Source organism: Prinia subflava, chromosome 11, assembly GCF_021018805.1.
Source record: "Prinia subflava isolate CZ2003 ecotype Zambia chromosome 11, Cam_Psub_1.2, whole genome shotgun sequence".
Lineage (NCBI taxonomy): Eukaryota > Metazoa > Chordata > Aves > Passeriformes > Cisticolidae > Prinia > Prinia subflava.
The window spans coordinates 12,201,560-12,273,124 of record NC_086257.1 but is presented as its reverse complement, the minus strand read 5'-3'; the positions used below and the strand labels follow the sequence as shown (position 1 = coordinate 12,273,124).

At 40.6% G+C, this 71,565-nt stretch overlaps 1 protein-coding gene across 2 annotated transcripts; it reads left to right on the top strand.

Moving 5' to 3' along the window:
* The first annotated feature begins 15,954 nt into the window (after positions 1-15,954).
* Positions 15,955-63,063, top strand: PLOD2 (procollagen-lysine,2-oxoglutarate 5-dioxygenase 2). 2 transcript variants are annotated; one of them, XM_063408085.1, is made up of 20 exons: positions 15,955-16,424; positions 30,588-30,679; positions 32,127-32,263; positions 37,826-37,989; positions 39,084-39,196; positions 40,464-40,527; positions 41,307-41,404; positions 41,698-41,799; positions 45,492-45,617; positions 47,202-47,323; positions 54,327-54,431; positions 54,692-54,817; positions 56,011-56,152; positions 57,326-57,388; positions 58,710-58,823; positions 59,226-59,291; positions 59,781-59,885; positions 60,341-60,487; positions 60,713-60,838; positions 61,858-63,063. In XM_063408085.1, exons 1-20 carry the CDS (start codon positions 16,328-16,330, stop codon positions 62,011-62,013), a joined length of 2,265 nt encoding a protein of 754 aa, XP_063264155.1. In that variant the 5' UTR covers positions 15,955-16,327; the 3' UTR covers positions 62,014-63,063. The 2 variants fall into 2 exon arrangements, with proteins under 2 accessions (XP_063264155.1, XP_063264156.1); XM_063408086.1 differs by lacking the exon at positions 57,326-57,388 and having other exon boundaries at positions 15,957-16,424.
* The last annotated feature ends 8,502 nt before the right edge of the window (positions 63,064-71,565 follow it).

Genomic DNA, 71,565 nt, shown 5'->3' with positions numbered 1-71,565 from the left:
CAAGGTATAACTCCAGTTAACCAAACAATATCGTATTGCCTTTGTCACCTGACTTTTTTTTCTGATGCTATTTAATTGAAAAATGGTTAGTCCTTAAATTTTGCAAGAACTTCTGGAGACTTGCTGATTTCTAAAACTGTGTTAAATAAAGAATAAATCATTCTTTGAGCTTATTTTCATTTTGAAAGAATCATAACAGCATCCATATTTAATAAATCGCCAGTCTAGAACTCTCCTCTCTTCATCCTTCAGACAATGAGCAATACAATGATTTAACCCCCTGTCCATAAATCCTGGCTTTGTACAGCATGAGAAGATTTCCAGCATTCTGCCTGCTATTCAATAGCATCTCAGTGAGATTGAGCTGTTACATAAAACCTTTACAGAGTGAGATTTGCAGATGGATTTCTCTAGCTCTGTTAATGACCTTTCCATCTGTGTTGTCCTGGTAAGTTTTTCATCTTCTGCTGGGCAGGAGATGCCGTCGCTTATTAAAACTCTAGGGTCCATATAGCACACATAAACATAATTTATATGATGGTTCTCTGTAGAAAGGCATAATTAATTCCACTTTCTAGAAAACAATGTTATAGGTGTTAAAAAAAAAAAGTTCTTTACTCTTTTAGTCATAAGCAAGATTGGGTTTTTGCTAAGAACCTTGCTAATTGGAAAAGAGAAGGAGCATTGTTTTAAAGTATTGTGTAACAGTTTGCCTTTTAAAAACAGTTCATATTTGTAAAGTTCATGAAAAGGTCTCCTCCAAAAGCTGACAGTGGGAGCAGAACTGCACAGCAAAAGGTGAGTCATGGAGAGAAAGCAGCTGGTTTCCTAAACTACATTTAGCTCCTGCTACTGTAGGTGCAGGGATAACTCTTGGGAAATGCAAGAGATAATAAAGAAAATCAAATCTTTGTGCAAAGGAATTTATTGTAAAATTGCATGGTTAGTTTCACTGCTAACGGCCATTGTATGACATGGATATTAATAATTTGTGAGAGGAAATGTAAAGGTAAAAGCATGATTCGGGAAAGAAATTGTGAAACCAGAGACACTTGAAGATCAGGGAACTTCTCACAACCAGGGCAAGGAAGCAACTATGAGTTACATCAGGGGAAACCACCACTCCACCACAAGATGAAGAAGCAATCGTGTGGTTTGATCTTAACATTAGTGAGGCAGGAGATGACAAAAGTATAAAACCTCAGAGAAAATAGCAAGAGGTCAGAGGGAGATTCTGTCTCTAACAGAGGAAAAGTGCAAGGTGGAAGAGATGAAAACAGGGACATACAATGACTGTGCCTCTTATTTTTCGATGGGTGGCAGTGTTAGCACAGAAATTCTTTCCACTGCTTAAACCTGGCTCTGAGATCCACGGGCAGTTTCCTTAGATGTCATTCTGATTTTCTCAGTGGAGGAATTTCACATTACATTATCTCCAAAGTATGTATTCCCTACATGAGTGTGGAAAGCTAGATGTGTCTTTCCCACCAAAGCAGCAATATCCTAAGCTTCAAATGCAATTACACACCACTAGGAAAATTTAAAAATGTGCATCTGGGTGTTAAACCATGATTGATTTAAAATACTTAGACAAAATACTGTGTAATACCCTTAAAGTTGCATTAGGCTTGGTAAATGGTATAATTTGGAATTGGACTATGATTTCTGACAGAATTTAATACAGAAAGCAAAAAGTTATTAATGTATCACAGCAGGGTACATCAAAGCAAACAGGCTGATTTCACTGCTGGTTTGATGTCACTGATTTATGTCTGAGGTGCATTTAGCCCCCTAGACATGAGATGGCTCCAGTGTGAATGGCTGTGGACTGCCAGCCCCTCTGGCTTTGGTTTTGTTTTTCCCCCTCTCTCTCTCTCTCGTTTTTTTTTTTTTTTTGTTGTTTTTTTTTGTTGTTTTTTTTTTTTTTGTGTGTGTGTGTGTGTGTGTTTTTTTTTTTTTTTTTTGTTTTTGTTTTTGTTAAATTTAAACTCGCTGCTTATGCCTCAGCTGGTTTAACCTTTAGCTGACCCAGTTACTGAAGCAGGGCAGCTGGTGGCATCTGAGGCAGTCGGTGTCTCTGCTTTGCTGCTCGCCTTTTCCAAGCAGCGGGCGGGCGCTGGTGGTGCTGAGCAGCAAGGACAGAGCTGTGTGACCAGGAGCTGTCCCCGCCCCGGTGCACAACCACCCTCAGCCCCTGAGGGCAAATGCGTGCCAAAACAAACAAAGGGGAGTGGGCTAGTGCAGGGCTGGTCCCAGTGCTCAGGAGCCTCCTGTGATCCACGTGCTGCAGCAGGGAGTGACGCGGGGATGTTCGGCTGCAGGAGAATTCCCTGCAGCTCTGCACCAGCACTGCAAGGAGCACGGACAGAGGTGCATGTCCAGGTGAGTGTGCAGCACTGCTGCCAGGGCACTGCAGCATGCCAGGGCACTGCACTGCTGCCAGGGCACTGCAGCGTGCCAGGGCACTGCACTGCTGCCAGGGCACTGCACTGCTGCCAGGGCACTGCAGAGTGCCAGGGCACTGCACTGCTGCCAGGGCACTGCACTGCTGCCAGGGCACTGCTGCCAGGGCACTGCAGCGTGCCAGGGCACTGCACTGCTGCCAGGGCACTGCTGCCAGGGCACTGCACTGCTGCCAGGGCACTGCTGCCAGGGCACTGCACTGCTGCCAGGGCACTGCACTGCTGCCAGGGCACTGCCCGTGGGGCTGGCAGCCGCTGGGGCACCGCGGTGACACCGAGCTGGCAGCAGCCCCAGGGGCCAGCTGTGGGCAGCAAATGCCGCATGGAAACTCCCCGGCTAGCTGGGGTTTGTGCTGAAGGCTGTAATTAAAGCTATTCATAAGGAGAGACTTATAAACAAAAGGTAACTTGCTAATTTAAATGACCCAGTCATCTGTTTTGACCCTGAAGACACTGAAGGCTTCGGGGCTGCCTTGACTGTGGTTTACTGCAGCATTTTGCTGGTATTGTGTATGACCAGCACATCAGTACAATAATGTTTTCTAACTGAGGTCCTGGCTGCATGTTCCTGCTCTGAAATGTAGTCCTGTTCTCGTGTAAGTGTACAGTTCCTCATGAATGTGGGGATTTATTTATTTTATTTTATTTTTTTCACAGTTTGAGCAGCACAACCTCCCAAGGTACCTGACCTTGCACAAGCATTTCTTTGTGCAGGTCTGCTTTCTGTTTGTTATACCCTGCTGTACAACTGAGCTGTCATGTACATCATTGAGCAGCTCCCCCCAGCAGCCTTTACAAGCTGTAAGTTGTTCCTGTGGTTCTTTATGATCTTGCCCAAGCTTAGCCAATATTTCAGCTCAAGTTCAGTCTCCTGCTCTTACTGTGGCTCTCCCCAGCCACACAAAACTGTGTGGAGCAACACTTGCCCTGGGGAACTTGAACAAAACGAATCCTAATACTGCAAGAGAGTGTATGTTTGGCAAAGATACACATTAACACCTAAATCCTGCCTTCCTGTGCTCCTGCAGCCAATCTTGCTTTTTAACTGGTATAAAACTTCTTTTTCTGATCCTGCTGCTTTTGACTGCATGAAGGGACTGAGGCACACTGTTTCATTGTCTCGTTCTTCTGAGAGCAGAATTTGTGGCTCGTGGAAAATATAGGTCTTTCAGCAGACTGAGGCTGGGCTTGCTGACACTGTTTATGCCTGTGTTCTGCTTGGTGCCAGACTGGGACAGAAAAGAAATACAAGCAAAGTTGTTCAACACAGACAAGGGCTCACTGTGCCCTGTCCTTTCCACTGAACAAACTTTGTAAGGGCTATTGGAGGTGGTAAGCTAATATTAAATTGCACCAGGAATTAAAGCCAGCCATTGAAATGAACAAGAACTTACCTGTGTGTTGCAGAAAATAGGAAAAAACAGGAAAAAAAAAAAAAAAGGAAAAGAGAATTAGTTAATGTGGTAGTATAAGAAAAGAGAGCAAAACAGAGGAAGGCAAAATCTGTTGAATAAATCAACTAAATTTTTTTACATGGTTTGTGCTCCATTTATGGTGTTCAAATTTTTAAGCAATATGCCTAGCTGAAGGAAATATTTGTGCAAAATTGCATATTAATGAAAAGGAATTAAAAATAAATTTATAAAAAAGTGGTTATGCATGCTCTTAGGAAGATACTATGATTTGATGCCAGTGTAAAACACCGACTAGTCAGCACGTCTTAAGCTGCAAATAGGAAATCTTTACAGCAAATTGTTTTTCCTGAGGATTTGCACTTCAGTAATTATGTGGTGAAATTTAGCAAAAGCTCTTACTATCAGATGAACTCAAGCCACATTTGCAGAGGAGTGTGCACAAGTGAAGTTTTAATCTTTTCAGAAAGAGATAATGAGGTGTAAATATCTACAAAACACATTTGACTTCAAAATCCTTTGAGCCAAGATGGGCAAAATCAAAGGCAAGGAGCTACCTGGTCCAGAGGGCACCTAACACCACTGATGAATCTCTGCATCCCAACTCAGATCCAGCCACAGCAGTATTTATATCTAGCTACAGGTTGGGGGAGTTTTCACAAGTCTACATTTATTATTAGAATTGGACTATTTAAAAATGCAAATATACTTGCTGACAAAGGGGAAAAGCATGAGAATGATGCTAAAAACATCAGGGCTTGAAATCTCAGCATAATTAAGCTGCAGTCTGGATAATAGAGCATACTGAGCTTTCTTTGGAGGTGTTCTGCCTGATTACAGGTAAAAATTGGAAAACTGTTGCAATTCCTGAAGCTTCATTCCTTCCCTGAGACTGTAACCTTCCACCCCAGATAGCTCCTCAGCTGTGTCCCTGCAATTCATTTTGATTTAGGCACTTTTTCTGTGGCTAGGAGGAAGAACAAGGCATTTTCCACCCAGGCTGCAACAAGTGATGCTGTCTGTCCTTTTGTTGCTGAGGTAAATCTATATTGATAAAGCATTTGCAAATGCCTTCCTACAAACTCCCACAGCAATTCTAGGAATAGCTGATGGCTGTTAACAGGCTGTCAGCATGGCATCAACAGTTTACTCTGCTGAGGACCAAAATGTTTTAATCTAACACATGTTCTTTTTTGGCTGTAATATGAGTGTATGAAAGAGAAATGCAGTGAGTGTGACATTCTGGTCAGAACACTTGATCAAGTGTCTCTTGTCATGTTAAAATATAAGAACTGTAATTTTGCTTTCTACCAAAAGAAAGAAAAAAAAAGCAGCCAGGTAGAACAATGAAGATGCTCTTGTTAATCTTACAATTTTGTGTTTAAAGCTTTTGTATATGATTGAATTCTCTAAATAATGATCCTTGAATTAATGATTATATTAGGTTTAGTTAGACAGTGCCTTGTTTTTGGAGATTTCTATGACTGTGGAACAGTAACTGAGTTTGTTCCAAGTCCCTTCAGTTCCATGCTAATAATGGAGCAGGTCACAAGTGCAAAAGATTACTTTGGTTTAAAAGTTTTCATATGCAACTCCCAATGGAGTTTTTGGTGCAAGACTAAGAATTTATTCAACGAATTTAAAATCTGTGAAAGTCTGGAAAGGGCTCACAACCTTAAGAGTAGCAATCTCTTCCTCATCACCACTGGAAAGGCACAGGGTCCTGTACAGCACAGCTCTGGGGCACGCCCTGGGCAGTGCAGGGGGACCCAGGTGTCCCATGGCCAGTGGCACCTGCTGTCCCCCTGCCATGAGCAGGCCCCTCAGGCACAGCACACATGCAGAAACAAAGCACATTTGCTAGTACCTGCTTTCTGGAGCTTTGCTCACTGCCAAATATTTCACAGTGGGTTATGGGGAGACCACATCACAGAGAAGTGTTGCTTCCTTGCTCTCATCCACCCACCATCTAAATTAGGTGTTTTATAAATGTTTAATCACCAAAGTATCCAAACCTTTGCCCAGTCATGCTCGCTGGTTATGGAGCCCCAAAATGATGGGAATCACAGGCTGAAGTTTGCGTGGAGTTAGAAGTGCATGGACAAATTCAGAATGAAGCCTCCTCCATAATGACAGGCTGATAAATCACGTCTGTTTTTCTCTACAACACTAAGAGGGAAAAAGCAAAAGAATGACCTAATTTAGCCATGGAGACGAATGGGGTGACAGGAGAGTGTTCCTAAAAACACACATAAAATGTAAATCTTCCTTTCCTGTGAATGCCTGGGCAGCAGTTGACTTCTGTGACTCACTTAACAGAAATTCCATGGGAAAAAGGTTAGGCTTTCTCTGGGATGAAAAGAACAAGAGTAAATGATATAAACGGTGATTGTAAAGCAAATTCCTGCCTAATATCCCCTGCCTGCACTATATGAAAAGCAAACACGGCCAGTAAAGTTTTCACTGCTGCAGTAGGTTCCTTGTCTTTGGAGAGGTGAAGAGGACAGGCTCCACAAACAGAGCTCCAAGGCTTTGAAGGCTGACTGGAGAGTGCAGATCCCTTTCAGATGAGAAAAGGACCTGGGACTCCTGGTGTGCTGACTGAAAACCATGGACATTTAACCAGTAGCTTTTTCCTCACTCCAGTCAGTCACTGGTGTGACGTGGAATAAGCTACAGGGGAGTCACAGCCAAAACATCTTCCCCAGTCGGATGCAGGGAGAAGGAGTCAGAGTGGAAAAAGTGTGTGGATGGGCTACGTGCAGCTGAGTTCCAGCCCACAGCCTCTGTTTATGGAAGTTTATATTCAGCTACATCATCAGCTGCCTCAGTTACAGTCCTAGAGCACAGGGGAAATCAAAAGCTACAATTATGTTTGAGAACCGGAGAACTGTTTGTAATAACTCAGCAAATGAATATTGATAAACAGCAATTGGGCTGCTCATGAACAGCAGAAGGAAGAGATGAGCAGGATTAAATGGCCTGGTCTTACTAAAACAACAAGAATCTTCATTCTCTCTGGTACTGATTTGGAAAAAGACACATGAGGTATCAAGAACAGAAAGAGGCTGCCACTGACATTTTGCAGAAGTCTGATTTTAGCAGTGTATAAATTTTCTCAAATATCTGTGATTTAGAAGGGATTTTTTTCTGCTTTTATATTGTCTACATTAGGTGTTGGAAATTGTGACATTGTGCTCTCTCTGGCTTTGGTAGCTACTTTGAGCAGGGTCCAATTTAAAGATTATATTTTGTTTTGGAAGCCAGTGATTTCTATTTTTTAGACTGGAAAGCTGGGGAGGTTATCACTATTACCTCTTGGGGAGTGAACCTTTAAATTGGGTAATATGAATAGCCTGTGGCAATAATAATACCTCACAATAGCTTTATCCAGTGATTTGAGGAGTCCTGATGGCTCAGTAAATATTTAGTCACAGTCTCAACATCATCATTCAGATTGCTGCCCCCCTGCTAGCCCAGGTGGTGCTCAGCAGGCTTTTGCAGGCTGTCACACAAAACTGTGCACAATGTGTCTGACCCCTCTCTGGAGTCACACAATACCGCATTTACCAAACTGATACCAACAATAAAATCTAATTCATAATAATCTGCTAGGATTACTTAATGTTCCTGCTGAGGAAAGATGTTTACTGAATACTTTTTGTCTTGGAAAAACTTCTGTCAAGAAGCAGCTTGAAAACGAGGATACATCAAAAGGGAAATAATATGACAATAACTGATTTAAAGGTATTTTTTTTTAATTTATAATTTATATCAGATCTCTCTGGTTAGGAAGAATTTAGTAGGTTAGCACAAATGTTTATGTAGCTTTTCCAAGCAGAGTAACAGGAGTAGTATTACTGACCTTTTAATTTCCTGAATCACATGTACAAATCCCACTCTAGGAACCTGAATGCAAGTAATAATCAATATTCTCATTACATGTAGGGAGCATTATACCTGAGCCACAGTCAGTTCTGCAGTCATATTTTCAGCTAAATTCTAAATTGTAGCAGGCAGAATGTAAGCACAATGGGACAGCCACATTAATAAGAATTTCTTGTATATGAGAGTTTTGCAGAGGTGATTATTTGCTAAATAGCTGCCTGCCAGAGTTAGCTATAAGGGCTATAGGTTTTTCCTTATTTCATTCATATCAAAGAACATTATTTATATGTAAATGCCTCAAAGGCAGGTATTCATACAGGGTACAAGGGACTGTTACACTGGTACAGGGATACAAGGTAAAGGAACTTGTGTCTACCCCTTCTCTCTGCCCTGACAACACCTTGGCTTTTTCCTGGCCATTTAGCATCAGCCTCCTGGGGACGTGTGCTCTGTGCCCACCACGTGTCCCTCCTCCTTCAGGCACCCTGGGACAGAGGCTGCCTGCACAGTTTATCCTGAGGTGCTGAGTTAGGCTGAGTACTGTAATTTCCAGTCTTCTAAACTCTACAAAAGTGATTTTGGCTACAGCATTTTCTACTGTACATATCCTCTTGATGGAGTGAAAAAAGACTGAGGAAGAGGGAAAAGCAGAAGAGGACAGGGACCCAGGTTCGTCAGCACATGATATTCAGTTTATGTGCCACTTTGGCCACTTTAATTCTGGCTAGAACTTTATGAGCAGCCATTCAGAGTGCTGGGGTACTGCAGGGCTACCTGTGACTCCTGCTATTTATCCATCACAATTTTCACCCCAGTCTGGAGTCTATTGCTGCTTTCCAATGCACTAAGTTCGTTGAGTTTTCTTTAAATAGGAAGGAATTCATTTCCATCACATTCCCTAATGCAGAATCAATCTGTATGTTGCCTTGAACACACAGGTTTAGGATTATCTGGATGTGGAGAGCCAGATCACCCCTGAAACTACCCTCTTAAAGCCCAGATTACAGCACCAAATGTACTGCTGACAAGTCATCAGAATTATCTTATTTAGAGACTTCACCTTCTTGAGCATCTAAAGTAAATAAGCATGAATTGCAGTCTCTAAATTCAAAGTAGTCATCCTCCTGGCTTCTGTTGAGTGATGTGCTAAAAATAATTATATTTAAAAATCTTCTGGAGAGAGTTCTCTTGAGGCTCTGTTGGAAGTTCTCAATTTATTTCAATCTTTCTATGGACAGTAGACAGGTGAGTTGTCTTGAACACAGAGTGGATAACATTCATCAAAAGTGTGCTGCTAAGTTTGCCTCCTTTCTGTGTAAGCTGAGAACAGTCAAGCTCCCAGCCTTAAAAAAAGGCTGTGTGCTTTTGCTCACTGGCCTAAAAAATACAACTGAGAGAACCATTCAGACTGGATGCATATCCCTTTCACAGCTCACAGCCTGAAACCTCAAACTTTCTTCATTCCTTCAGTAACTCCTGGCCATTTTAGTGTTAAAGGTCTGAATCTGTTTTGCTGTCACACTTGCCCTAGCAGCCACTGAGTGAAGTGATTGAGTATACAAACGCAGTGGGAAAAAACCCTCAAAGGTGTAAACCTCCTAAATGTTTCTAAGTTTGAAAGCACACTCCCCTACTGATTGAGTCATGAGGTTTTCTTGCTTCCTTGCCTGTGCCAGGGACACTGCTCACAGCCTCAGCTTTCCTGGTAACTGTATTTAACTGTTCATTTAAAAATGCTATTTTTACTCCCCTTGTTTTTATTGGCTGCCACCTTTTTTTCCCCTTTAAAAGGTTTTTTTGTCAAGAGGCAAAATAGTTGGGTATTGAAAAGCCATATAATATTTTGACCAGCCACTAAATTAAGAAAAATCTGTGGTTCTTAGCTTTCCGTCACCTTTCCTGAGGCTGTTCTTTCACACACTGTCTCCTGAAAAGTGGGACCTGAAAGGCTCTGTGGAAGGGACTTTGCAGCAGCAAAATAATGGCCAGTCCGTCTCCTTTCTTTTCTCCCTTGAATCTAGTGCTCCAGAAATGCTGCCAGAAGTTGTTTTTGGGCCATCTGGGATTCCTCATTAGCATCATACAGGAAGTAGGAATAAGACAAATTTAATGGCAATTTTGTAATAAATCAAACCAAATTACTAAAAAAAACCCCTACCTGACAAAATTAGGACAGCGGTTTCTATTTACCTCAGACAAGTCAGCTGGAGAGAATGAGCTCATTGTGGATAGACAGAACAGACATAAAACTCCCAGAGCAGGGGAAGGAAAAGACATTTTGGCCAAAGCCATTTCAGTAACAGAGGGTATGAAATCTGATGTCTTCCCGTAGGGGAATACTTGTGGGACATGGTTCTTTGCTCCAGTGGTTTTCCCAAATTGCCACTCTAGAACTCTCCTCTGGTCTTCTGAAATCACAAAACCAGTCAGCTTTAGGGGAACTATTGTAAAACACATCGTGAGCTCCCCTCCCCTATGGGTCACACGTGTGACACCTTCAGCCTGCCCAGCACCACAGGCTCACTTCAGGGGAACACTTTTATAGTGATGGGGCTTGGACAGACACAAAACTCCAATTGATTCCCAGCTCCAGAAAATTTCTTGAAGGCATTTTTTTACTATTTTTTATTAATCCCACACAGTAACTGTTTAAAATTATTTTTATTTTTGCCAGTTTTCTTGAATGTTACTTCTTTTTCTGTTATATTCTTTTCTGCATCCCCAAACTATAACAAAAGCAACACTTTAGTCATGTTGATTAATTGTGCATTTCAACACCTCTCATTTGAGGCTCTGGGAAGCATTTTATAGTTTATTGGGCGATGGGAGTGAAATCTTTACAAGATCAGCTGTGGTCAGCAGGGATTACTCTGCAGGATTTAATTCTCAGTTTCTTTGCCTATATAAATCATGTAAAAATGAAAGCAATGGAAGGGAAAAATGAGGATCAGACCTTTGTGTCTAACAGAAGCAGTACCAGAGTTTCTGGTTTAAGGCTAGATCAGCAGGATTAATACTTCTGTGACGCTCACTGATTTCTGTATGACAGGATAGGCTCCTGAGGCTGGAGCAACCATGTCCTAAATGCTAAAGGAAGGACCATAGACAAAAAATTAGCAGGGCTTTTCATGGCTATTCATGTTTTGCTGCTCCCATCTCAGTAAAAGAATGCAACTCTCCTTGTAATTTCAAAGCCACTCGTTGAATCTCTTTGAGTAATTATGGGATGACAGCCGATTATACCCTGGAAATGCTTCTAGCCCTATTAATCTTTTGCTCATATGGGCTGTTTATAGCTATAATTATAAATGAGTGAATGAAATGAAGTGATTCCTGATTGGGTGGTTTGGGAAAGAAGCCACAACTCCAGCCCAAGAGGTTCCCCCAGTGCTCCACAGTGAAAGGTGCTCCATGAGCATCCATGGAAATGAGGGGGCTCAGCATCCCTGAGGAGCTCTGGGCAGCCCCGGGCCATGGCTGGATCACAGCCAGGATCACACCCCTGGGGCAGCCACTCAGAGAAATGTTCTGATTGAAACTGAGGATAAATTAAAGGGAGGCAACCGAAGAGAAACTATTTTCAGAGAGCAGGACTAGAATTTCAGAGCCATTTCGCCTGATTCTTTGGAAATAAATTGTCTGTGGAAGAGTTCTTATTAGGGTTGCAGTAATTAAGAGGCCTTATTACAGGCTGGCACACATACTAAGTCAAACAACATGATGCACAGTTTAATTCCAAGTTATTGCCAGATGTTCTTTCTCATCCCTATTGATGGGTTTTTTTGAAAAAGAAGAAAAATTAATTCTAGTTTAATGCTAGTGTTTCATTGTCTTGTGGTCAAATTTAAACAACTTCAGGCATCTAAACTAAATATATCTGAAGAAGTTTTTTTCCTATGACTGACAAGGGATTTTAATTTTTTGTATTAATTTAGAATGTCAATTCTTATTAGTATAATTCTATAATAGCAAACATCTATTTTCAGCTACCTCTGACTCATGTAAAATACTGATATGTGTTGAATGTATAATTCAAAACTAGGATTTTCTTTTTAGAAATTACACTAAGTAAATACTTTAACTGGAAAAATTGTTATGGCTTACTATCTCAAAGGTCTTTTATTAATTTAGTCTCAAAATTGAACTCATGTAACTACTTTGACTAATAAATTAGATCCATGATATAAGAAAAAAGCCGAGACCTTTTATTTAATTTTATCGTTTATATCCACTTGACCCAAGCAGTGAAATCACTGCTGTGGAATTACTGCTGTAACACAAAGATAGCACAAAATTTATGCAACAAGAAAGATATTTGAGAGGAAAAGTTTGAATAGGAGACAAATCAATTCGTTCTTTATAACAAGTAACTAATGACTGCTGTTATTGAAAATACATGGGGAATATCTGATTTTGCCCAGACAAAACTTCATCTGTTAGACAACTATGATCTTTATTGAGGTAAGGGATTCGAGATCCTTGCATGACAATTTTATTTTATTCTTGGAATTCTGCTACTGGGGAATTGTTGAAAACCTCTTCTGTCTGTGGCTTTCCACACACCAATCTTGTTATTTTTCTTTTGTTTTAATTAATGTATAACGAATAATTTCAGTGTTACAAGGTTAGGGAAGGAAGTTCATGTGACCAACACACCTCCATTTCAGCATTTGTGGAAAAGGAGCTCCAGAATAAAAGAATGGCTTTTGAGGCCTCGATGCAAGGTGAGATAAGTTCAAGGAGAGGAGAAGCACTGCAACTGCACAGACTATTTTTTAAGGATAGTGAGATGAAGAGAAGTTGGAGCATGTGAAAAGGTTCTCATGAGAAGTTCCTGTGGTTTAGGCAGCTTTCTGCGACAGGACCTCCCTCCCTTTGACTGCAGTGGTGGGCTGGTACTGCAGTGAACTGCCTTTGTTTCCATTCCACGTGGCATTGGCTACATGCGTTTTGAAATATAAAATTGGTGGTGGTTTGGGGAAGATGGGTTTCTGACCTCATGATAATTTCCTACAGACAATTAGGAGACATGGAAAAGGAGGTACAGATGGGCAGATACAGACAGGGAGTTACTGAGACCATAAAAGAGCTCTCTAAATATCTAGGAAGAGCTACTGAATGAACTAAAGTTAGAAACAATTCAGGAAGTCGTTGTCTTCTGCAGAGGTCCTGTAGAATTCTGCCCAAATACTTGCCAGCTGAATTTGAGATGTTATTGCTGAGCTGTTGAAAATGCACAGGGTCTGATAAATAAATAAAATTGGTAACTGATTATGAGGTTAGAAAATCACTTTTCACCGTTCCTTTTGGAAGTGAGGACTGCTTGTAGTTGCTCCCATTCTTGTTTTCCTCACTACTGTTGCAGTTTTATGACAAAAAAATCTCCTTGGGGTCCCACATCCAAAGCCTCACAACTCAAACTCTCTGCCATCCTCCATGCCTACTTAACAAAATGGATTCATTTCTTAGGAAGAAATTGCCTTGTTGGAGAGGAAAGGGAAAAAGGCTCAGTAAAGTCAAAAAACAAAGGAACAAATAGTGACAATAGCAAGAATGTGAGCTGGTTTCTTGCAACATCTGTAGGAATTGCTTCAGGAGTTAACCTCTGTAGCTTAACAGGCATACTTGGACATTTCACGGCATACTGCCTATGTTATTCTTTAAAATTGTTTTGGTTTGAAGGTAAGGTTCAGCTTAGGAGCTCAGATATTTAAGTGTTTTACATGTTGCAGATGCTACACCAATAATACAGTCCTGAAGCAGCCTGCAAAAGTATCAGGAGAGCTGAAGATCCTGCTGACCACCAGCTGCCAGTTCCGGCCTTGAAGCTGGTATTTGTGCACAAAAGCAGCATTTCTAACCCAAGAGTCTGTGAGAGCAGGGCAAGACAGAGCCCTGAGCACTGCACAGCTGGTGCAGCTCAGTTCTGGAGTTTCACAAGCATTTTCTTTTCCATCAGCCAATGTCCGAGTGAAGTCTCTGGGGGTAGGAGATGTCCTGACCACATCTGTCACTTTGAAAAAGTGTTTTGGGTAGTTCTCAGCTCTGTTTTCTCTCTGGGGACAAAGCTTGCATCTTCTAAGGACAGTTTAAAATTGAAATTAGCCTTCAAGAGACCATGGAAAATGACAAGAAAAGGCATAAATTTCTAGTCCAAGTCGGGGCTTGCACTTACAGGTTTGAGCTCTGTTTATATCACAGTTTCCTCAACCCATTTTCCTCCTACTTTAGAAATCTGTCTTTGCCAGCTATTTCCTTTCCTTTCACTGTTGAATATTTACAGAGTTCTTTCACCAATTCTTTTCATTCTTCCCTGCTACTGTTTACTTGTACATTTTGATAACAAAATGCCTCTTAGGATTCCTCTTGGATTCTCTCTCCTCTTTATGTCCATTGGTTTCCACCTAACAGTGCTGTTTCAGGATCTGTGCATTTTCTCTGGTGAAAGCAGCCACTTATGACTGTGATCTCTCAAAGCACTGGGTATGTACGTGACCATCAGGCACTGATTTTACTCTCAATTCTGGGGGCTGAAGCTTTGTCTGATTCCCATTTCATCCCTGGGAGCCATGACATCATCTCCATGGTATTCTGAAATTATACCCCATGGTCCTGTTTTTTCCTCCCAGACTTTATTGAAGAAATCTGTGATTTCTTTCAGGGTTGATGGTACTCTGTGTGTTCTACATGCCTTTAGTGATTTATTCTCAATGAGTTTTTGGTGTGTTTTAGCTTTGCAATTATACTTTTCATTTCTCAGTACAAGTGTTACCATTAAGCTGTTCTGGATCTGAGGTGAGGACCTCTTATGAAATGTTTCTTTAAACTGTTTTCTAGTTTAAAACTACAGCTGTGATATAATAACTATTTTTTCCACCTTCATTTTCCATTGGCCAAATTTCTTGAATTTATTTATTGAAAAACCAAACCTGAAGATGGATGTACTTGCAGGATCATCCAGTCATGGCATTTCAGCTTGCTTTCAGCTAATGTGGTGAGGTGCTCAGCAGCAGAGGTGCTTGTTCTTGGAGGAGTGAGCAGAGGCTGCTCATGGATGTGTGCAGTAATGTGGTCATACTGTCTGCATTCAAAACATATTTGTTCTCTGGTGAATCTCTGCATGCCTGGAAGAGGTGGGAGGAAAAATATCATGAGTAATTGCCCAAGAACTGAAGGATCATTTTTGTTTCTCCATCAATTGCATGATTACATTTTTAGTTCCCAGCTGCTGCTTTCATGAGCCTCTACATTGCAGGAGCTCCTTCAGACCAAGAACCCAGTCTCTTTATTTGGTTTGCTCTCCATCCCTGCTGCTTGTGCAGAAGTCTGATTCAGAAAGAATGAGCTCTCCCAATTAACCATAAAGGCATCTGGGAGAATGATGCAGGCTCTGATTTCTGCCCTGGGTTCCAAATAACAGCACACATTTCTTAGAGCTGTAGTAGCCCAGGTCAAGTTTTCCCTTTCTTTCCCCCCCCTTTTCTTTTTTCTGTTCTCTATAGGTCCAAAAAAGAACATCTGTTAAGCCTGCAGAGACATTTAGGATAAAAAATGAGGTGTCTATTTGATGGTTATATACGTGGAACTCAAATACATGAATCTTACTTTCACCACTAATTTTTGTTTTGGATTGTGCCTTTGGTCTTCAAACAGTATTTCCAAGGTGTAAATCTACACTGATTCCAATAGCTAGACATCTGCTTTTATAATTTTATGTCACTTTTAAACATTTATGGTATTTTTTGAATATGCGTTGTATCACAGTAAGAACAAGAGTGAAGGTGGGCCAGTACACTTCCTTTATCATCATCGTGCTTGCCTGCACTGATTTTTTGGCTATTATTTAATGATAAAAATGTATCAGATTTGTGTGTTTTGATTAGACAAAGGAACTGAGCCAGCTGAATGCCGGGGTGACGGAGGTTGTGACCGACGCGTCCTTCTCGAGCAGAGCGGACGGGCAGTGCGCTCCCGGTGCCATCAGGGCTCGCATCGCTCCTCGGCTCACGCCGTGGCGGCTTCAGGTGCTCACCATCTCCCGAACAAAATCACATTTGCGGGAATAGGTTCATCGGCACATAATGCCCAGTGACAGCACAGAGCAAGTGTCCGGCGCCCACAAAGGCTGTGCCGGGGCACGGCCCGTCCGCCGGCTCCGCGCCCGCGCCTGTGCAGCGCGGCGGGCCCGAGGCGGGGCCGGCGCTCGCCCCTCCCCGGCGGCGGCTCCGTGAGCAGCGGCGGCTCCTGTTGCTCCCCGGTGCTCTGCCCGCCCGGCCCGCTGGCCCCTCCCCGGCGGCTCCGTGAGCAGCAGCGGCTCCTGTTGCTCCCCGGTGCTCTGCCCGCCCACCGCCGTATAAAGCGCGGCGCGGGGGGCGCGCCCGCGGCTGCCGCCAGCCGCGGAGGAGGAGGAGCGCTGTCCGCCGCGGAGGAGGAGGCTGCCCGCCGCCGCCGCTGTGCTGCCCGCCCGCTGCGCTCCCCGGGCGCTTCTCCCCTCTCTCTGCACGGCCGCCCCTTCCCCGCTGTGGGGCGGGCGGCGCGGGCAGGCCGGCGGTGCGGAGGGCGAAGATGGCGAGGAGCGGCGCCCGGTGGCCGCGGCTCCTGCTGCTGCCGCTGCTGGCCCTGGCGCTGCCGGCGGCGGCGGAGCAGCGCCCCGGCCCAGCAGGTGAGCGCGGGGCTTGGGATGCGGATGGGTGCGGGGCTTGGGATGCGGATGGGTGCGGGGTTTGGGATGCGGATGGGTGCGGGGTTTGGGATGCGGATGGGTGCGGGGTTTGGGATGCGGATGGGTGCGGGGTTTGGGATGCGGTGCGGGGTTTGGGACGCGGTGGCCGTGCCCGCGGGCGGGCGGCGGGGATGCGCTGCTGGCCGGGCGGCATCGGCCGCTTTGTGCCTGCCGGCTGGGCTACATCCGCCGGGAAGGGAGCGCCGGGACCCGCCGTTCCTCTGGGTTATTTATTTATTTAATGACCGGTCCGTCCCTGCCCCGCGCGGTGTCGCGGAGCGGCGCTGGGGACAGAGGCCGCCGGGGCGGCGCTCCCCGGGTTGCCGTCGAGACGAACCGCTCTGCTGAAAGTGTCTCAACCCGCCCAGGAGTTCACAGATACCTAATTCCATTTAAGGGAAAAAAATAAATAAAAAAGATTCCTTAAGGGCAATTGAGACTCCTAAACTTTTATCGTTTCCCGCTCCCCGCCCCTTTTTCTCCTGTCTCCAGGAGACAAGGTGTTGATGAACATATTTTTCCAATGCTCGGAAAAGCAGTATCATCAGTCACTGCTTCTCTGAACTTGAGCAACCGCTGATGAGGTTTCTTGCTTAGTGCAGAAGTCAGCCGGAGACTCCAGTGCCCGTTCCCGTCCTGCAGAGCCTTCCCTGCCTTTCACTCGGGTGGTGGTTTTTGCTTCAAGGAGCTGGGATGTAGAAAGAGATTTTATCTTCAGCATGTAAAATATAAAAAAACCCTGTATACAGGGAATTCCCTCAGGGAGAGGTTTCCAAGCATATGTATGTCCAACAATATGGCTAAACATATTTTTTTCTCTAATACTGTTTAGAGTCTGTACTTCTGATTTTTATTCCAGGCGTACAAAGGTATGTCATCCCACTGCATTATTACCACATGAAATCCAAAAAAGTTTCATTTCTTTGCTTGTTTTCTCAAGAGTTATCAAGTTATTTTTAATATCTAGCTTAATTTCTTCTGGGATGAACAAGGAGGCTTCTTTATTTGAGCAGCAAGTTTTGTCAGCGGGTTCTAACTTTGATATTAACACTACTGATTTAGTTGATAAGTAGTGTAAAAAGTTAATATTAAAAAAAGCTGTTAAAGAATACCAGACCACTCAATAAGGTTCTAATTTCCAGTTTTTGTAATACTTTGCTACTTCTGGCCATTCAGAGTGTTTCTCTGAAGGCTGTGGTGTGGATGCTGTGTTGGGGAAGTGTGAGCATTACCCTTCAGCCTTTGCTGCCCCTTGGAATGCACCCTTTGGGGACAGGTTTTAGCAAAAAATTGAGCTCCTATCCCTGTTTTCAGGGCAGGGAGATTGTAAGTTGAACTTCTTTGGAGATCGATTATGGCAAATAGTTATTCTTGCAAGCATATCTATTCAAATAATGTTTTATTTGTGCACTTGAAGTGCAGGCTCTCAGGCTGGTGTAAACTAGTAGCTGGCATGGTAAGGGTTTGTCTTTAATCCTGCTGCGTTTCAAATGTGTGCAAAGCAGAGTCCCTGTCCAGACAGGACTGTATGATTCAGCAACCCAAAAATAGACTGCTTTGTCTATATCAATAATAAAAATGATTCTACACAAGTTACAGTGCAAGAAAGCACTGATAGGTTTATATATAGGTGTTCATGCAGGAAGACCTTAATTCTTTTTAGTTTAGACATGAGTAGCCTGAATTGTAGCAATCTCTGCTGAACTGAAACCACTCTGAGTAGTTTTTTGACCTCAGACGCTGCCTGCTGTGTTACTTGTTTTTATTCCAGTTTTAACCCTTAAATGTTTTCCCTGAGTCTGTGCTGTATTACTCGAAGTGCAGACCTTATTGTGCCTCTGTTTCTAGAAATCTGTTTTTTGATTTCTAGTCTCTTGATACTTTGTACAATTTGGTATAAATCAGCAGCCAAGACACAATTTACACGTCAATTTTTAGTGCAGTCCATCGGTGTTGCTTACTTACGACAAAAGCTCTAACAAGACTGTCTGGAACCAGCTGCCAAGCTGCATCTTTATTTCTTAACAAGACTTTACTCTGAAGGGTTTGGAAAAGCAGTTGCGGGAGAGCTGCCTGTTGCACAGCGCTGGTTACAGGAGCAATCGGCACAGCCCTGTGGCAAACTGTGTTTGCAGAAATCCCTCTGCGCTCCTTCCTTGGCCGCAGGGTTGTGTTTCAGGCAATCACAGAGGAGCACTGTTGAGCTCTGAAACACTGGCTCCTGTGTGGTGAAGATGCAAAAGTTTCTGTGTTAAAACATCAGTGCTGAAATATTTCCATTGCACCATGCTTGCTGCTTGCAGATTGCTTATTGTGACACACAGAAAGTTGGTGGAAATGACATTTGTGATTGTGTGAGAGGCAGACACTCTCTTGGCAGCAGATGTAGCTGATGTTGTCACCTAGGATGTTTTATCCATCAGCTGTTTGCATGGAAAAGGACTTTGCGGCGCTGGAGTCTGTTCCCCAGAGCGGCTGTGGCGCCTTGGCCGGAGGTGTGGGGCCCAGGTTTTAGTGGTGGCCCTCAGGGGGGTTTGAGGGGCCCGTGGTTTGTTGGTGTGCCCTCCCAGAGCAGGAGGGGTGGCTTGGGGGGCTCCAGCAGCCTGGGTGGCTTCCCAGAGCAGCTGGGCTGGGAAGGATGGTGGCCCAGCCAGCTGTGGAGCACTCAGAGCCACTGGGCTTTCCTCCACCCAGAGTCCCTCAAGTGCTGGTCACAAATGACTCAAGCAGTGATTGCTGGCTGGTCCAGCTCTGCCAGGACTCGCTTTGAGATACAGCATGTGCTGCTGCCCTTTCTGTTAATTTGGGCTCAGTCTAACTGCTCTGAGTGACAGCGATCGATAGGCCTTTCCTTCTGGGTCATCCGGGGTGCCCAAACAAGAAAATTCAGTCATTCAACATCCTGATGTACTTATTAGAAATACTGACAGCCTCATCGTGCTTGGTGAAGGAGAGGCCATGAGCACAGCACTCTGTGCCTGCCTCTGTCTCTCTGCCCAGTTTTCTGTCTCACCTCTTTACTGGTGCTGCTTCTGTCTCCTCTGGTGACTGCAGTACCTAAAACTGCTAAATAAACCTGTGTTGTGGAAAAACCTCCTCCAGATCTCATGGGACTTTTGTGCCCTTTTTTGTGAGGACTGGATGAAAAAGCTGCCCCTTGGAGAAGGGTGAAAGCAGAGGGTGATGAGCCCAGAGCTGACTGTGCAGTGGGCAGTGCTGGGGTTACCCGTGTCTGGGGCTGCTCATGCAGGTACCATCAGTGTGCACCACTTAGATGGGAATTACCTACTGTGGAGATATCTTTAGCCTCCAGCTTTGAAATAAACAGTGAATGACAAATGAAACAGTGTGTACAGAGAGGTGTGGGTGTTTGGAAGTTAAATAAACAAACATTGCGGTAGAGGTGCAGAGCAGCAAAGCTTTCATTGTGTATTTTTCCCTGGAAAACACTCATCCTTGAAGATACCCAAGGTTTGCAGTCTGGGTTCTCCGTAGCGCTTGGGTTAGAGGCTGCACAATGCCAGTCTATTTGGCAGAAAAAACCCTGAAAATGTACATTTATTTGGTTAGGCTTTCCTTTCTTTTCATAGGTGGAGGTAATAATTAAGCTGTGGAAGTATACCACAGGATGTGACATTGCTTTGTTCTGTGATATACATTGGGGTTATTGCAACTTTGACTGTAAAATGCATTTTAGGTAAAAACAAGGAGGAGTAAAAGAGTTGTGACCTTTACCATCAACACTGGATGCAGTAAATTACACTGAAGGGGCACAGTGGAATGACCACTGTATTTATCTGAGCCAGGGGCGCTTTATGTGAAATGTATTTCTGTCAAGGATCTAAACTAACATTATTTCTCAGGTTTTCTTTGGGTTGGTGGTATATTCTGGAGAGTCATCATTTACGGGCAAGTTTTTAGCTTTTTCCCCTCACTGCTGCTTACTTAAGCATAGGTGACTTCATCTTTTCATGGGGAAGTGTTTAGTTTGTCTGTTGAATTAGCACTATTGCACTGTGTAATCCAAAGCAGTATCTTTCCATTTGTGTAGAGCTGCCAGTCTGAATTACAAATTAATTGACATGCTGCTCAAGTGAATTCCTTTGTCATAGGGGGTAAGCATGGTTGCAGTAAGGGTATTTTTGTTTTCATTTATAATGTTAATTTTTTATAGTTTTTGAGGGACCAGTTGCAAACAGTTGAAAGCAAGAATATTTTTGATCCCTCTTAATTTGAACAGTAGCAGGGTTCTCTCCAGCACAAAACACAAGTTGACCAAACAGGTTAGCAGCAGTTTTGTGTCTAGCTCTAGAGAATAAATGACACTTAACTCTCAAGGAATACGTGCTTGCAAGCACAGCCTGACTCTACAAGTACCTTTAGGATTACTAGAACTGCTTCTAGATTTCTCCTTAAGGATAATTTAATTTTAAAAACATGGATTATACTGGTGATAAGGAGACTAAATGCATAAAGTCGCAGTTTTATCCCAGAAATCTATTTTTGTAAGGAAGGAGCAAGTATGTTTTTAAAGCTGCAGTATTTGTAATTAATGGAAACATACTGTAAGGAACAAAGACAAAAAGTGCTAAACATAAGTAGGTTTGTTGTTTAAGAGCCACTCCTCTGAAAATAAAATCTGTACCTCTGGTTCTGTGTTAGTGTGCTGAATGAGCCCGTTCTTGCTGAAATCAGCTGTGCAGAAAGTAATCAACATCTGATAGCATTGCTCTTTTAGTTTTTTTTACTTTTCTTTATTTTTTAAGTAAAAATGGATCATTTAGTTTTGTAATTCGTGTGAAACTTTAATACAGTGTCTTTGTAAGCATTTTACTTAATTCTGCTTTACATCACTGTAAAGCCATGGTACGTGTGTTGGATCAGAACCAGGCTCATAACTTTAATACTTGTTGCTGGGTGAAATGTATGATTTTAGAAACGTCTTTATATAACCATACATGCCATGTTGCAGTGTCTTGTGTCACTGTTTAAATTTCTAGTTCACATAGAAATGGAGCTTTGAAATGTACAGAATTTTTTAATTTTATTTTTGGGGTAGTGTCACTTGTGTGTGAAGAATTTTGCATGTCCTGTGTCTGGACACAGGGCCAGATTTGAAGCTTTTTCGAATGAACTGACTGATCTGGGTGGTAGCATCTGCTTACAACATGAACCACAGTGCAGGCAAGAAGGACAGCAAAGAACAGCTGGGGATCCTCAGGACAGCCCCACTTCCAGCTTCAATTCTTCTTCTTTTTCTTTTTTTCAAGACTAGTCAAAGGAGAAACTATTATTGCAAATTCTAACAGCTGAGTTTCATCGATGGATTGATTAGCTGTCAAAAGATTGACTTCAGCAATGCCTGGTGCTGTGTGTGACCACTTCTGTTTAAACAGCTGGGTTTGTTAAACAACGGCCCAAGAGGAAACATGCTCTTCTGCAGATACATATTTATGAGAGACAAGAGAGGGCAAGGCTACAAAAAGGCAGAAGCCAAGTGAACTTTCTCAGTTAGGCAGCTGATGCTAATTGTGTCCTGTCTCAGGACACAGCCTGATGACACTTTACAGAGGGGCTGGCCAAGCCCTGCGCTCGAGCGAGTCACAGCCTGTGCCATGACTCCATCCACTCCGCTCCCAAGATTTTTGTGGTTTGGTTTCTATCTGGGCACCCATAAACAGCTGCAGCCTGATCTGTTCCCCATTTGTCAGGAAGTTAGGCAGCTAGGAGTTCCTTCATGCATGGTAATGATGCCATTTACAAACAGTTGATTTTAATTTTTTCTTAGTTTGGGAACTAACGAATATGTCTTATCTTTGCTTTACTGCAGAATAGCTGACTCAGTACATAGGGTCTCATCCAAGTCCTCTGAAGCTGATGGAAAAGCACTTTACTGCTGCTTGTGTTTGGCTTTATTCAACTATCAAAACAAGGAAATCTTGCATTAGAGTGAGTGCAGGCCTGAGCACTGGCCAGTGCTGTGCTCAGGGCTGACGTGCGTGATTGATGAGTGCACACACAGCTCTTAATGAGCTCTTGTTGACTATATATTCAATACCACTGAATTAAAAGAAAGTAAGTTAAGAGCTGAGACATAATCAGCTTTCAAATGCTTCCTGAAATCAGTTGTATATTGGGAGTTCCTGCTGATCTTTGAAAGTGTGTGTAGGTATGGATAAACATATACAGAAAGAGCTGTGATTTGTGTGTCACAAATTTTTTATTTTATTGGTTTTGAACCAGCTCTGTTCAGCATTTGATCATTTTGATGTAACTGTTTTAGCTGCTTTATCAGAGTGACATCAGAAGCAATGTGGCAAAAGACAGCAGTGAGCAGCAGCTCTGTACATTTGCCATTTGAGTCAGCCTGCATGCAAGAGGAAATGCCTGTTCACACCACTGCGTGCTGTGAATTAAAGCCTGAGGGAATTTCAGTTTGTAGAAAAGGAAAAAAAACCCGTAATGTTAGTGTCCTGTCCAAGGGCTGTGTGTTAGCAAGTGCTAATCTAACGTAGATTCTCTACTGTGAGAAAATTCAGAGCAGCTCATGCTTAGTATAAGAATGTGTTTTTGCTAACTCAGCTTCCTTATTCCTTTAATACCCTTGAGGAGAAGGAGAACCCTGTAACCCGCAGCATGTCCTGTGGTTGAGGAAGTTGCAACAGTACCAGCTATTTGAAAGTAATTGAAAGTGGGAAATGATACTTTCTATATTTCTTTCCCTAGAGAGCTCCTGAAAGCTTCTTGCCTTCATTAGATCTATTCCCAGCTTGGGACAGTGTTGGCAGCTTTGATAGCCAGTGGCTGTTGCTCTGTAACTTTAGCAAGGTTTACAGAATCTCATAAGTTTTTGGAAATTACAGAAGTAATGTTTGTGTTACTGTCTGTGTTTTGCAGTAAGATGTATGCATAGAGGTGCAGTGATTAAAGGGAGGTTTGTCATACAGAGGAGAACAGATCAAACTGAGGTCTGTACAGTAAGGTCTGCTTCTTCAAATTCTGACCTTTAGAGGCATTGGTTCTTAGAAAACCTCCTCTCACACAAGAATTGCACTGGTATAGAAAATCAGTATGTACTATGTGTATGGCAATCCACGACTGCTCTTAACTTGCTATCTGTTAAATCTAATTTTATCTTTTATTTTAACTAGTACCACTTCCTGATCTTTCATGAGCTTTTCAAGCATATTTTTTCTCCCATCGAGGGGTAGGTTTTAGCCTCAATCCAGCCATACAACTGAACTGCAAAGAATCCAGTTGTGCTATATGGCTGTGGTCAGTGGGACTTTGGAACCAGTGTGCCTCTCAGGGAGGCAGTGAAGTGTGGGATGAGTGAGGCAGTGTTCTGTGCTGAGTGGAAGATGACTGTACTGTATAAAGATCAGATTAAAAAAAAGTCAGGACTCCCAAGTATGAAGTAGAGTTGTTTTATGCCTCAGTCATCTTTCCCCCTCCTGCAGTGTAATGCACATTTATTTCCTGAGAAAAGAAGATGACCGTGTTTGCTATTTCAGCACATTGTTGTGTTTCTAAAGAATCCTAGGGGGAAAATAAACAGCTGTTGGATGGCTCTGGCTTTTCCCTCTTTATGCCAAAAGTTTTGTTTGACCAGAAACTCTGCTTTTGGCTTACTACTTTATTTGAGCATATGTACATCATAAGCTCTCACTGGATGTGTATATGCATATTTATATACATATAGTTTGTGTTTTTCTCATTGTGTACTTAAGATCTTTGCTGCTGGATTACAGTAACCAAGTGTATGTCTGTAGGTATAACTTATAATCATGGTTACATTGTATATGATGGGTTTTTCCCATCTCCAGCTGTTTGACATCTTTTCAGAGTATGCGGATTTTCAAAGATTTTATTTGACACAGAATCTTAAGTTTAGGCAGTAACTCCTATTCATAGTGGAAAATCCAAATTCCTTTTTGAAAAGTCTAATACTGCCTTTGTGAGTGATAAGTGTTAAGATTGTGTTGTGCTAAAAGATCTGGATTTTGAAAGTGCTCTTTGGTATTTTTGTTGTCTTAATGGTTCTTGGGATTTTGAACACGTAGTCTAAGTCTATGTAAATAGGAAAGTTGTTGTTTGCCCCACTGGTGATTCTCTATTTCTCTGCAGAGCTTCAGCTTGTCCTGAAAGCATGAGGAAGGATTGGATTTTGTGCTCTTTAAGTTTGACAAGAGGAGTCCATGCAGAGAACAGTTTTTCAGTTGTGTTGAGCTTTAGTGCATTTCTCCAATGACAGAGAAGCATTCTTCTATGAGGTGTCAAGGCATGCTGAATCATGTCTGTGCTTTGCTTGGAGTTTGTTTGGAGTCTTTTTCTTCCCTTTTTTTGTTTGTTTGTTTTTGGGGTTGTGAGATGTTGGTTGGTTGGTTGGTTTCCCACATTACCAGTGATTCAGGAGACATAGTAGATAATTACATAGCTTTATCAATGAGCTTGAATGCATCCATGTGCTTCTTCCAGGTATCTGTCCAGCCTATGCTTTAGTACTACCAGACCTTTTTTTTTCCATTTTGTGTGCTTTTTTTTCCCCTTAAATCCATAGAAGTATTCCTAGTATCCCTCCTATCTAAGCTTTTTTCCTGTGATATCTAGCAGCTCATTTATTAGCTTGCTGTTGATTTATTTTGCATATTGCAATAGCTAACTTTATGTATCAGTCTTTCCATTAAATGAGCAGTCATTCCTGTGTTGAGCAGCTCAGGGTGGGATGTAATCTGCAAACAGGAAAATAGACTGTTTCATGTAGGCACTAGAACATGGATAAAAATGTATTACAAGTACCAAACATCATTTGTTTACCATTATAAGCCACTAGTTTTAAAGATAGAGATAGGTTTTGATGTCATAATGTGGTACCATGAACAGATGTCTTTTGATCTTCCAGCTCGCTTCTACTCCAGAGCAGTCTGTAGTACTTGAATCCAAGGACAAAATGTCAGCTTCCGTGTGCCTGTGAGCAATATCCTCAGCTTTGGCTGCTCTGAGGCTGCTACACTAGTGCCCACAACCCCTGGTAGAAATTATGTAGTAATCTCTGAGAGTGTTCATTCAAGATAAATAAGAACCATGTGGGTGTGTGAGGAATGACTGTAGTTCTTTGCATGCTTCTTTGCCAGGATACAAGGAGAAAGGTCACTGCTACTTAAAGTGGTCCTGCCGTGGCAATTCCTGGTTTAGACATTGCCAGGCAATTCATTGAAGGCAAAGGCTCTGGTTTATTGATCTTCTTTCTGGAAATAAATATTTATGATGCAGTCAGGTCCCTGAAGTTAGCAGAAAAAGGACTGGAAGAGTGAGTTGTTTGGATAAACTTTCACTGATTCCCTAATGCGCTGCATGTGCTCCATGTGCAGTGGTGTTTTTCACAACTTGTCTGCTAGAGGGTTTCTAATTTGCATGTGCAAATGAATTCTGTTAGTCACTGGATATACTTTTCTTGGCTAAACGTGTGCCTTCTCAGGCTTGTTTTCAAAACAGAACAGCTGTTTTGTGGGTGTAACTATCAGAAATCTGTCTGACACAATTTCGTCCAAGTAACCGAACACATACCTGGCAGGGAGCTCTTGGGAGATTTTTTTTCATGCCTTCCTGTTGACCTTCAGCATAGGGTTTACATTTCCTCTTTACACAAAGTGTGACTGGCTTTGGAAGTGGATGCCAAGCCCAGCAGTCCCCTCGGTGAGTGCCAGGGTGCCTGTGGCAGGCTGTGTGCGGGGATGCCAGCAGCCCGTACCCTCCGTGGCACCTCAGCACCCTGCGAGGGGGGAGCAGTGCTGTGTCCTTGGTCTCCTGGAGATTTGCTCTTTGAGGATGCTGTTCCTGTTGGGAGACACTCCCAGGGTTGTGTTTGTCCCTGTGTGGGGTGGGTAGTTCGGGGCTGAGCTGCAGAGCTCAAGCCTGTGTGTGAGATGGCACAGCAGAGCCCCTTAGGTGGGCACCTCCATGCAGGGCAGGGGTTTGTGGAGGGGATGGGGAGGCAGGAACAGTGTTCAGCTGCAGCTGGAATTCCTTGTGGGGATTTTGCAACGCTCTCACTGGGGAGTACCAAGCCACAGTGGCAGCTTGGGGTCTGAGAAATTGCAGACATCCCTCCACTGCTGTGCCTGGGTGTTTGTTGCACGGCTGGAGGCAGGGATGCTGCTGGGGGCTCTGTGCAGGGAGGGCTCTGGGGCAGCCCTGCACCTCTGCACCCACAGGGCATGTCCTGGGGCCACACCTGCTCTGGGCACAGGGACACGGTGGGTGGCAGCACACACGAATAGCTGAGCACATCCTGAAATGGAAATGACACTTGGATAAACTTGCTGCCTTGGGAGTGTTGTTCTTCACATACAAACTCCTGTGAGATCTTGAAAGTCACTTTCTATCCATGTTGCTATGCTCAAATGGGATGGATAAGTGTTCCAAGAAGTTGTTGTAGTTAAATATAGCGAGCAAGGAATATATTTTTCAAAGTGAATGAAGTTTAAAAGGTTAAAAAGAAACTAGCAGAAGTATGAAATGGTCAGAAGCATTCTCTTCACTCGCTTCCACTGGAAGAAACAAACATCTCCCATGCTACATTTAGTGGCAATCTGCCAGTGAAAATGTGCAAGTTATCACATCTAAATATAGTCACAGCAACCCACAGGAACTAGGTTAATGTTTTTTATTAGCTGCAGGAGAATGGTTCTGCTTTCCTCATTTGGTTAATAATACCCTCCATAATGTGCCAAGGTAACTGTCCTTTACTGCAGTTTGCATTGTCTCTCCATATATACTATATATAGAATAAAAACATGTTTCTCTGCTCTTTGGTCAGACACAGCTTGAAAAAAAAAGAAAAAACAAGAGCAAACCACCCCACAAAACAAACCAACCAAAACAAACCAAAAAAAAAAGGAGGCCTCAGCAAAGACTAAGTTATCTATAAAGAAACTCTAATTCTAAAAGGACTTCAAGTGCTATATTTACACTTCTATTGCACTTAAAAATTATTTGAATACCACCTGCACTTAAAGGTCAGTGGTGCAACAAAGACATCAAATAAAACCTCTTCAACTTCTTCAACTCTCATTAAAAAAAAAAGACTGTGGGTAAGCATGTTAAAAAGAAAACATTTCCAATGTAAACAGTATCTTTAAAATAGCTTTCTTTTGTTCTGTGGCTGTTTGCTAACCCCACTCAGGCAGCCTTTTTTTGCAGTACAGGCTCTTTTGCCATTTCATATCAGTATTATTTGCCTGCTCAGCTTTCTTCATTTCGTATAGTTCAGGTTGAAATCCCTTATGATTTGGCACATTATTCTCTTTCCTCCTGTTCCACAAAAGTCGAGTAACATACCAGACTCCACAGTGAGTCTTGAAATACATGAATAATGTGTATTCCATTAACAGAGAGTAACAATATCCCATAAAGAACTGTAGATTTTATTTTTGCTTGCCAAACTGTACTTGTATGTTAGTTTAAACTTTCTTTGACTTAGTAACTGTAGAAGGAATCTGATGCAGCCCACATTTTGTAATTTACATCGTCTTGTCAAGTACAGATTTTTGAGATCTTTGCTGTTAGCATTTCTTAGCAATGTGTAGGTGTGAAATATGCCTACTTCAAACCAAATTCCATGGTTATAGTCAGTGATCTGGTCACCTAGGAAACTTCTAATGATGGATCCAGTTGGCTTGATGATGCAGTTTCTGGTATGATGAGATTTTTCCACTTCCCTATAATTGGAAAATGTAGTGCTTGAACAAAAAGGTGGCCTGAATTTCCTTTATGGAGGAAAACTCTCGTCTGTCTTTAGTTCTGTTTTAGTCACAGTCTAAGATACAATGTTCTTTATTCATTTTGTGGTGATTTCAGTAGAACTGCTTGAAATTGCGTCATCTTTATAATAAACTGTCTGGAAGGTATTGAGCCATTATTGCTCAGTTTCTGTCTCTTTGTGAGTCCATGTGAGTCCACTGTGAGTCCTCCTGTCCTTTTGAGATGTATTTGGGAGATTTTCTTCTGATTCTTTGCTACAAAAGTCTGCTAGCACTTAAGGGGAGAAAAAGGTGGAGCGGTTAATCCAAAATTTCTGGATGTTCAAGTTGAGTTGATGGAAGAATTTACAATATTTTCAGTTTCTTCTTTGTTGTGTATTGTATTGCAGGAGCGCCAGTCTGGTTTAGTAGAGCTAACAGGTAAAATTGCCTCTAGGACCTTTGAGGAAAAGGATTGTGCAGTGTGCCCGTTCACAGACATGCCTCCCAGACAACCCCAGCCAAGAAAAGAAAAAGCAATCAATAGCAGGATATGAAAGAAATCCACAAAACTGTGTGTAGTGGGGAGGGCAGGTAGAGATGTTGTCTGTAGCTGAGGACCTTGGGCAGGATCAGGTGAAATTGCAGGAGCCCTGCCCAAGGCACAGATGGCTTTTGATGGTGGAGGTACTGGGCACAGGATGCTCTCACTGCCGAAAGGTTTCATCTGTTCAGGGAGTGGCTTGGGAAGAGCAAGGTCTCAAAGCAGATCAAGTGTTCTGCAATTTGCAGAAACACCCCCTGAGTCAGGAGCACCCCTAAACTGAGATCAGTAGCAGTATGACAGTGCTTGTCTCATTCCTGCTGTGCCCTGTGTACACTAGAACAGCTCTGCTGAGGATGGAGCAGCCAGAACCCTGGCAGAGTGTTCTGGAGGTGACCTGGTGACCAGGGCTGACCCTGAGCCTGTTTCAGTGGGAACACTGCATTGCCACTGAGACTGGTCTGCAGAGTTTGTGGCCACTTCAGACAGACTCGAATTTCATTAGAACAGGGGTTTTTTTATTCCTCTACAAACTATGCCTGTATTCTGACAGGTATTTCTGTCTGACTGAGTCAATACACTTGGAGTATTGGCTGCAGAGCATCGCATAAGTTGCAAGGTGCATTTCATCTACAAAATGGGAACTGGGTCATCATCTCTGTGTTAACTTTTGCTGGTGTCACATAAAACAATATAGGGAGTGGTTTGAGTACACTCAGGATGATGTCTTGGGTGTCTGAGGGCTGCTGACCCGGTGGTGGTGGACAAGGCTGAAGAGTTAATAGGAATATTTCCTGTAACAGACACTTCTTGCACATGTTACTGGACTGAGGAAGGTAAATCCAAAGGATTTTTTTTGGCAAGTAATGCAGCAACAGGCACTCTGTCTGGAATACTCATCATAGGTGCTGAATTTTATGTTATTGTAAGGATTGATCTCATGGGCTCTGTTTAGAGGACAGCTGTTGCTTCAACTTGCCCTGAATTGGGGAAACTGCAATGTACCCTGGCATCCAGGCTGGTCTGATTAAATACTTGATTTTAGATAGGGGTAAAGCCTTCTCATAGCTTTGAATTTTTATGCTTTCATTATGCAGCATATTGCATAGGGTTCTAAATGTTGTTCAGTAGTTTAATTGGGAAGCTATTTAGAGGAAATTCATGACCCCATTCGAATTGTGTTAAAAGCCCTGGAATGTGAAGAGGAAATTGGTTGCATGGTCACTTGCCTGTGTGCAGTAAGAGAGCAAAATTAGCAATGCTGCAATGTAAATATGCTCTGAATAAAAAAACCAACCAAGCAAACTCCTTGCTCTTTTGTTTCCGCCCAAGGACTTGAAAGCACTAAACTTGTTGAGGGATTGGTTTCATTGGCTGGGTTTTTTTGACTTATTTTCATGAAGAGTGTGCACCATTGGCTGCTGGGGAGAGCTACTGGGGTTGGGTGAAGTTCTCTTACCACCACTCAGTCCTGTGGTAACAGGTAACAGAATTAACTCAGACTGAAAAGTAGCAAGTTATTTTTGTTTCAAAGATTTCTTCCTGTCCAATAGTTATACTGGCTTTATTTTTGTGTTGTTTACAGTGTAGATAGACTTATTTGCTTCATCTGGCAGAGGATAATTTTAAGTACAGCACCTTGCCCACAGCAGTTGTGGTTTGGTAATGTCTCACACCTATACTGTGGCAGCATATTTGCCTCCTCTCTTTGAATGAGACACAGAACGTCATCCTGAGCTAGTGCTATTCATTGCATTTTATTTTACTAACTGTGCCCTGAAAGCATATTAAAACATGTTCTTTCCTTTTCTTCCTCAGATAAACTTCTAGTCTTTACTGTAGCAACTAAAGAAACCGATGGCTTTCACCGTTTCATGCGAACTGCAAAGCATTTCAACTACACAGTAAAGGTATGGTGTGTTTTGTACCAAATATCTGTGTGTCCCTGCTGTGAATCAGAACCAGTTTATGGTAGCTGTAACCTCTTTGTGTGCTGGGCCAGAGGGACACATCAGCAGAGCTGGGGGCAGGAGGGGCACTGGCTGCTTTTCTTGTTGCTTACTTGCGGGTGCCCTCTGAAGCACCTTGGGAGGGAGGGAGGTGCTTCCCTGCCTTAGGGGCTGCTTTAGAGGTTTGTAGCCATCGTGGCCAGCATCCTCCTCACTCACAGTTGTCACAGTTTGTCACCGGGCCTCGTTTCTCAGTGAGGCCAATTTTGTTTGTATGAACACTTCTGGGAGCTGTACTGCACCCAAGGGCTTTGGATGTGCTCTTAAGCAAGGCTGGAACACTGCTGCAAGGAGGAGGGTCACAACTGAAAATTTCTGTGTTCCCCAGGAACCTGTAATTTCTGAGAGGACAATGTGTTTCTATCATCCCTGCCAGCCTTTTCTGCCTTGCTCTGTGCCTCCATGTGTCACGTACTTAGGTTGGCCTCTGCATGACCCTGGGAAAAAGGGAGGGCACTAACCTTCTAAACTCTCCCCACAAATTGGTTCTGCCAAGAGAAAATCCAGGAATTCACATGCTATTATGAAATTTTTCTGCTTACTTACCACAGTGCCTGCACTATAAATAGGAAATTATTTGGGTCTTTGACTTCTACCACTGAATGTAGAAGACTGAGAGAATCTTTCCTAATATGATAAAGCTGTACTAGGGCACCTGAGCAGCCTGAGCTGTGGATACATCTTTTAGTTTTGCAGATTTGTCCAAAACGTCATGGCAAGTAGTTCTTCCAGGCTTCATATGTTCCAAAAACATTATGTTCAAAACACATAAAGAGCTGCCTTTTTTTTTTTTTTTTTTTTTCTTTTTTTTCCCCTCTATTTTGACATGTAATCTGCTATAGTGCTTGGCTGGGGAGGAGTTTTATGTTCAGCTGAGTTTTAGCAGTGAGATGTGTACTGGGAAATTTATCCTTCCCTTTTTCTGCAAAAAGCCTGCAATTTGAATTAGTTATACTCTGATCCACCAAGGTCTTCTGTGTCTCCTGTTCCTAAAGGGATGTTACTGAATTTTAAAGGTCTCATTCAGAATGTTTTTCAAATACAAATTTGGAAACAATCTTTAGCTTTTTTTTTTCTATTTTTTTTTCTGAAGGAGACACATTTCAGTAAATGGCAGTAGCAGGCAATTGCTTGATTCTTATTTGGTTAAGAAATGTCTCATGTTTTTGCAGTGATGTCATTGTGCTGAATGTTGGTTCAGACATGGAAAACTTATGATGCTGCAAGTGCTGGCTTGCTATGCTTTAATGTTGCTTCTGCTTTAGCATCTGTTTTCAATAAGGGTCTGCTTTAAAAAATGGGTTTGGGTACTAGCAAAAAGTGCTCTTTTTTTTCCCCCTTTTTCCAGGTTCTTGGAAAAGGAGAAGAATGGAAAGGTGGTGAGCTGCCCAACTCCATTGGCGGAGGGCAGAAAGTTCGGCTGCTGAAAGAAGGCATTGAGAGCTTTGCTGATCAAGAGGACCTAGTTGTGCTGTTTGTTGAATGGTGAGCTAACCTGGCTTCTTGTCTTTGTTTTAGTTTGGGCAGACATGCAAAAGCAGCTGCTGTGGCATGCTGAAAGTTGCACGATGCTTTTGTTCTTCGCTGTTTTATTTGAGAGAGTTTGAGTCTTTTTTTTTTTTTTCATTCATAAAAATAGTAGATTGCTTTTGGAACAATTGTTACTTTTTAACAGATTTACAGATAGAAGAGTTGTTCATAGTTCTGCTGCCTCGAGGGGGTAAAAAAATGTTGCTGGGAGCTGTGACAGGCTTTTAGGCAAGCATTTGTCCTCTCCCTGTTGGGCTGCAGTGAGAGCAGGATGTGGCTGCAGGCTGCGAGTGTGGATGGGAGGGGAGCAAAAGCAGCTCCAGAAATGAAGTGCCCAGTAGGGACCAGAGGCATAATCTTTTTCCATGAAGTGACAGTGATATGGAGGAAGCTGGAAGATTGCTCCCTGAGGAAAGCATTTAATAGGAGAACTTTTATGTGTTGGAGAGCTGAAACAAGACTCTCGGTGTCAGCTATAGCCTGGTGCCTGTGCTGTCTGTGGGATGGAAGGATGGAGAGCACTGCTGCAGGTGCCAGATCATAGCTCATAGCACAGCTATGCTTCAACATCCTCCCTGGAGGCCAGACAGGCTGCTCCCTGTCACAGAAAGCACAGAGCTCAAACGTGTTCAAATCACACTTTCTCTATTGCTCCCCTCTGCTTTTTCTTTCTCTTATTTTCCTCGTGTGCCAGCAGCATGATCAGAGCAGCTCAGAGTGCAGCTTGCAGCAGGCACCAGGCTCTTCCAGGCTGGTGTTAACCAGAGCAGGGTCACAGCTCTGCAATAATCACTGCAGGGAAGGCGTGGGACCAGGTCTTGAATCCTGAAGCTGCAGTTGCTGACAGGCAGCCTTGGAGAGAGGAAGCCGAGTGTGAGCTTGGGGAGAGCCATGTAGGAGTTCAGCCCTGCTGCTGGTACCACGTCGTGTTGGAATGTCTGCTCCAGAATTCTCTCTCAGCTTTTAACCTGCTTGATTTATTGAAAATTTGACAGCTGAGGAAATTTAGGGACACTTTCAAGGCAGGAACTTGGCAGGATTTGCACAGCAGACATCATCACAAGGCAAAGGCAAAGTGGCTGGACACTGGCATTTTAAGGAAAGTTAATTTGTTGTTTTGCACAAGTTAACACTCTGGGAAAGTTGGAGTAGCCTACTAAACTGGTAGTAAATTCACATACATTACTTAATTTTCTGTTCCAATTTTACCTCCTTTGATGAGTAAAAGAAATACCTAGAAAGCAAAAAAAAAAGTAATTTTCACTAATTTATAGATAAGCTTTATAAGGAATGCCTATTATGCTGAATATTCTTTTTTCTATGCTTAGGTCTGTAAAAGTTACCTAGTTTGGAGGTACATATCCAGATTCTGAATTTCTTTTCTTATTGACTTACTCAATTTTGCATTTGCTAAGTGGAAAAAGAATCTTTCTATAAGTAAATACATTATATGTTTGTTCATAGTGTTGTCCTACTAATCATACAAGAACTGAAACTTTTAAAGGTTAATTTCAAAGATTTTTTTCTGTGCTAAAGCTCAGGTGAATCAAACATTTCCCAAATGTTTTCCACTTACATTGATTTTCTTTGTTTCTGAATTTAATATCCTAATTCATAACTATTTTATTCCTATGTGGCAAAATATGCTGATTTTTTATCACTTTGGTACAAAGGTCTAGCTCAAATTTTTCTCCATTATAATTTACTCTCTGGAGGGGCAGGCTGTCTGGCATGGGTGAGAGAGTACAGAGGACCTTGTGTGTCAAAGTGCAAAATCCATTATCTTTCTTCCCATGAAAAAATCACAGGATTTAAGGCCTCCCAAGTTCCTGAAGTCCAAAATCCCAAGTACATATTTGTTTAAAGCTGGTGGAACTGATTCCAGACAGGAGAGAAAAAAGCAGTTGGCTGATTCTAGCACTATGTTTTAATTCTAATGAGCATTTTCATTTCCAGAAATCCTGGTTTGCAATTTAAACACTGATCAGTGTAGCAGTAAGTTTGGAAAAGACAAATGTCATGAACTTCCTTTCTTCAAGTGTTTTTTATTATATTCATTGTGAAGCATTTGGAATATTAATCTTGGGGGTGGGTAAAGGAAATGTCTGGTTTGCTTACTGTAACTAGGCAAGTAATTTCTAGGGAACTGTTTACTTAACAAACTTAGTTTCTTGGTTTTGTTTTTTTTTTCTTTCAGCAGTTTGTTATATGGCTCAGAATTCTGGAAATAGTTTGAGCTTCTTCTGTGGACAGCTTGTGCCTGTGTGTAGATAGCAAAATGCCTGCAGATGGAACACTATTTAAATTAGGCTTATTTTTGCTTGAGCTAACTTCTGGTTTGTTTTGGACCATTTCAGATTGAACTGGCTAATGGCCAGTGTAGACTGGGTAAATTGGTTGGTGCTGTGACTGTTCATCCAGAGCTCCCACAGACATCTCTTTGTATCGTGGAAGAATTTTGAAGCCTCTCAGTTTTTTATGTTTGTTTCGTTGTATTTTTTTAACATTCATCAGAAACTAAGGGATAATTGTATTTTCTATGTGTCTTAAAGTGGTTAAGGTGTGATCCTGGTGGGGACATGGTCTAGGTGACAAAATAGTTTTGTGTCTGTTTTGTGACATTGCTAGTCACTAGTAGGCACTCTCTCACTTGCATTTTGGGCTCTTACCCTGCAGTTCCAATAGTGGCAAGTTCTCACTGTTAAAGTTGTGGGTGCAGTTCTAGAGCACCTGAGTCTCTGCTGCTGTTTGCCTGTGTTGCTGGGAGTGCAGGGTGCATAGCCAGGATGCTCTGCTGCTGCAGGAGAGAGGGAGGGAGGGTTGGATTCCAGTCCCAAGCATCTGCCATCTGGGAGCTTCAGGAAATGGGATTAGGTTGTGGAAACTTTCTGGTTTGGGGTTTTTTTTTTCTTCCCTTTTTCTTTTTTTTTTTCTTTCTACTTAATTGGAAGGATTCATGAAGAATAAATAAAAGAGTATATGAGCTGTTCCTGGTTGCCAAGGAAGCCTGTTTTTTCCTGGATGTGTCCATACTCTTTTTCCCTGTCAAGTTTTGAAGTCCTGTTTAAAGCAAGTCACTGTGTGAGCCCTGATAACAGTATAAACTCTCAAGGGTAGCCTTGGGAGCTGTTTTGTGATGGTCTTGGTGTAGACCTGACATGAATCCCCCCTTACAGCAGGAGGTGGGGTCTGAATAGGCCAAATGGAATCTGACAAAGCAGGTAAACAAGGAAATGATGCATTTACAGGTGTAAATGAGTTTTCCTGTTGCATGGAGAGAAAAGGAGGATCCTCATAAAGCAGCTGATGAGGATACTGTCAGCAAGGGGTGGCAGGCTGGTGGAGGTCCTGCCCAGGAGGAGGTGTGGTGGCAGTAAGTCACCTCTTGACAAAACAGAGGGCCTTGAGCATTAATGGCAAGTGTAGGTTCCTGCTGGATTACTAGAGCTGCATAATATCCATTGCAGTTTAGCAGCTCAGCTCTGGGTTTAGGATTATAAACTGTGCTTTTTTTATGACTGTGTATTAAGTAGCATATCCCTTTCACAAGGAGAGCCTGTGGCTGGCCCAGCACGTTGCTCAACTTTGGCTTTCTTTCACAGTGACAGTCCTTGGAAGCTGAGTGTTCCTTGTATGTTCCAGGGTGTTTGGTTCCTTCCTGCAGCTGTAAGTCCTGCAGCAGCAGCAGCTCTACCCTGCTCACCGAGGAGAGGCACAGCCTGCCATGAGCTATTAAGTTAAAGCCTCAGACAAATCTCTTTTTGTCTGTCTTCAACGTGTCTCCTGTTCCTTGTGTGTTCTAAAGGCTTGGTCTGGCATCGAGTCGGGCCACAGAAATTGAATGGAAAAGAGAGTGAAGTGTATTCCTGTAAATTCGGGCAGAAACAGGCATTTTTTTGTGAAACTGGGGAAGATCCAAAATGTACAATTTCTTTCATGCGTACTTCTGCCAAAGTTGCAGAAAAACATAGCAGAGTTTGCAGAAAACCACTTACTTATATAGACTACATTACACACTTCCTCTCCAGGGTTCATACTTTGCTTTGTGGTGAAAATCTTTTTTTACATTTGTAAGCCAGCTGTTGTTCAGTTGTCTTAGGCCAATTTCATGAAATCCTCTTTGAAGAAAGACATCTTGAATAATTTCAGAGCTGTAATAAAGGAGTACCATAAGTCAGCAGTGGTTGATCTGTTGGCACTATTGCTGGATAATCCATTGCAATGCAGAATGTTCTGTGTACTCAGGTTGGGGTACTGCTGTTTGAGTTAGCCCAGCTAAAAGGCTTTGCAAGAAAAGTCTTGGGTAAGCTTAGACCTTGGTTTTTGGTAGCTCTACTGTTCCTTTGCCTGCTGTCAGGGCTGGTGATTTTTAACTTCTAAGGTACATGTGTAGAGTAAGAATATTCCTTTGTTCAGATGAGGAAACTGCAAGGCTGAGATGCTGCTGTTAAAATATTTTACTGCTTCAGCCAGAGACTAATCCTTGATGTGATTCTGGTTTCACTGTGACATTCTTTGTGCTGTATAAGGTGAACATTGAAGTGGGAGGCACTGGCACAGTCAGCCAGATCAGCTGTGGATGTCCAATCCCTGGCAAATTCCGAGTTCCAGGCCAGATTGGGTGGGGCTTTGAGCAGACTGCTCTAGTGTGTGGCATCCCTGCCCATGCTGGGGGGATTGGTTTGTTTGTTTGGTTTGCTTGGTTGTGTTCCCAACCCCCTGTGCCCTCCAGGCATTGATTTGGATTTGGTTCAGCCTCAAGAAACCACCAGGCTTGGGATGCTCCATTCCTACAGGACCTTGGCCAAACCCAGGCAGGTTTCACTCTGGTTTGGCACTATCTTGATCTTTGGCTGTGTGTAACAGCCAAAGATGAGCCCTCCACCTTTAGGCCTTTACCCTCAATAGGAATTGTGACTCAAAGGCATAAATATGGTTTTTCATGAATAGATATTGTGAAGCTTTGAGCCTTTTAAATGTTCAGTACATTAAAGAGGTTGAAGGAGAAATCTATGTCTTGTCAGGATGCAATACACTTTTTATGGGCAACTAGACTTCATTGAGATCTAAGTACATTCTTGGTAAGACTTTTTAGAAGAGTCAGTGCTGTTGTATTTAGGAACAAGATCATCTAGGTTTTACTAGTGAAAGTCATTTAAGTCATCTTTCAGTCCTATTTTTCATCTGTTAAAGTTTTATATTTTTAATTGTTGTTCTTAAAACATAAGCAAAATACCTGAAATGGGAAAATCAATTTCAGATAAACAAATTGTGAAGAAAAGAATGTCAAAAATGTGGAAGACTAAAAAGCAGAAGGGGAAACTACTTTGGATAAATAGTTCTGATTGAAGTTTGTCCTAGAAGGGTATAGAATTTTTACATGGTGGTTAAATATGATTTAATTTTTCAGAATGAAAGGGCTGTTTGACTTTTAAAATTGAATAGTCCAGTGACTTGTTTTGAACAGAAACATTGAAAGGAAACTGACCTAACAGATGTATTTTCTTTCCTTTTAAGCTATGATGTTATCTTTGCCGGGGGCCCTGAAGAGCTGCTAAAGAAATTTCAGGAAACTAATCACAAAGTGGTGTTTGCAGCAGATGGACTAATTTGGCCGGATAAAAGGTTGGCTGACAAGTATCCTGTTGTCCGGAGTGGGAAACGATTCCTGAACTCAGGAGGCAAGTGTGGTCCTCAAACACTTGAACTTGAACATGACCTATCTCTGTTATCTGTTCTCTGCACTTGTGTTTGGAGCTGTTCCTGAGTTACCCAAGCATCACACTGATGACTGGATATGCTGTCATCTTCCTCCCCACCTGGACAGCTCCTCTTCTGTGCTCAGGCTTAGCTTTCATTCAGATTTGCACAGTGTGTGTTTGGCAGTAACTTGTAGAAAGCAGATCAATGCAGCCAGGGTGTAGCACACAGCTGTGCTGGCGGCGTGGCGCTGAGCGAGGGTGGCTGCTCTGCTGCAGCAGCAATGCAGTGCAGTGCAGCAGCCCAGGCAAGGCAGCATGTGCTGTTCACAGGCACAGTTCAGCCTGCTCACAGGATTCCTGACCTCTGGAGATCTCTGCACACAGGCTGGGTGTGCTGGCAGCTCTTTCTGGCCTGTCAGCAGGGCTTACACAGCTCCTGAAAGGGCTGGGAGCTACTCCCGACGTCTCAGTGGCAGATCGATTCTGGAATCCTCGAAATGCCAGCTTTGCTAATCGTGTTGCACTTGATTAATACATGCACTGATGCAAATACTGTGCTGTCTGGAAGCTATTGAGTGTGTCATTTCTGGGGCACCCTTCTTCATTGTGCAGATCTGGGGGTGTCCCTGTTTCTTTCCCTCATGTATCTTCCCTATCTTTTTTTATTTTGGTGTATATTGGTTTTGAGTTGAATTCTCATTGTATTTCTGGCAGTGTTAGATTCAGGCATCTCTGCCACTAAGAAGTGATTTATGAAAATGAAACTTCTTCCACAGATGGGCTTCTTGGGAAAGTGATAGTCTGATGTACTTTGGCATTCTCAGAACCATCCTGGGCAGATCTGATTTATTTTTTACCTTAAAATACCATTAGTATAAAAATAACCATTAATTATTAACTTTTAGAAACAGACCTGTTACATACCTCAGGAAGAAGATTGGATTTTGAGCCAAGTTTCACAAATCTCCTACTTTTTCTCCACTGGCACCCCTCAGTGAAGTCCCTGGTTGGTGGACAGTGTTGGCAGGGTAGTGCTTTTTATGGAAATAACCTCTGTGTGTGTGATGTTGCAGGATTCATTGGCTATGCTCCGTACATAAATCGTATTGTGCAGCAGTGGAATCTGCAGGATAATGATGATGACCAGCTGTTTTACACCAAAATCTATGTTGACCCAGTGGCAAGGGTAGGTAGTAAGTCGCTTTCTCTTTTCTTTCTGCTTGAAATAACATGCTGCTCCTCATAAAACACCAGGAGATGAAAAGACAAGGAGTGCTGTCTCTTTATACTGGAGTGCCATGTTGACAGCTGTTTGTTCTCCTGAGGTTCCTACTGCTGGAATGATGAACAGGCTCCCAAGGGTCATGACTTGATATATTTATTATTCCAGGCTGTCCTCAGACCCAGGCAGGTTGTGCAGGCTGTGTTAGAACTACCAGCTCTGAGGTATATGATCAGACACATTTATCTTGATGAGGGTCCCATGTACTTGGCAGTTTGATGGCCAGGGAATGTGGCGTTTTTCCAGGGTGTCACTGAACTACTTGCTGATCCAGTGTTTTATATTTTGGCTTGCTGCCATCTCAGATCCTGCCTTCAGCTTTCTGTGCAAATGTGTCCAATAAAGCTGCATTGTAAATTTTTGGTGAAGACCTCTCTGTGCCCTCACTTAAGAGAGTTCTCTGCTGAGTTGCAGTGTTACAGTGTGATAGATGTTAGAGGCATGTCCCTGATGCTGGAAAAAGAGGCATGAGGGAAGCCAACAATATATTGATGCAAAAAGACTTTAGAAGCTGATACAGCAGAATTTTGAGAAGGATTTTGGTAATTTGTGTGCTTAAGGTAGATGCAAAGTTTTTGAAATATAGACACATTTAGTAATAATAGTAATGGATATGCACAATGCTGTAGAATGTGTAAGAAAATCTTGGAAGACCAAAACCAAAGATGTCATCTGTATAGGGGTTTTTAAGTGTGTTTTAAATGTTAAATACTTGAATCAACATTTTAAAAATTGTAAAACATGGTATTTAAAGTAAGCTAGGATTAGTAATACAACATTAGGAACATGTTTTAAAACCACCAGTGTTTTCTATTCTGACATGATACTTAAATTTGACTTTTATATTTTTGTCACTCTGAAACACACAGCATGTTTTGTGTCTTGGCCAAGACTTGTTAATTTTTTTTAAGACACAAATTTTCTTTGGCTTATACTGCTAAATTGCAGTTCCTGTGGAGAGTTATGACCTTTATCCTTCAAGTTTAAAGTTTCTGCATATGCAAAACTGTACAGAACTGTACAGCTTGGGAATACAGAAAACTGTAGCAATTCCAGGAACACACAGAGTCATTTTCCCTGATTCCTCGCTGCCACTGTGGTATAATTGCAACATTGCTGTAAAAACATCGGCTTTTAGAGCGCCTCAACAGCTTTGGTGCTTTGATTTCAGGCGCACATTAACATCACTTTGGACCACAAATGCACAATTTTCCAGACCCTAAATGGAGCTGTTGGTAAGTGTATGATTTGCACATTGTGTGTTTCATTAACTGTTACTGACACCTCTTTTTTTGCTTAGCCGTGATTGTGGTTCTTTAAATGTGTGCTTATTTTAAGGAAGTGTTTGGATGGGCAAACTTGATCATCAGATTAGTTGCAGGGTTTTTGGGTTGATTATTAATTGAATTTTCTCATTGATAAAATATTTGATTTAAAATAGAAAAAATAGTTTTAAATAAATGAAGTTGGCAGTAAATGCAGAGTTAAAATCCATCTGCCTTTCTAAAACTTAATTACCTGAGTAAGATTAGTAATTAAAATTGCATTTTAGATGTTCTCAAGCATACAGCTATACATGATAAAGCAGAATGGAGAATAATGTAGAATTTCCTTTATTTAACTGTCATGAATTTAAATGGGAAAATGCATCTGTGCAAACTTCCTTTCTTTCATCTGACCTCCAATTTTGGAACAACTTTTTGTAGTCAGATCATAATAACTAATAAATAACTAATTTATCTATAAATAGCATTTGTACTAAATTAAAATTATTTTAAAAAATTTATTGCAATACTGAAGCTGCTGTTGAGAAACTTTCAAGTTTGATATCACCTTATTTATCATAAGGAGCTTAGAATTCAAGCTCAAGTTAAAAAAAATGAACAAAAGCTTTTAAATAAAGAACACTGACAATGATAGCAAAAACAAGATATATTGTAACAGCAAGGACTTAAAAACTCTGAAATCTTAGCTTTTATTTATGGACTTACTGTATTGCTTTGTTGATTTGCAGATGAAGTCCTTTTGAAATTTGAGGAAGGAAAAGTAAGAGCAAGGAATTCAGTGTATGACACCCTACCAGTCACCATTCATGGAAATGGCCCAACTAAAGTGAGTGACAGTTTGGTTTTATTTTCATGTAAAACCAAAACATCAATGCAGGTGAAAAATACAATGGTAGAAGAGTATGAAGCAGTCATAGCACGCCACCAATGCACATTTCCATTTAATATATCCATTTAAAGAGTAAGATAAAGTTCTTGCCTGCTATTTTTTAATGTTTGTTTCTTGTCAGTTGCCTTTAGTTGCAATTGATTAAGCAAGTAAACCTGAATTGTTTGAAATGTACAGATCATCCTTTGCATGCATCTTTCATTAATTTGAATTGTTTATTTATGCACCAGATTCACCTGAATTATTTGGGAAACTATATTCCTAATGCTTGGACACGGGAAACTGGTTGCAGTGTTTGTGATTTGGACTTAGTAGACCTGTCAGCAGTACAGGTAAGAACACCCTGCACTGGAACAAGGCTCTTTTGGTACAGTTAATAGGTGTTCAGTGATTGCTGAGGCCAAGGGGCTTCTTCATGCAATATTATGTTTTATTACTTTCAGGAATGTTTTTATGCATGTATTTTAATATAGGTTTGCACAGTTACAATACTAAGATGATGCCATCCCCAGAAGCCTTCCAGATGTTCACCTCTGTTCAATGAGGGTGAATGAGCAATGTTTGAGTTGTGCAAAGTTCTAGAGAATAATCAGAATGTTGGAAGAGGTAGAAAAACTCTAGCTATTTCAGGTTTTTTGACCTACAAAGCAGTCAATATGAATCATTTGAACAACTTCTGTTGCAAATGGAGTTCAATAGTTAGAAGTAACATGGTTACAGTTACTGTTTTCTGAGATTAAACAATCCAAAACTGCTTTGCCTTGTAGAGGAAAATGCACATATTTGTATTTTATAAGCAAATATGTTTCTGTAGAAGATGTGATTTAATTGAGACTGGATTTCAGTGCAGTTTTCAGAATTCTTGTACAAATACACACATACACATGGCATGTGTGTATATCCAGTACTTGGCAGCTTTGGCTCTTCCCCTCCAAGCATGATGTCTTTCATGTCTCTATAAATATTTCAGCTTGTACACAGTAAATTTGAGGCAGAGTAAATACTAAGCTCTGCCATGTGGAATTATAAGACTTGGACGAAAAAGTAAATTCTGATTATTCCTAACAGGCTCTTTCCAGGAGATGTTTCATTTCTGTTCTGTATTGAAGATTTGAATGAGAACAGGTCTTAGAAGATCATGTTGAGGATAGCATGAAAGAAATAGTGGCTTGTTATCTTTGTAATGAAAGGAAAAAGTGAAAGAATTTCTGGGCAATAAGTAGCTAATGGACTGGAATATAAACATAAAAAATCATTGCTGGAATTTTAATAACTTTCAGATCCTTTCTATGTATTTAAGTTTTATTTTTGCTTTTAAGACAAACATTTGAATGGTGTTATAATTAGATCGTTTTTGCTCTCCTATCATAAAGTTTACCTGAGGAGAAGATGTCAAGGATTTCTTTCCAGTGGTGTTGATAATTAAGACGTGGTTTTGGAGCAGTTAAATCCTAAAGCCAGTAAGGGGGATGCAGTGATTTACTGGATACCTTCCTATAGTTTATGTATACTTGGAATGTGTCTTCTTTTCTGTAATGCATTCTTTGGACTTCATGTCTCACTCGCTCTGCCAGGAGAAATAACAAGGCTTTTCCTTGGCCTCAGTGGAAGTGTTTACTTCAGGCATTTCTAAATACCAGCAGTATTTCATTTTCTGAACGTGCTCTCTGTTCAGGCCAGCCTGGTTGCTACTTAACAAGAAATTTTCAGTGAAAAGAGCAGTTCCTGTTCTGTGCCTCTAATAATCTTCTCCATATTGTTTTATTTAACTGCCTACATTTATACATTCATATCTTCTGAGGATTTTGCTCGTTCTTTTGGGATTGCTTTCAAAGGAGCTCAGAGGTACATATGCAAGGTCTTTTGCTCAGTCCTTGTCCTTTTGACAGAAACAGGATTTCCTGGGGTCTGGGAAAACTCAGTAACTGCTCTTTTCTGTTAATGTCAGCAGCCTGTGCCACCCCCAAATTAGCTACCTGTTCAGGTGGAAGCAGAATAATGGAAAATAAGTTGAAGAGGGCACCTGGACTCAATAAGTGCAAATTTTTGCTACTTCTTAAGGGTTTTTTGGTTTTGTTTTGGTTTTTTTTCTGAAACCTAAATTAAGTTTTTTGCCTAGTTTAACCTCCCTAGAAATGCTTTTAAATTCAAAATCTTCTTACTGGTGTGGACACTTTGCCAGTGTGGCTGAAAAGGATGACCTTGCTCCTCCTCGTTTCACTGACAACTCTTGTGGCAAGAGATGCTGAAATTTGCTCTGTGCAATTGTACTGAGACATTGTCCTGTATTTCTTCCAAAAAATGTCTTACGCTCAACTGTTTTTTAAAAAGCAAACTTAAAAAGTCAAGTTTATTAAAAAGTAAACTCTAAAAGTCAAACACATGACCTCACTGAAAATGAGAAAATCTATCAGAGAAAATGTAACATCTGGGTCAGACTGGATATTCCCAAAGTTTTGCTGAGAGACAGCTTCTGATTTCATATGCTCAAAATGCTCATTGTGGCCTAGGTTCGGATCACGCAGTGACAACTGTGTGTGGTAAACCAAGGTCTAAATTAATGAACTCTGTGCTTTGAGGAGATGCAGTTTACAGTAATTTTTACTCTGAATTTTTTAAACCCCGTTTTGCTTTGGTCACGCTGAGATTTCAGTGTAGAGCCAAGCGGTTCACGTTTCAGTGTGATGAAGCAGTGTCAGTAATTCCTCATTGTCCCCACAGCCTTTGCACATCCAGCCTGAACCTCTTTCTCTTTCCCCTGGAGAGTGAGAGTGACTCTGAGCCAGGAGAGTGTCCAGAGTACAGTGACTGCAGCAGTGGCAGCACACGTGGGCAGCTCTCCCATCCCTGCCCATGGGTTCCTGTGGCAGCCCAGCAGTGGGAGGGCACGGGGGCTGTGTTGGATTTATCCAGTGATTCCCCCAGCTGTTCTGGAGTTCTGGGCTCTGGGAAGTTGCAGCTGTGGGTGGGAGGCTGGCAGGGAGAGCTGGGGCTGTGTCCCAGCTGGGGCTCTCCAGGATGTTCGGTGTCGGCACTGGGAAACCTCAGCATGTGGCCATGGTTTATCCAGACACTTCTCAAATGCCTGCTTCAAGAGCTAGTTGGCAGCCTTTTGTGCTCATATAAGGTTTCTCTCTGAGCCTTGTAATGGATTAGATTTTTATAGTAATTGTCTGGTTTAGAGATGGAAATCATTTTTAGTCAGTGTATTTCTTTGTGTAGGCGTTGATGCCTTTGAAGGTTAATTTTTTTGTCTTGCATTGTGCAATAATACACTCCAGGACTACAAAAAAAGTGCTGTCTGTGTTTCTTTTAGTGGTCACGATCTCATGATCACTACCAAGCACGTACAAAGCAGCCAAATACCATCAAAAGATGTGAACTCACTTTAAAATAAGGTCCATGAAAGTTCAGTATTCTTGGATGTAAGGAGAGAAGCTCTGTTAGTTTGTTAAAGATCTTTCTAAAATCAGTGAGTAGGGAAGGAATGCAGATTCCAGTTAAAATGAATGGAAAGAAATAGAGCATATACATTTATAGAAGGGTATTGCAGTCTTAGGCTTAAAGCAGCTGAGTAAAATATTTTGTGGTGTTTATTCTTTAACTATTTTTAAAAAAACTGCTTCCCCTGTCTTTTCTTGTAAATGTAATCTGTGTCTGTACCTTGTTTAAAAAAAAGATTTCTGTTGTGTTCTAGGTGTATTTCCTTAAATGATTCTTTTGCTGTTTAGTGGGGGTTTTTTTAAAGTAAGAATTTTAAAAACCATATTACATTATTTTCTACTGCTGTTGTGTGTTATTGAATTCAAAGAATTTCATATCAATATTAAATCCATTCTCTTTACTTACTTTGTGAAGCCAGTGAAAATGAATAGGGTGCACAGCACTTTTGGGCACACTGGTTTTGATTGTTTGAAAGTTGTGTGGACTAAGTTTACTACATGACATTAGTTGCTCTTTACTATAACTAATCTTAGAAAAGAGGCAAGTCTTATTGGTTGTGTCAAAATATCATTTTTTTTAGGAATATCCAAGAGTAAAAATTGGTGTTTTCATTGAACAACCCACTCCTTTCCTAACTAAATTTTTAGACAGACTGTTGACTCTGGACTACCCACGGGAGGCACTCAGTATCTTCATTCATAATAATGTAAGTACGACTTAATCATTGTACTGAGCTTCAGTTTTGGGAATTATGCAATGAATAAAGTGTGAAGTATAAAGATTTGATGTAAGAATGCAGTTAAAATGCATAGGAAGAGATAATCCTTCAGAGTTTAGTATGCAGAGCTGGAAAAATTAAATGAAATTGTGTCAGATCTTACTGAAGTCTGTTTAAAGAAACTGCTTAGGTTCTTTTACTAATGAAAAAAATGTATTTTGAAGTGTGTGCTTCTGGAGGAAGTACTGACTGACATGAAACAATAAAGTAAGAACAGAGCAGTTCCAGTTGGGAGGGCTGCAGTGACCATCTGTGCCAGCTGCTGCCCAGCAGGGACAGCAGGTTATTAACAGCTGCCCCTGGGAGCTGGCGTTTCCTTTTCCCCTTGCTGAGACCCCTGTGCATTTCTGTTTCTGTTGGCACTCCTGCTGGGTGCCATGGAAGGATTGGTGTGTGCAGGTGTGAGCACTGACACGTTTGCCTGGCACTGCAGGTAAGTTGCTTTGAATACTCTGCTAATTTCCTAATGATCTGGCATTGCTGGTCCTTCCCCAGTGACTGCAGTCAGTATTGCTGTTCTGGGCAGCCTGGACTCATGGAAGCTGTCCCTCCCCATGGCAGGGGGGTTGGAAAGAAATGATCTTTAAAGTCACTTCCAACACAAATCATTCTGTGATTCTATGATTTTAGTGATTGAGGTGTCAAATGGGTGCAATTATTTTGGGAAAAAAATGAGGCTGGAAGAGAAATGGAAGTAAAATTTAATTGTACCCCTTTTCAGTGTGAATGCATCGCTGTTGATATGACAGCAAAAAGGGGATCAGTAATAGAAATAGAACTTATCTCTAAAGTGTTCATTGTGGTTTTGTAATGGGATTTTGAAGGTACAAGTGTGATGTGCACATGGGAATTGTGGGCTATGTAGGTTTTGTAGCTTCAGCCAAAAGTTTGATGGTATTTGAAGTGGAATATAAAGACTGAACAGCTTTTTATTATAGAGGGGGAAAACCCCTACCCAGCAATTCAGTTATTCTAATGTCAACCATAATAGGCAAAAGCTACAATGAGGGCACTGGTTTGGAAGTATTGCATGCAGCTGAGAGCTCTTAAATAGACATAAATAGATGGGGAGGAGGGTAAATAGAAATTAAAGAAATAATCAGTGGGACTATATTTTAAAGAAGCAGTGGCTGTGCCTGTACAATTTGCTACAAGTGCAGCTCCCTCTATAAAGTGATTCTGGAGGGGCATAAATACTCCTGCTTGCCACTGAGGTTGTAGGATGGGTTTTAAAGACTGTAACATAAATATCCTGAAAAATCCTGCATAGACAGTTTGGGACTCTTGCATTGTTGTACAGCTTTTGTTAATAGTGTTGACACATCTGATTATTTTCCTAAAGTTTTGGACAGAGGAGGCTCATTTTAATGACAGATATACTGGAATATCTTCAGACACTGTTTGACATCTGTTTCTTTAGGACAGAATACAGTGTGTTCTTGGACACTGTGTTTATGATTCATAGTAATTTGTGCCTTACATTTGCTATAAAAAATGTTTACATGATTACAGGAGGTTTACCATGAAAAGCACATCAAGAAATTCTGGGAGAAAGCCAAGAACATTATCAGAAATATTAAAATTGTTGGGCCTGAAGAAAACCTGAGTCAAGCAGAAGCCCGGAACATGGGAATGTAGGTTCTAATTTATAAATCTGTTATATTGATGCATACACTCACATTTTTTCATATTGCATGTGTATTATTTTGCATCTTTAACATTTACATTTCCAGCTGTGAAAATGGGAGCTTTAGTGGTAGAAAAGATCTTAAACATAAGATATGAATTGCTGAATGTCTTATGGTTTCTGTCTAATGTAAAAAGCTGTTGGTCATTGTGAAAAAAGTCTCTCTGTTTTGGACTACTTCAGTAGTTTGTCTTCTTGTCTTGTGATGATAGTGTAGAAAATACATAATACTTATTTTATTTTCCAGGTACCTTACTGCAGATTTTTTTAAATTTTTGCATTTGATATGCTTTTAACAATTGCACTTTTGTTGTTCTAGTGCCTACTCTTTTTTCTTTTTAAAGTGACATTATATATAAGTAAACATATGGTTAAAGCTTGAACTGGATGACTGCATTATATTATATACAGCTGACTGAATTATATTTCTTCCTGTGGTTCAAAGAGGCAGGAATATCCTTTAGGAGTGCTCTAGCAGAAGTTTCTCACAAAGCCAACTGACTTTATCTTGCTTTTTTCTTTTGTTCTTACTGGAGTATCCAAAACTTTAGCTTTTAAACCTGGCACTTTCCTGCCTGAAGGTGAACCTTGGAGTTTGTGTCCCGTGTCAGACCTGCCTGTCACGGGCTCATTTCAGCAGCCTCATGGTGGAGTTTCTCAGCCCAGGGTCCCACCAGGATCAGCAGCACCTTGCTGTGGCCCTGGAGCAGGATTCATCCTACAAGGATTCTTTGACTCACTCTTCTACCAAATCTTCCCTGAGTGTCAGAGCAGAGAAGTTCATTTCAAAAGGCCATTTTCTGGTCAGAGGTTGAGCATAGGCTGTTCCTAGTCTCAGCTGAAAGAATGAAGGTCTTGAAGGTCTGTAGTGTTCTTGGATATTTGCTTGAATGGGGCTTTGTTGTGCTGAAGCCACTGGAAAACTGATCTGTGGCTGAGGTCCAAACCTCTCCCCTCGCCTTTCTAGGAAATGCTGCAGATGTCCAGTGTTAGTCTAAGCATTCACATGCTTATAAATCATTCCTTCTTTATTTCTAGTACTCTCTAAAGCAGATGTACCATGTTGGCAATCTTATTTTACTGTATGTGTAACTGAGGTGGAGTTTCTGGAGTTGCCTTTTCCTCTTTGTTGTTGTATAGACAACATAAGGCAGAATCTTCAGTGTAATCAATATCTATAGTAATACTAAATCTCACCCAAAGACCTTAAAACATGTCCTTTTTTGGTAGAACCTAATGACTTATAATGTGACAGAGCTTTTGATATATGGTCTCTGCTTGATCTGTTGATAAAAAACAGTAATTTACGTGTATATTTGCATAAAGTCATTTCAAATCCTGTTTGAAAGGCAGGTGGGTAATCATGTGTGATATGTTATCCATGGTATGGATGTAATTTGACCCATGTTTTTCCAGTTTTGAAAGGTTCCTTTGATAAAGATTCTCTCCTGAGAGATATGTGGAGAAAACCTGAAGTATAATGTGTGTGGAATGAGACCTTGGCAGAGCACTGAATCATCCAAAAAGTATGAACCTTAGCAGTAGGATTTTCCAAGTGACCAATGCAGATGTAATTGCATGGCTCCTTTCAATTTGTCTGAGGCAGGCTCAGTTCACCTGCTGCTTGCTTTGCACACCTGGTGTGCTTGGCTGCCTTATCAGCATCACTGACTTCACTGGAACAAACACTTTTTACATTTCTTTAAAAAATCTAGCTTGGAAGTCTGGGATGTTCAAGGTGAAGACAGTTACTATAAAAATTACTTGCTTTCAGCCCTTCATCTGGCTTTGATCATCATAACCTCATTTATTTCTCACTAAGACTGCAACAGGAATAACTTGAAAAGAATGATTCTTCAAATTTGTTTATTGTCCTGATTTAGAGATTGATATTCAGTGTTCTGATTCATCTTCTCCTGCCTCTGTGTTGTTGACAGAACAAAACTATCTGCCTCAAATACTCCAAATCTGCTCTTAGTGTCTCTCTGTTAGTTTCCAGTAGATTTAGAATTAATTTGATCTTCTCAGCTGCACATTTCGCTCAGTCTGTTTACCTGAAGCCTAACAGGGTTCAGTTAATACAAAGAGGGGGCACTTAACCATTGAAAGTCTGGTTTGTTTTCAACAGAATACTTTGGAATATATAATGCAGTTTGATCAGTTTTCCCCTCACCTCTTTTCTTCTTGGCTTTTGGCTCAGTAAAAAGTGGTAATAAATCATCATGAGATTCTCAGTAAATGACACTTTCATGTCAGTATAAATGTGAGAAAATAACCTTTATTTAGTTCCACCCATAGCCATGTAGCAAACTTTGGTCAACTTTTCTCCTTCACATGATAAGGAATAATTGAAGCATTCTTGTTTCTTCCTGATATGGCAAGCCCTCTCATGTGCTTGTGGAAGTTGGGTAGATGTTGGAAAGGATCCAAAATTGTGCAGTCTGCAAAACTTTTTAGAATTCAACAATGCTGGGAAAGAGGAGTGCACAGCTTTCCTTCTTGTGGGCTGGATTGAGATAAAAAGGAAGAAAAACTAAGTAGAATAAAGAGAAGGGAGGTTTAGCTGCTTGTGTCTGAATATTTTATCTGCACTTTCATCACTTGAAACACTTGAGTGGCATTTCCATGTCTTTAATTTTTCTAGCCTTTGTCAATAAGGTACGAGTTCTTACAGTTCTTTTTCTCTTTAAGGAAAAAATCCTCTTTGCTTTTGCCTTGGTAGCAGATGAGATTTCAGGCAGCTGTTACAGAATTTGTTATGACAGAAAACATAAAAGGCAATTAAATATGTTCAAGTAATAACAGAAAGTTGGGAAATAATAACTTCTGAGGTTTTATTTATAAAAGGTATATTTTCCATAATATTTTTTCTCCTGGTATTTACAGCCTTCAGGGTTTCTCCTTTGGGGGCATTGGTTCTTTTTTGTTCATCCCTCAAAAATATTAGTAACAGAGCAGGGTAGGAATTTTCCAAAACTTTGTAAGAAATGTCATTTATCTTAGCTATTAAGTGGGAATATGTGTATTTTAATGAAAGTTTACACTGAAAACTTTCAAAAGTTTCAGGAAAAATAGTAGAGAGCTCAGAGTCAGTTCACTGACAGCACTGTGAATTTTGAGCTGTGTTTGGGGTCTCCCATGTGTTTCCTGAAGGAGGATATTAAGTCATTGTCTCTGAGTTCCCATTTGGTATTGATAAACGATGGCATGGACACAGGAGGGAGTGGGACACAGCTTTGAGCAGGGCAAATCTTGGCTGTGGGGGAAGGAAGAGCAGGGATTAAATCTCTGTATCCCAGATGTCAAGTGTTTTCTGTTAGACACTTGGATTTTCTGGAGCTGCTCCTCCTGAACACTTGAATGGTTTTGGGTTTCAGTCTCAGATGGAGAAGGAACACTGAGTGTTGCTGAAAAATGTTTTCCACCCACAGCTGACTTCAGCAATTTCCAGGTGTGATAACTGTGCTAACAATGCTTTAACCTGAGATGGAAAACTGAACATCAGTGCTTTATCTGTTTTCTGGATTTATTTGTTTTTGGTGAATGTGGTTATGCTGTTGTGGCTGGAGACATGCAAAATGTAATCCCAAATGGCAGGGGATGTCAGCCAGGCTTCTGGTTGCAGACCTGTATCTGGAACACCTTTTCTTTCAAAGGTCTGTCAGATGGGTTAAGTGCTCTACCTCTGGGCTTGCAGTCCACATTTGGAATTGTATTTCCAAACTGAGAGGTCTAAAAATGATAACTTGATTAATTGCAAGTTCAAACTATGTCTAAATAAAAAAAAAAAAAAGATGTCTCAGTGGTAGAGGAATTGTGTAGAAAAAATGTCTCTGTTACAACCAATTGGACCCTTGGAATATCTCAGTGGAAAGTGTGATGAAGGGAAGAGCTGTGACATGCTCCCATTTTCAGATGAGGTCACTGTTCCAGATGGGCTTGTGGTTTGTAAATGCAGTCAAACATCACTCTGATTGCAAAATACTTTAAACTGATCTGCTGAGCTTCACTTCACACTGCCAGCCAAAAAATCTTGGCTTTCTCCTAAATCGTTGTTAATTGCTACACTGAAATTGCTCTAAGTTATGTGCAAGAACAGAGTTTTCTTTTCAACATTTGGTCTTAGTTTAGAGCAGGTGGAGTGTAAAGCAAGTAGATGGAAGGATTTAGGCATTGAATTTAGATAAGGAAGCATTTTACACATGAGCTTTGCCTAAAGTACTTTCCACATGTTCCTGGGAATGACCTGGATGTGCACACAAATAGTTTCACGTATAAGCTGGGATTTCTACATCAGGAGAGGTTAGCATGCAGTGTAAGAATAGAAAGGGTTACATTTATTTCCTTGGGCAAAGCTACTGGGCAACACTGAAAGAGAAGATGCATTCATTTCTTGAGAGTGTGCTTGCTTTATTAATTTTGACTGGAACTTCTATAATTTTCTTTCTCTGCATCTCAAACCTGTAGTGTTTTGGGGAGATTTTTGTTAGTGACCTTAAAGTGCAAAGGATCAGCAAATGGCAAAGTTCATGCTTGCAGCATAATTCTGGCTTTTTCAGATACAAGTCATCATGTCAAATGTGAAGGATAAGTTCTGCCATGTGGGGATCCAGTCTTCAACACTGTAGAGAAAGAAATAGGAGTAAAAAGTCAGAATATTAACCTTGACATTTCCTGATGTTTAGGACAGAGAGTTCTCAGTAGAGTACTGAATGACTGAGTGTGACTTGGACCAAAACTTTTAATTTAGTATTTTGTGGTTTGGAATATTATGTGAATGAGGCACAGAGGGTTTTTGACACTAAGCACATGGGACCAGTTGGAAAAGAATTTTCTTGTTCTGGATCTAAAAGGGATGGGGGACAGAAAAAAAGGGCAAAAGTTAGAGGATAATGCATTTTGCTATTATGTAATTAATTTTGCAGGTATAAATAAATATAAATTTATTCCATTTTATCACATTTTCCACATTTTTATAATTAAAAACATTAATTCTGTTCGTGTTTTTGTTAGCAGCAGAGGGTTTACCTGCTTTTGGGGTATTGCTGGCAAGTGTTGTGGCTAGAATCCTGCACTGGGATCAGGTCTGGTCTCAGGTCTGTTTTCCTCACTAGAATAAGGATAAAGGAGCTGAATGTTTTTGGAAGGAATTTAACATCTAATGCCAAGTGCAGGATACAAGTCGGGTCACTATTAATAATTGTAATTAAGCCAATGATAAAGCTGCAAGTGACTTGTGTTCATTGGTTGTAAAGCTTTGAAAAGAATGGATTAGTAGTGGAAAATACCATAAAGGCTGAATTGCAGGACCATGTTATGGCCAAAATAAAACCTGCTGGTTTCAGTTGGGGCAGTTATGAGACAGTGCTGATCAAGGAATTTATTTCTCTCATCAAAATGTCTATGTAAGGAGTCAGATAAGGCAAGCCCAGAGACTGACCAGAGATGTAAACTGGGTGTGTGTTCAAACACAGTGATTTTAGCAGCAGTGGGAAGATCATTTCTGACATACAGGTGTTTCAAAAAGTTTTCTGAAATTATTGCTAGATCTTTAGTGATCCAGCTTGAAGAGGAAGGAGTGCCTGAAGTTATGGAATAAAAAAGCTCTACCTTCTACTGCGATTCTAACAGTCATCCCTCTTGAGTCCTTTGAGCAGAAGAAAGTTGGAACAGAGAGACCCCAAAGGTGTTGATGAGCAGTAATTCTGGTGGAAGATGTGCTGCTAGGTTTGGAGGGGGTGCAAGAGAGGCAGGAAGCCGTGGCAGCCCTTACCTTGACTTGTATGTAACCTGTCACATCCACCCTTTTTCAGAGCTTTTGAAGTGACAGAGATCTTTGCCTTTGCAAAAAGCAGTCACAATCAATCAAATCAAAGTGGAACTTGAACTAAGGCACTGATTATAGATCTTTTGAAACAAGAAATTAAGATAATGTTTCAAGCTGTTGTGGTGGAGTTCAAAGAGGGAAAATAGACAAATTCAATAATACCACCTGCATGATAGGAAGCAATTACTGTAGTATTGACTTGAGGAAATTGTTCCACCTTCTCTAAAAGTATATTTGGTTTCCTGTAATTTCCTGCTATTCTGAGGCATAGGAAAGCTGAATTCGTTATACCAAGTTTTGGCCTAGCAAGTCCACCCTACCAGAAACATACAAATATAGTCTGTGGATCTTTTATATTTACAGTAGAATGTGTTTTCTTTGTCTTTCTCTTGAAGGCATGGGAATTTGTGCAAATAGTTTATTCTTCTGAGATCAAAATCACAACTGATAGAAATAATGTATGGACACATTCAGTTACTTTCTCCAGTATAAGTTCACTGCCTTTGCAATTGGTTTATATTTCTCTTTATCAACTTCGTTTTACTTGTAGGTCAAAAAGACAAAGAAAAGGTCTTTAAATATATATTTCTTTATAGTTTTTGTCTTACACTCTCAATAAGGTTTCAATTACCATTCAGATTAGCAGATTGCATCTGTGGGATCTTTTTCCAAAGACAGCATTACAGCCACATGCAGTTGCTTGCCAGAGGACCTTACTAAAAAAGGTCATACTTCACTATTAAGTGACTGTACTGATAGCCAGCTGTATAAATTAATGGCATGTTCCCCCTGCCCCATTTTCCATTAGGACACTGTATAGAAAGTGTTACTGAACTTGGTAAAGGCTAGAGGCCACTTAGTTAATTAAAAGAGTAATATAAGGTACCTGATCCATGTATTTCAATCTTTTAGTTAATCACACTGCTGTAGTCTAAAGACACCTTTCTTAATAATACTGTGTTGCAGAGGACTTTTAATGCCATGAATCAGTTCAGTATTACTTGTGGTTTGAGTTTTTTTAAACCTTTTTGTTTGTTTTGTTGTTTGTGATTTTTTTTCTGGACATGTGTCCATGTGGACATTATTATTAATGTGAGTTAATAATTCTTTTTTGTCTTTTTAGGGACCTTTGTCGCCAGGATAAAACATGTGAATATTACTTAAGTATAGATGCAGACGTCGTGCTGACAAACCCCAAAACTTTAAGAATACTGATAGAACAGAACAGGTATAGTAAATCTCTTATTTTGTAGAATTTCCTGTAAATTGAAAGGATTCTCTGGGGTCTGTCCAGAGAAAATAAGATCCCATTTGTTTTTGCAGATTTAAATCCTCTTTGTTTACTTGTGCTATTTCATTGTCATAGTTCATAACGGGCTTGGGGGCCAGCAATCCACAGAGCATTTTGTTCCTGTCAAACAGCAATTCCTGGTGTGAATTTCAAGTGTTTGATTTTCATATTTTCTTACTCAATATGTCACTTCACAGAAAGATAATTGCTCCGCTCATGACTCGCCATGGGAAGCTCTGGTCCAATTTCTGGGGTGCTCTGAGCCCAGATGGTTATTATGCTAGATCAGAAGATTATGTGGACATTGTCCAAGGGAACAGAGTGTAAGTAACTGGAAACTAATTGTTAAAATCAGGGCACCTAGTATGGTTATTAGCAACAGGTTGCATGAAAATATAAGAATATGGTGTTATTGCTAGAGAGATGATGTTAGGTATAGTGTTTTGTGTTTTCTGTTTCATAGAAATTCACTTGTTTATTCCCATTAGGGCTTGAAAAAAAAGCCAAGTGTTTGACATCATGAGCTGGTGTTAGAGCTGGACACAGACATTACTGGTACCTGTCTGATGGTGTCTGGTTGCTCTAGCAGTGCACAGGGCAGAAAAAGGCAGGATAAACAAATAGCAAACCCAAAACTCTATCCCTGGAACCTCAGCTGAAAGGAATGGTTGTTGTATTCATCAAACGACTTTGTCATCTCTTTGGGACAAATGCCTAATCAATGGAACAGCTCTAATTTCTTTGTGTTTCATCCTGGTATGATGTCAGGTATATCTTAAGGGGCTCTTCAGCAATACTTTTGTCAAGGATAAAATTCTGAGTTTATCCCTCCCCTAAATTAATGTGATGTAAGTTCTAAGCTTGACTGTTCCATATGGTGGTGCCTTTTCTTTACCCTGGAAGAACAAAAAGGTTTGAAGCAGACTGCTTGAACAGGGCTGGCTTGTTTTCAGTCCTAGTGTACTAAAAGATATACTTGTGGCACTGAGAGGGGGGAATCTGCAGAGGGAGAGTTTTGAAAGCAATGCTTCTGTGTTGATACTGGCCCAGCTCACATAAATACATGGCCTGCTGTGGGCTGTGGGTATTTGTGTGAGGAGGTCAGACCAGCTGTGTGAAGTCTCAGTGAAGTCTTTAAACTCATTTAAAAATCTGTTTTGGAGTTACTTTTTCCATCTGGTAGTGTAGAATAATATTATAAGAGAGTTTGACTGATTGCCTTAACTATGGAAACATGAAGTACACGTGTAGTTAAAATTCCATGGAGAATTTGACCTTGCTATATTTTTATAACAGTATTTCATAAAAAATTGAATTCCTGCCTACACCTGTGTTTGAGATGTCCAGATGTAGTTTTCCAAGTGTCTTGGGAACCTTTCAGCTTCTTCTCCTTGTTGCAACTTGCTTCATCTTGTCAGCAAATACAGAGATGCTGATTTAATAGAATAGGCAACAAATTCGTTTTCATGCTTTAAACTGTTTTTGTGTTGTTTTTTTTCTTCCTTATTTTCCACAGAGGAGTATGGAATATCCCTTATATGGCTAATATATACTTAATTAAGGGACAGACTCTCAGATCTGAGATGAAAGAAAAGAACTACTTCATGCGTGACAAGCTGGATCCGGACATGGCACTGTGCAGGAATGCCAGGGAAATGGTAAGGTGTATCTGGAGCAGCTGGCTTGCAAACACACACATGGCTTTGTCCTGCTCTACTCATGGACTGCTTTACCTGATTGTTTTGATATTATATTTGACTTCTAATTCAAAGTACTGGCCAATTTTTGTGTGATAAAACCCTTTAGGTGTTTTTCTTTAAATTGTTGGGAACAGAGGTTTTTTTAGGGTCAGTGCACTGATGCACTGACAGATGGTGGTTTCCAGTTAAATTCCCTGAAAATTTCTGTTGAGGTTAAAATACCTTTCTCCTTGGCACAACCTCAACAGATGAAAGAGGCCTCAACTGTTCTGCTGTGTGTGACTTAAAACTTACCAATTCATTTGGCACATTTTTATACAGTGTGAAACTTCCAGCAGACTAAGTTGGAATATTTTGCAATTTTTTATGAAGTAGATATATATTGAAACTAATGATGGGCAGTGTTATATAAAAAAGCCTAGGTGATTTAAGAAATGGTAAGAATCTTCTTAGAGAGCATGAATTACTCATTGATTTTTCTACATAGATTAAAACTGTGTCAGATAAATGTTAGTTGAGTTAATCTGGATGTAATGAGAGAACTTATTTGTACTGTAAAATTATGAATCTATAAATCCATATTTCTACTGATATTTACACTAGTTTCAACACAGAGACAAATAAGACCTAAACCAGACCTATTTCCAGACTCTATAGCATTGAAAAATATTTTTGCTGAGTTGAACAAGAAAAGTTGGCAAGTATTAATTTTTTTATTCCCTCATAACAAGGCATGATCTCCTCTGTTTGTACTGATTCTTCAGAACATCCCCGTCCAGTCCTGTTATATTCAAACCTCCTCAGCATCAGTTCCTGCAAAGCCTGTGCTTTCCATGTGCTCATTAAACTAATCTGACTGGCTCATCAGAGAATTGCTGCCTCTTTTTCTCAGTCTGGGCTGTAGGAGGGTTTGCTTGTTTTTGTACTGCAGCAGATAAGAAGGGGCTGGTGGAAACAGCTTTGACATGTGTATGAGGAGCTTTGCTTGGAGATGCATGTTTTCTGTAAAGGCATATCAGCTTTGATCAAAGGCTGCTCTTTCCCTGATGTACCGTGGAAACCTAAAAGTAGTCGGAAAAAGAGAAAGAGATTGTGTCAGAAAACTGATGTGATGATTCTCCTTCATTTTAGACTTTACAAAGGGAAAAAGACTCCCCTTCTTCGGAAACATTCCATATGCTCAGAGCCCCAAAGGTGTTGCTTTATTTTTTTTGTTCATTAATTAGTTATTATTACATGCAGTATCATTCTACCACGGGAAGACACTTCTCCTCTGTCCACTTCCTCTGATGAATTACTGCTCTAGCTTTCTCTTCAGTCTGCTAAGGTTGGGGTTTTTGCCAGGGACAGGTTTTTCATGCCCAGCTGAAGGCATCTCAGAGAGGCTCTTGGTTTCCTCGGGGGGTTTCTCAGTGCTTCTGAGGTTAAGGTGTGCTGACACCGCTTCTGGAGCTGAACTGGCTGGAGCAGCCCTAGGCAGGAGTAAAGCTCAGATCACTGGTGGTAGCTCTGCCAGGCCCCCCCAGTGACCACATTGTCACTTTAAGCTGTTTTTCTTGACCCAGGCCCTCCTTATTCTCCCTGCTGCAGCTATTTTATGATTTGGTAAGTGCCCAGAACTGGGCATGTTTAACATAATCATTATCTTCCTAACAGTTTAACTCTTTTTCAGACAAAAACATAGACAGAAGTACCAAAGTACCCAAATGGTAATGCCATCTACTGCAAATCCAAAAGTCAAAAACATTTCAGAAATAAAGTTTTAGTCTGAAAAACCTTAAACTAAAAAAAACCCGTAGAATCTAAGTTTCTTTTTAAAAATACTATTTCCTTCTACTACTTCTAATCAACAGAATTCTGTTAATACCTTCTGTTAATAGCTTAATAATAAAGCTGTATCTTACCACATTTGATATCTTGCATATAATTACATGAGTAGACTTCGGAGTGCTCAGCTGTTTTGGATGCTGATCTGAATATTCTTGTGTGCTGTATTTGCCAATATCTTTTTATTCCAGGCCAATTCACCAGATGGATCATGTAGTAAATACTCTGAACTAAGTTTCTTGCTCTGACTTTCATAAACCCTTTGATAGTTAGCTTATTCTTTCAGTTTTAAATCTGAAACTAAACCCTAGATGTTGGTTTTCTTGTGTGCGAGCATTTTCAGTTTGAGATCAGATGCTTTCAGTGTGTCTGCCTAAGTTTTCTGGAAAGCAAATCAATCAATCACTCCTCTGCTTTTTCCTTTCTGTAGCTCTACATATGTTCTCAACAAGATATGTTTTGGTTTAATGTGTTTAGAAAATAAATGCAGGCAAAACAAAAGGTTATGAAGAGTATTGGTGGTTAGAGTCCACCATTTGAAAATTAAGATGCTAAATTAACTGCACCTTTACAGTATATGTGTACAAATGTGTGATTATATTTTATGAAGGCACAGGCATGAACAGACCTTTTTAAAGCTTTGCTAAGGTGGACAGTTTGCTAATGATGCTTTCTCTGATTGGTGTAGGGTGTTTTCATGTACATTACCAACAGACATGAATTTGGAAGACTTCTGTCTACAGCCAATTACAATACCTCCCACTACAACAATGACCTCTGGCAGATATTTGAGAATCCGGTGGTATGCATCTAATTATTGCTAAAAAGTTATTTCATTTAAAAAAAACTAAGTTTATGTTTTATAAAAGACTTGAAATTTAAAGGATTTATGTGGAGAACATTTGTTTGCTGTGTGCTAAATACTGATTATGTGCTAAAAGGTGTTCTCACCCATCTAAGCAAATGATAATATATCTTATCAGTAAGCCAGCTAGTGACCAGAGCGTGAAATTGTAGATATGGCCCTAAGGTAACAGGTTTCATGATTTTTGACATGATGGAAACCAGTTTTTTTATGAGAATAAAAAAATTTTTAGCTGTTTTCAATGCTTTCAGTAGAGCAAATGAATAGAGTATAGATTATTTTTTATCACTTATAAATGTTGTTGTTCTATTGTAATGTTTTTAAATCATGTGTTTTTAGGACTGGAAGGAAACTTACATAAATCCAAACTACTCAAAGATCTTCACTGATAACATAGTAGAACAGGTGAGTGTAAGTAGTAATTTAAAAATTTGTGGGTCTAACTGATTATAAATTGGCAAGCATTAAATATTTCCATGCAAATACTGTTTTGGTCTGTGACTAAACAGTTTTTTGATGTTTTGGATCAGAAGTGAATTTTTGCCATTTGATATAGGCTGTTTGCTTTTGTGGAACTGATCTGGGCAGAGCACTTGTGTTGGATGATCAGTTGTGATAATTAGGGACACTGACTTAGTGAACACTGCCTCTCTGAAAAGCTGGGATAAATTGTCTGTGTGTAAAGCCATGTTAAGTTTTAAGCTGTTTCCCCATATAAACCTGCAATGTGGAAAACCAGGGTTGTTCTTTGAGGCCATAAGGTACAGAAGGTGTGGGTGCACTGACACAGTCTTAGTGCTGGGTCAGGGCTTAGAGTGTAGCTCATAGTTTTTGCTTTTGTGAGAGTGTGCTTGAGAATCACGTTTTTAATTGTTTGGGGTTTTTTTTTTGTAGCCATGTCCAGATGTGTTTTGGTTTCCCATATTTTCTGACACTGCCTGTGATGAATTAGTAGAAGAAATGGAACATTTTGGGCAATGGTCTGGTGGAAAACACCAAGTAAGTGTCAGCTGATATAAACATAATCTTAATGAGTGATCTTAACTACTTTTACAGTAAGTCACAGTGTACTGCAACAAACAAACATCCCAACAATTGCCAGCGGTCTGAAACATCTGCTTTGTGGTATGAGGTGCTTAGTTTAGTCTATGTAGCTGCTGCTTCAGTAGATTTAGAGGCATTCTTCAATTAATGTTGTGGTGTGCTGACCCTGGCTGCTTGCCAGGCACCCACCAAAGTCACTCTGTCACTGCCCTCAGCTGGACAGGAAAGTAAAAAAAAGAGTTTGGCTTGAGAGATAAGGACAGGGAGAAATCATTCAATTGCCACCACAGGCAAAACAGACTGAGTTTGATGAAATTAGTTTACTTTCTACTCTGGTTCCATTGATAATATATTTGTGAATAAGAGAAACACTGTTCCTGTTTCCAAGCTGTTTGTGGTGTTTTCTTTAGGATAGCCGCATTTCTGGAGGTTATGAAAATGTCCCAACTGATGACATTCACATGAAGCAGATAGGGCTGGATAACGAATGGCTGCATTTCATACGAGAGTTCATTGCCCCAGTCACACTGAAAGTCTTTGCTGGCTATTACACCAAGGTATGGGCTAAAAGCTTTTGCAGATAATTACTCCAACGTGTGACTAAATTTAAGTGTTTTGATGAATATGCCTCTTTGGTTTGGTTGGGGAGTTTATACATGACATAGTAGTTAAAGATTAATGTTGTTGATTTTTGATCTTAACTAAGCTTTAAACAAGATCCCAAGGGTCCTGTGTGTGACGTGGCAGTTCACAGCTTGAAGCCTGACTCTGTTTTGTTGCAGGGCTATGCTCTGCTGAACTTTGTAGTAAAATACAGCCCTGACAGACAGCGGTCACTCAGACCTCACCACGACTCCTCCACCTTCACCATCAACATCGCCCTCAACAAAGTAGGAGAGGACTTTCAGGTAGGTTCTTGACTTTAAAATGTTGTCCTTTGAAACTGTAATAAAAGCTCAAATACATATACTTAGAGACCCAGCTGAGAAGGAAAAGGTGCACATCACAAATGGAGTATATTATGCCTTGTGGTTTTTTGACTAGTACTAGATTTGCTCAATTCCAAGATCCAGAACTGTTGATGCAGTCAGGCTGAATTGATCAAACTGGTTTCAGGTGGTGGGAGAGAAGGGGTTTGAAGGAAAACTGGATATATTAGCCATTTCATTTTTATCATTTCTGAAAGGCCTCATTCCTGTACAGTGAAAACCAACTTCTCAAAAAAGTTTAAGTAATGCTAAGTTGACTCAAGTGGCTTCTTTTCTGTAAATTTTTTTTGATTTTTTTTTTATAATATCAGCCACAGAATGAAAATTTTTAACTCTTGTATCTGTTTAGGTTTTTTACTGAGCTAAATTATCCTCTAGTCTGATATTGATTCAAATAAAACAGTTCCCACAGTGTGGAGTTAGGCAATAATATCCAACTTTTACTTAGAGAGAAATTCAATGTGTTTTGTTTATAAGCCTGTATCTTTCACAGTCCTTAACACCAATAAATGTGCTATTTTAGAAGGCACACCTTCAGTTTGAAATCAGCAGCCAGATAGTTCATTTAAGATTTGTTTAAATGCTGTTCTGGGTAGGGGTGCAGTCCAGGAGCAAGGCCTGTGTACATGGTTTGCTTCTCTCTGGTAGAACCTAGTGTGAAGTTACTGAAGATCTGTTTGTCAGATTTGTTGCTTGAGTGAATTGTTATTCAGTGAATGCTAAAGCAAGACAAGGGGAAATCTGATTGCAAATGCTTGTCTGTTGATAATTGCTCTAAAGTGGTGTCATGTAAATAACCTTGCTAAAGGATGGTAGAAGGAAAAAACCCAGCCTAATAACAATAGCAGATTATTTGAAGTAATGGTTCTATAAAAAGGACTTTATTAAAACACAAGGTAAATGTTTGGGGTTTTCTTGTGTTTGTATTTTTACCACAGGGAGGTGGCTGTAAATTCCTTAGGTACAACTGCTCCATTGAGTCTCCCAGGAAAGGATGGAGCTTCATGCACCCAGGAAGACTAACGCATTTACACGAAGGACTTCCCATCTTGAATGGCACAAGATACATTGCAGTATCATTTATTGATCCTTAATTTTATTTTTTTGTCCTCTTCAACAGCGGTGTTCTTTACATAAACATTTATTTATAGATCTCTTCTGGAAGATGGTGAAAAAAGAAACTTTAAGTTACTGTTACTACACAGCAGAGGTACTTTGGGCTAAAAGGAGGAAAACAGAAAATGTTCTAATATTGAAGATTTCTTGATATCTGCTCTGAGCCTTGAGTCCCAAAGTTAAACATGTCCTACTTGTTTTTCCATTCTGCTGTCCTAAAGAGTGGATAAGGAGAGAAAATGGAAAAGCACAGTGAACCCATTTCTTCGTTGAAAAAAACCCAAACCCCAAGCAATACTAAATACAAAATCATCGGAAAAATTTATCATGGTTTTCATTCAGTAAAGTGACACAGCTAAAGTTTGGTGGTCTGTATGTTTGGTACCAACCAATGATGGAAAAATCACAGCATAAAAACAAAATCAAATGAATCTTGTTTACAGTTGTTTCTGGTAAGCAATAATTCCGTATGTTGGTTTATACTGAAGGGAAAACGTCTCTGTAGCCTGGTCTCCTAATTCATTGTCAATACTGAAATGTTCACCCTTAGAAGAAAAAAATAATTAATTGCAGAGATGGAACAAGGATTAAATCCTTTATCTAAGGAGGAAGTGTTTTATCATTGTTCTGAGAACTCAGCCTGTTGAAAGCTTACTTTTCTTCAGCAAGTGACCTTTGTTTAAAGTGAGTTATTTTTCTAAATGTGTAGTTGCACCCAATGGATACTGGAAATTTGATGCTTATTTTCAGAACGCTGGTAAATTTTAATAGGATGTTTTATAGGGACAGTTTTCTACTCTTAAAACTACTTGAATTTTGTATCAGGAAAACGAAAAGGTGGCAGTCTCTTTTAAAGCTAAGGGTCTTAACTTGACAATTATTTTAAAGAAATTGGTTTAAAATATTCCTACTGTATCTACTGTTTGTAATTTAAGGAAACTTGAAGCTAATTGTCTCAAAGTCTACCGTGCCAAAATGCACGAGATGTTGGAAAACCTTGTGAAAAATAAAGGGTAATTTTAAATTAATGGAGCAGCTGTTACTTGACTGTATCAGGTAATTTCTTTGCATTTGCAACTGTTCTTAAAGACACTGATTTACTGACAGATATTTTCTAATGATCTCTACAAATCAGTAGGTGGGAGATGACCATGTCAGATTTTGGGTTGTTTGCTACTGAAATTATTTCAGTGAGTGTCTTTTTTTGTGTACCAAGCCCTGCCTTACACTTTCAGAACGACCCCAGCAGGAGTGATGGTTCCAGGGTTTGTTTTTATGTGGAGGCTATTTGATGATCCAAACAATACTTCACTTTTTAATTTTGTATCTTTAAAGAAGCTTTATATCACATTTTCTAAACAGAAACTTTATATACAGCTGACAGGATTAGGAGAGCGTTCCAAAGCTTTTTCTTTTACTGGAAATAACTGCATCTGCTTATTTCCCTGTTCTTCAGTTTTGAGGAATGAGTTGGAGCCGTATTTAAAGTTATGCTGAAGCAAATACATCAAAGTGAGTTAACCTCAATAATGTATTAAAATGGGCTGACTTGAAAAGGAATGCCTTTTGACAGGAAATTTTTTGCTTTCCTTTAATTTCTCTTTACACTGTCAACTTTTCTCCTTTTCAGGCTAATATTTGGGGGTTGCTATCCCTCAGCTTTGTTTCCTGGTGTGGAACAGCTGTCTCAGTGTCTTTCTCTGTGCATAGACAAACCTTACAGATCAGAAAATCTTCTGGCCTTCAAAATGAAAACAGCCTTTGTTAATCATCTTTTTCTGAGCATTTTTCTGTGGTCTCTTAGGCTGACTTAGAACAGAATAATATTTTTCACCATTGGATCAGTTAACAGATAGTTTATTGTTTTGAGGAGATTTCTTGGGAAAAAAAAATAACAAAAATACAATCCTGTAACACAGGGGAGCTTCTGTAGAATTTTTTCTCCCCCACAAATTCTATTTTAATTATGTATTCTGTAATCCTGAACTAAATTTCTTTTCTTTTTTTATTTTATATTTTGCTCCAAGAAAACCCTGAGGGCTTTATTTACTGTGAAATGTTTGTGTTTGCAGCTCTTGGTTCACTTTGTCACTTAGTGACACCTAACTCTGTGCTTACTGTGCTGCACTTTTGTTGGAGGGGAAAATGTGTTTGCCATGCTCAAGTTACTAATGTTCTCTCTTATTTCTTCTTTCAACAAAGTATTTGCAAAGGGTGGCAGATGCCTTTCAGGTGGACAGGTATGGAAGTGTTCTCATTAACTTCCTGGGAACTCACACATGCCAGGAAAAGAAATTTTATTGGAACAGTTCACCTGAATTAGTTCTGAAAGCTTTGCTGTTGGAATGTGAGGATACGAACTCACATAGACTAAACAGAAGTGCCACTATTAGAAGATCCTTTCTATATTTCATTACTTTTTAAGGCACTTAGACTCTTGTGTCTCTTTAGCAAAGTTTGTTTTGGGCCATAGAAGATACAGAAGCAACCTAAATTCCAGGAGTACAGGGACATAAGGGTGCTCTGCAACAAATGAGGCATTTGTAAAGTATTTTGTTTGTTCTGCTTTCATCTAGCTTTACTTTTCACTATTAACTGCTAGGAGAGACTGTGGTGTGGGTAAGAGAGCAGTGTCTAGGCAATAGACTTCTGAAGTCTCCTTTTGCTTAAAAATACTGAGTATAGCTTGGTTTTATTTCATATTTGTGAACTATTCCAGCTGTACTCCTAAGAAATATTCAGTGCTTTTGGTCGTATTTTACACATTTAGTCTACCTTAACATCACTGTTCAACAAGTAATTCCAATATCTATTTGTCAGTTCATTTTTTTGTTCCCAAAGGATTACTGTTTCGTGCTTACTGTGAGCCAGTAGGAGTAAGACTCTGACAAGCCCCAAAAGAATACAGATTTTTTCAGTGAGGCAATAATAATGAAATCTATTTGATTGTGCCTGTTTCTTTATAAGGACTTTTTCCCCCACATCTCTTGTATTCATGGACTTAATGGTAATTCAATGCAGGGCTTCCACAGCAGCTTCTCTTTTGCAGCAGATAGAGATATTAAAGAGATAGAAAATCTAAAAAGGACCCTTGCACTTCTTTCCTCCCATGTGCACATAACCAGTTTTTCTTTTGTTTTTCTGCTTGAAAGAGCTGGTTTCGATTTTTCTGTTCAGCTACTGCAGTGAGCTTTTTGAAGAACTTCAGTTTTATTTGATTTATTTCTGATATGGTCTTCAGTGGATTCAGTTCTGGAATGAGTAAGTATTTCTTTGAATCTTTGCCTCCCTGAATTCTCACTTTCTTGCATTGCAGAGTAAGCTGCTCTGCTATGTTTGTGAGTGGAAGGAAAGACAATACCTGTCTCAGCAGCCCCTATGACTGAGGTATCAAATAAATTACATGACTATTACGTTTTTTTAATTATGGGATTGTTTTGATTCCACAGCAGACTGAGTTGGAGGGCAGAGCTTTCACAAATATACATTTGTATAATTGGTATTGATAATTCTGAGAGATGAGATTTGCACCAGTAGTGTTAGTTGTAGAGTTTTAAGAATAATTTATTAATTTATGACTGCCAGGGTTATGTTGTACCTAGACTGTGGAAGTGCCGCTTCAGTGGCTTTCAACATAATGTCCCAAATACTTTGTGTCTTACTGTAAGAAGTTACTTGGAATCTAATAAAGCAGATAGTCATGATCAGCAGGGCTGGAGAACCTTCGTCCAAACCTTTAATACAAATGGAAAGAGAAGCTTTTATTTTCTTCAGTGAAATATTTGGCACATTGTCACCTTTTTAATTTTTTTCTCTCTGTGTGTAATTCTCTTCCTATTTGACATATGGGTCAAATCTGTATAAGTGCATCCCACTTACAGGGTGGTGGCTGTCCTGTATTGTATTTCAGGGCTAGGGGAAGGGCAGAATGAGGAAGAGATGGGTGAAAGTTCAGCATTCACCCCTCACAATTGCTTCCTTCTGCAGCTGTTTGCACAGAGCTCTGCTCCTGCAGCACCTCAATCCTAAACTAACAGGAGGAGGTCTGAGAAGCAGTTGATATCCTGGCATGATGCTAAGGCTGTTAAATGCAGGATCATCTTTTTCTCTTGGTAATTTATTATTTCTGGAAAGTGAGTTTTCTGGATTAAGCTTCACTTCACAAGAGCTGTTTTGGCTGTGTTAAAGCAATGCCCCTCAGGATTATTTTGCACGAGGATCAAATGTAAGATCAGCTCTCTGATAAAATCATATTAGTCTTACGTTGTTTAATGGAGTATGGCAGCAGTTCAAAAGCAGGATTTCAGTCAGCATGATTACAGCCTGCACTGGCATCAGTGCAGCAAAGCAGCAAAGCTGAGAGCCTGGCCAGCGAGGAGGGTCTTGGCCTGGGGTGATGCTGTGCTGCTTAGGCACTGGAGAAAACTGCTTTCCTGAAAAAACCTGCTTGTGTTTTGGCTCCTGAATATTGATCCCTTTGCACTTGCCTGCTCCACTTACTTCTGCTTTATGCTTGTTGAATGTGTGAGTGCCTGAGGTTGGCAAGGGAGATGTATAGTCATATAGCTACAGACTTAGTCAGGAACTGGTCTTCTGGCCTCAAACCAGAGCTCTCCTGTTTCCCAGAATTTTGCTTAGTTGTGAAAGGAGTTGCTCAACTACCAGTGACTCTGCACCATTTTGTTTCTGCAGTCTGTTGAGAGAGGGGAGCAGAGAGAGGAGGAGGGGAGTAGAATAAATTTATGATAAGCCACTTCCTTGCTACAATGTCTGTAGTGTGGACAGGGCATGAAAGTGTTATATTTTCATTGCCTGAGCTGGAATGACAGTCAGTGTGAGCAGTAACATAAGCCCGTGAGATGGTTTACATATTTAATACTTTAAAACATCAGTACATGCCCTTCAGAGTGAACTTTGCTAACATTTCAGGCTTTAAGCTCTCTCAGACGGGGTTACAGGTCTCTCAGTGTACCACCCACGGCCACTGTGTGAGGAGGAGGTTTGCTGTTTTCCTCTTCTCCATGTCTCTAGCAGCAGGACTGGCAGAATAACTGCTCAGGTCTTTGTTCCCTAAAGCAAATTGCTGACTGGTGACTGTTACCACCCTTCTGTGAGGAGAAGGTGTGCTCAACTTGTGATGTTAATATTTGGAGGATAGGTCTTTCTGCACCTCCTGTGGTGGCTGTCAGGATGGAGAGGTGGAATTGGTGAGGGTGCCAGAGAGAGCAAGCTGCATCTGCTCTGGTCCCACAGCAGCACACTGATGACAGAGAAATGTGGGGTTTGCTGCGAGAGTTTGATCCAACCTCATTGTCCCCAGGATGCGTGTGAAGAGCTTAGAGAAAATGGAGTGTGCTTTGTGAGGATTAACTCCTCTGATGTTTTAGTTCCTAAATTCTATCAAGTCTCTGAGCTTAGGAGAGGTGAAGATTTGGGGAGGTTAACTTGCTTTTTCCTCAGAGACTTCTAATATAAACATGGTGCAATTAAGGCATTTCTGGACCTTCCAAAGGAAGGTGTGAGGTAAATAGAATGCATGAGAAGTTGGGGCAGAGAGTATTAGCTATAAGCTACTGGAAGTTAGTTCTATCTTTGCCAGTGCTGGGAGAATGTATGAGGTGGGTGTGTACAGAGTGTAACAATGGACTTCTGGCACAGCCAGGTTTAGAGACTCATCATCTCTGAACCACTTTTGTACACTGTGATTCACCCAGGGAGCTATTTCAAGCATTTGGTCATTGTTTAAAACACATACCACGTAAAGTAGGATAAGTCCTGGTATATAAAATAGATTTGCCATAGAATTTCTAGATCCAGCTGTCACATACTTGTCTTTGCAGTGCCATCAGGAATTGTAAACTGGAGATTTTGATAGAGTTGCTTGGAAGCAGAGGAAATTCTCAGTTCTTATACTTCAATCATGTGTGTTAATCTGCATGAGAGCATTTTAGCCACATGTGCTATAACTTTCAGTTCTCTCCTTGCCTGTGTTCCCATGGCTCAGGCATACAGTGCACGTCTCTCCCTCCAAACCATCCCCCTTCACATCTCATGTGTTTGCCAGATGTCAGCTTTCCAGGGACAAAAAAGAACCATGGGTGGCCAGTGGCTTTTGCATGAATGGAGGCAGGAGCAAGGGAGACAGAGACAAGGGATCTTTATTCTCAAGTGTTCTTGAAGTGTAAATTTTTAAACTGCTTCTTCAGAGCTCTACGGATGAGGACAGATGAGGTTTCCTGATTTTCTTCCAGTGGCCTGTGCAGCCAGGGGGGTGAGATGGACATGGAGGGCTCCAGGCAAGAGCAGTCCCTCAGATCCCACGGGCAAACCCTTCATCCACCCTGAGCTTGTGCCTGTTGGAGCAGGTGGCCAGAGCTGTGTTTCACTGCTGTGGACTGTCTTTGGTGAGGGCTCTTTAGTCTTCACCTCATTATCCATCAGTGTATGAATACAAACCCATGAGCCTCTGGAAGAGGGAAGGCTGATACCACACTCTGGGTTTTCCATGGCACTGATCAGGGCTGGTTTCTTATGCCCTTTTATTTGCTTTTTGGTTTTGTTTCTTGTTTTTAACTGGGAAGTGAAGGAAACTAATGCAGTTCTTGAACAATTTAATACACTAGACCTATAGAAATGAGAAGTGAACACTTCTTTCTTTCAAAGAAATACTAAAAATACATAATCTGAGTGTTGAAATATAAAGAAACTCTGTTTGACAAAGTGTAGGAGATCTGCAGTAAGCAAAGCTTATTCTTTTTTCTGGAAATGCCCTTACAGAGTTATTTGATTTCTGCAGAAAATGGAGTAAAATATGCACAAAGTAAAACTGCAGCTCCTTGCTAATGCAAAAGGAATTGGTCTCATAAGGCTAAAAAAATTTATTTTTGCTTCACAAAGAAACTTTAGAGAAGGATACTCATGTATTTATTGTAAGTAACTCAAATATAAATTCTGCTTCTGTATAGTTCCTTTATAAATATTCCCATCTGCTTTTGCCCTTTTGTTTTTGATGTGCTTATCTCCAAGCTGAAGATTTTATGTGCAGCAGGCTGTATTGTAGTGCTGCTTCTTTACTTCAAAGGCAAGCCAAGGAAGCTCTTCTGGACTGAATATCTTCCACAGAAAATCTGCTCATGATAAAAACTTACAGCAAACTTTACTAGATTTTTATCTTTTCTCTTTTAAATGTCTAAGAAGTGATGAGTGTTTGTTGCTAATGATAAGAATGTTTTCCTTTCACTACTGAAGCTTGCAGATAAAAAAAAAAGTACTAGAGAAAACTGATTTGGGATTCAGTTTCATTTTTAAAAGGAAAGAAATAAGTTTGTGGGTTTGGGGGTGGGCTTTTCTTTTTTTTTTTGGGGGGGGCGCGGATCTTTAATAATGAAACCAAGTAGATGTATACCAAGCAAAGTTATAAATCTTAATCCATAGGAAATGAGTTTAGAAAAAGTGCAAGGCAGTGGAATTGAGTGAGCAAGTGACAACATTGCATATCATAGTCTATCCTTCATGCAAAAAAAGGCATTAAATGTCTCATTTAATTCCACTTGCCAATCTGTAATGGAGAGTCAAATATATTGATCATGTCAGAAGTTAACAGATCCTCTGTTGTCTTTAATTTTTGGTTCTAAGGGGCTGAATTCCCAGTAATCTTCTCTGCTGTCATTTCTCACATTTGGCCAGCTGAAGCAATAATTACTTATAAGGCTACAAATTGGAGCCCCTACATTCTCCCTCCCCAACTTCAGTTTACTCTTTGTTTCCTTGCCAACAGTTGTTAGATAAATGTAATTTATTACTTTTGCCTTTACTGTGCTTTCTCCTGTGTGTGTTGCTTGGTGCAATGGTACAAGCAGAGCTAGGACATGGCACCTCTCCATCCCTTGTGCCAGCTTCTTTCTTGAATCCAGTGTTTTCCTAAATGCCTGTGGTCCACTGGTAAAGTGATTACAGAGATGCCTGCAGTCCTTCCTGACCATTTTATGGAACATTTCGCTGCTTCTCTTGGATTCCTGGAAGCTGGCTGTAGATACAGAGCTGCTTTCTGTGTTCCCACCTGGCCTCAGTTCAGCATGTTGATAGCCCTCGGTATGAAGGGAACCTTGATAAAGAGAATATTCTTCCTTTTCATCTAGCTTTCCAACTGCCTAAGTTTTGAATTATGAATGTTCTTCTGTGCAGTAGAGTGGTGTGGGAAAGGAGAAAACAGTCCAACAACACAGCCAATACCACTGGCAATAAAAATGCTACTTAAATGTGAAGTATGGTTTCTTCGTGGCATGCTTCTCCAGGCTCCTCTCTCTTCATCCCTCCTTCAGTTCAAAAAAAAAAAATACATTCAAACCAAATGCCAAAATACAACTTTGCTTTCCTTTATAGACGAGCAGTAAATTCAGGACTGTCTGAAGATTTGCATAGATAGTGGACTAACAGCTATGCAGTGTCAATTTTGTATTTATTTGTCATTCAGGAAATTATTTGAAGGTGTGTTAAAACTCTTTGAACTAAACTACTGCCCACTGCAAGCTGGAGTGCATTATATTTTGGATAAAGGATAACAAATGAAGCTCAAAGAGGACCCTCTGAATATGTAATGGTGCTTTTTGTGCTCATTTTCATGAGCAATTGGGACAGAAGCCTACTGGAATTCTCATATTCACTAAACTTAAACCAAGAATAATAACAGCATGAAAAAAATGCTTGTAATTTAGGAGTGAGTTTTGGATAGTCCTACAATAGCCTCCTGTCTGCGAAGCTTCTGGTCATTTATTCTGCTATCTTGGGTATGTATTGCATAAATATACCACAAGAAGATTGTTTCATTTATTTGGTGGTTACTTAAGACTGCTCACAAGAATAATCTTTAAAACTCTGATAAATAGAGACTAAATTACCATAGTTTTGAAATAATTAAAATGTATGAACAATGAAACAGTGAGATCTGTTTTGAGGTCATGCCTGCAAAATGCTGAATTTCTGCACATTTGACTTAAGCTTCTTGGAAATCACCTTTCTCAATTTTGATCTGTGTGTTCCATAAACTCTCTTCTGTAATTTGCTGGGGAGGTCAAAGTGTTTAACCTAGTTAATAAAAGTATGAGCAAACAGAGACAGTGGAAGGAAAAAAAAGGCTGTATCTTATCTATGAACTTTTTCTCTGGTGAGTAGAAGCTGTAGGTAAGTAGAGCCTTTATCCATTGTCTGTCATTCTGTGGCCAAAATTGAATTATACAAATGCTTTTTAAAACCATGTTGCATCTGGATAATAGAAATTAGGACTGAAATAAAAGCTGCAAAAATACTTCAATATAATACTTAAGGTACAGTTATTGGAGTTCAGCAATATGGTAATATTTTTTGCCCACATGCACCTAAGGATGTCATGAATAATACTTGCACACGCACATTTTTAGGTGGAAGTTGCAATGTACAGCCTGGGAGAGGATGAAATAGTGTCTGGTAATGGAGCAGAGCCTGCACAGCCCTCATCTGAGTGCGTCAAAGTATTTGATGGGGAAGCTGTGGCT

Excerpts from the sequence above, each read along its gene's own strand:
- PLOD2 (XM_063408085.1), top strand. The coding sequence starts at position 16,328 with ATGGCGAGGAGCGGCGCCCGGTGGCCGCGGCTCCTGCTGCTGCCGCTG. Across the intron at positions 40,528-41,306 it reads GACCCTAAATGGAGCTGTTG|ATGAAGTCCTTTTGAAATTT; the intron begins GTAAGTGTATGA and ends GTTGATTTGCAG. Across the intron at positions 47,324-54,326 it reads GAAGCCCGGAACATGGGAAT|GGACCTTTGTCGCCAGGATA; the intron begins GTAGGTTCTAAT and ends TTGTCTTTTTAG.